The following is a 72,089-nucleotide window of genomic DNA, read 5'->3' on the forward strand; positions in this document are numbered from 1 at the left end:
TGATACATTTGACTGCTGTAGTTTTATGTGGATCCTGTTAAAAAATGACCATCCTATCAATGGCATAATGTGATAGGACAGCAATCACAGCAAGCAGATCATTTGCAATGATAGGCTTACTATTGTGCTGCAAGTTTATAATCATTGCGTACTGCCATCTTGTGGTCTGACTCAGTCATTTTCACGGAATAATTGACTTGAAAGGCCACTTAGGCTAATAATACTGTACATGTGTGATACAGAGGCCACCACAGCTATTCTAACGTTTCTAGGTTTGTGGGGACTCATTACAATGGCAGTTTTAACACATTTTCCCCTTCACATAAATAAGCTTGAGTTTGATGGGAATTAATCTCTAATACCTTATAAGTTCAATTAGCACATTTGGAATTGAAGTTGGGAAATTATAGAATAGGAAGACAACCATTTACAGCAGTGTGTCAGGGCTCAGGAAAATGCAATGAAAATTGGATGCTATTCTCATGTAGATAATATACTGTTGTAACCCCCTAGTCCTTCCAAGTGAAACATAATTAAGTAGAATTTTGATTTAAAAAAATCTGATCATATTACAATGACATGCATCATTCACGTTGCACAATATTAATTTGACCAGACCAGCTGCTTCACCAAACCCATTACAGTACAGTAGGGGTGGGCGATATGGAAAAATACAATATCACGATATTTTCCAAGCTGTATCATGATACACGATTTTATCACAATTCTTTTTCACATTGGTTTTTATGATTATTTTTCAAGTTACAGTACTTGACAAAAACTAGACTCTCTGGGTTCCTTTTGGGAGGTCTAATTTGAACTTTACAAGTATGTAACTCTGACAGTATACAAATAGGGTCCATTTGGTTTCATTTGTAAACTGTCAGTCAGAGTTAAGGGGAGACCATGACATTTTCAAGTTTGAGAACTACTGATTTAGACCAAAATGCAGGTTTAAATTGAATTCTGCAATGAATCTCTGTATTAACGATTCAACAGGATTTCTTACAAGGCTCCCTCAATTGTATCACGATATATACGATATCTCTGAAAAGGCATATCGTGCAGACATTGTATCGTCTCAACGATAATTATCACCATATCGCCCACCCCTACAGTACAGTATAGCATAATCAAAAATAGAACACTGTTCAACAGCTCTAATTTCACATGCAGTTCACCCACAGTTTCCTGTTCAAAATGTGATGGAACGAGTTTCCCAGAAAGGCCACGAGGAGGCCAAGCACACCTACGGAGACCTTATTGTTATAGGGAGAGACAGAAACATGTTCCACAGAAACAGAAACAGAAACAACACACGAGTGCCAGGAGTTCTCAAACAGCTGGGATTATTCTTGTCAGCTTTCAACTCACTCTGCTCTGTCTCTTGTGGGATTTCTGCTTTAGAACAACTATGAACACACTAAGGCTTGCCAGACGCCAAGGCTGATAAACCATTCCTGAGAGAGAGCCAGTGCTACATAATAGTGTATCTGCTATAAAGGGTAGTAGATTATGACAGTGATAATCAAACATTTTCATGTCAAGGACCCCCAAAGGGTTACGTATTAGGCCCTCTACCCCCTTTTGAAAAGTCTTTTGTACCGTTGGGAGAAGATTTGAGTTAGATTAGGCAATTCTACAACTGTCTGTGGCATATCAAACTGGGGTCCTCGAAATTTGAAAAACTTGAAAATCACTGCAATAAGATATGACCCACCTCCTACCACTGACTTGGTTTGACAATCATAGTTTTATTTTTATTAGCTGACCTCACGCCCCCATATGAAGTGGTGGTGGGTCAAGTTTCTATTATATCAACGCCAGTGGTTCCCAATCTTTTTTGCTCAATACCCAAAAGAGAAATGTGACGTTGGCCCGGGACCCAAACTAGTGAAAACAGCAAATCTACCAGCATGCAAGCTTACTTGACCCATAAAATGTGGTCTGCAACCCAACATGCAAACATGGGTCCTGACCCACGGTTTGGGAAACGTGCTCTACACGACCCGCTCCTTCGCTGCCCTTGGCACGCTTGGAGTAGGCTACGAGAGTGGTCAGAAGACCTCTGGGACATGTGGTCTTTCTTTATTTTCACTGGCCCAAGCACGATGACACAGGGAACGGCCTTGAAGGCAGCTTTCCCACGGGCATGGCAGCCACATGAAAGAAGATCGCACCGACGGCCTACGTATAAGGCCATGGGAGATCATGGCTGCAACCCCAGGAAGAGGGTGTTTTACAGGAAAAGATCTCAACTATTTAAAGCGAAAGATCAGGTTTACTTGTTCTCTAGTGTTTAGTTAGTGCACTGACTGAGGCACATGGTAAGACAAGACAAGTAGGAAACACTGTGAGGGATTACGATGCGGAAACAAAACTGATTTTGAAAGTGTTCTCCACAATGTGGTTCAGGGAAAAATGCTGTGTTTACGCTGGCCAATTTGGTCAAGCTGAGTTCTAAAAAAACAATGAGTAAGCTTGTGGCTTTTTCACTTTGAAAGGTCATAATTTAAACCATAATAATGGTTACTCACTTCTCTGCTTGTGAACTCTATATTTGTCTCCACCAGCCGAAGGCATGGAGGAGAGTATGTTTTCACCTCCGTCTGTGCGTCCGTGCGTCCGTGTGTGCGTCCATCAAGTTTGTTACCAGCTAATCTCTGGCACCGTTGGCCCGGTCGCTGGCAAAATGAGCACACACACTCCCTGGATGCCAATTCAGAACCTCTGCCCCACATTTTTCAAATGGCCATGTTCTAGCACCACTATGAGGCCGATGTTTGCAAAACACATTTCTGTACACTACTCTTAGAGATTTTGTCCACAAATCCTACAAATCGGTAGACAGTATCTCTACAGTCATGTGATCAACATGGATCTGTCCGATTTTCCATATTCCATCCTGATTGGCTACAATTGGCTTCCAAAGTTTGCAGGATTGCTCCGTTTTGAACAAAATGTCTCAAATCATGAACACAGCGTGCAATCTTGGTTAAATTGGGTGCGCACGTTCCCACTAGGCCGAGGAAGAAATGCCACTTCAAACTTCTCAAATCAGCCTCATGGTGGCACTATAACAGGGCAATTTGTGTTTTTACCTTTAACTCCACGGATAAGTTTAAAACTTTGTATGCGCACTCCCTAGAGGCTAAGGATAAACTTTTGCCCTGCATTTTTCCCATTTGCCTTTTATAGCGCCACCAGGAGGACAACTTATGTAAAACACATTCTTTGCTATTACTCCATCAGATTTTCTCCAACAATCATGCAAATCAGTACACAGTATCTCTATAGTCATGTGATCAAGTCTGATCCATCTGATATTTCATATTCCATCCTAATTGGCTAATATTGGCTTCCAAAGTTTGCAGGATAGCTCCATTTTTGAACAAAATGCCTCAAATCATCAACGCAGCTTGCGATTACCGTAAAATGTGCCACACATATTCCCACTACGTCAAGGAACAAATGCTACCCTTTTCACATTGGCCTGTTATAGCGCCACCAGCAGGTAGACTTTAGCAAAACACATTTTTGGAACACAATGCCTCAAATCATGCATGTAGTGTCCGACTGCCATGAAAAGGTCTAAGATTGCCACCCTTTTTACATTGGCCTATTATAGCACCACCAGGACGCCTGGCCTGGTGGTGACCTGTGCTCGGAAGAGCACTGCTTCTAGCTGTGATATAATTTCGTATTGTAGTGTATTGTGTGCAGTGATATTTGGCACGTTTTCAAGTCATTGTGCCTTGAGATCATCAATTGTTTCTCTGTGCTCTTTTTTTGCTGTCCTTGCGTCCAGACGAATTTGCTGATGAGGAGGAGGTGCAGTCCTTTGGCTACAAGAGGTTTGGTGAGTACCCACTCGCCTTTTCTAGTCCTTCATTATGTTTATTCTCTGTCCATAAGAGAGCAGTAAACAACATGTTGTTAAATCATCATGAAATGACATGGTATGGTATGGTAAAAGGGGAGGAGATGATTCTATGATGTCATTAACTCAGTGTTTTTCAGTTGCGCCTTTTTAACTCAGAGGCTTTCAGCTTTCAGGAAGTAACCAAAAATACACAGGGAAGGCAAATGTGCACTTTATAACCACACATGGTGGTCTATTAGAGTAATGAGACACTCCATAGGCACATATGAAACAGAAAAAGCACAAAACTATGGCACCACCTGAATAACAATTTGTATAAAACATAGTTTCTCTGAACGATTCCTATGACCTTACACTGCCTCAGAGCAGCATTGCATTTTCAAGTAACACCAGAAATGAGTCAATGGGATTATTTAGATTGGCCTTTGAGTTCTTTCTTTATTCCTTGGTATTAAAACGTCGGGAGTGTAGAGTGGATGGAAGAAACCTCAGTATCATGGGTGTTTCTAGACACTGGACACGTTACAGACATATCATATTATTCCTTTGTTGTTTTTTTAAGTCAGAGCTGGTATATCTGCTATTTATGAAAAGTCATGTCATTTGTAACTCTGTAAACCTTTGCTTCTGGGGGGGTCCCTGTCTGATACATATCATTTTTTAGATGGGGGTCCACGGTCAAATACATATAATTCTAGGGGTCCTTGACGTGAAAACGTTTGCGAACCACTGATCATAGGAGACAATCAGTCTCAGGTCTTAATGGGTTAAACACCACAAGACAACTTTCACTATGCCCCCCTGTTACGTTTTATTTTCTTCATTTTACATCCGCATTTAGAGAACGATGTGTTCTAACTTCTAGCATCTCCCCACTGTTTCCCAGAGGAGAGATCATTTTTCTTGACTTTGGGTTGAAGCGGTCACAGGGGTCACTCAGGTTCACTAGGTGTTTTTGAGTGGTCGTGTCATACAAGGGCTCAGCAGTCATATGTCAGCGCATGTGGAAGTGATAGCTGTGCACGTTGTGTGTCGTCGGGATCACAAAACACTTCACAGACGCCGTGTGAGGTGAGTGGATGGGCCTGTGTGACGGCCGGGTGCGTTTATTATGGTGGTGTGCAGTGTGTGCTTGTGTGTGCATGCTGGTTGTGTGCGTGTTGGTTGAGATAAGCTCCCCATTCAAGCATAGGAGAAGTTCATGTCTACCTGGGTCCAAACCCAACATACTCTGATGACAGTAGCGTAGCTATAAATCCATGGAAGTAAACAAAGATGGCAATGTCAATCTGACACTTTGGTCCCAAACAGGATGTCTCTAAAACTACTGGATGGATCCTTTGGGAATTTTCTGTGAACCTTAATTCTCTAAGGTCGATGAATCCTAATGGTTTTGGTGAAACTAGTGCCAAAAGGTCTAATTGGAAGAAAATAAATTGCACACTCCAGTCAATGGTAGATATGACAATTGCCAAATGCCCACACTTATCTAAAAATATAACACACCCAGATGAATTGCCATGAAACTTACTGAGTGCATTCACACTCAAGTGAGAATGAACCCTACCGGTTTTGGTGACCCCACAACCTTGGCCAAAGTGTCAACTTTGCGCCCAAGATAACTCAAAATCGAATTTCCCGGATTGCCATGCAACGTGTGTCCAAATTTGGTCCCACACAAGATATCTTGAAAACTACTACCTGGGGTGTAAGGAGCAGCACAACAGCAAGGTTTGCCACGAATACACACACTTTTGCAGCAACAGTTTCCCGCTACAACCGCAATATTATACTTTGGGGAGAGTGCTCATTTTCTGTCCTCGTCCAGATTGTTCTGGTTGGGTTGAACTTCACGATAACAAGGAATGCTGTTGATCTGCAAAAACAGTCTTGTGCATATTGATGCACAGATGCACAGAGTATAGTAATACCTTGTCCATTCTCCGAAGAGACACGGAAAAAGAGAAATGGTGTCTCATACTAAGTTGGACATCTGCTTGTTGAGAGAGGTCTATTATTCCTTTGAGAGTATCTCCAAACCTGAGAAGTTGCTGAGCTCCTTCCTGTGCCCATACTGGAAGTTTATTCAGTGCAAGTCTATATACCCTGTGGACTCCACTGGGAGAGAGAGTGAGAGACAGAGAGAGAGAGAGAGAGACAGACAGAGAGAGAGAGAGATGGAAAATACTGAGAAACGAGAGGGAGAAACAGACAGAAACAGTAAGGGAAGGTGGAGACAGATATGCACCGTAAAATAACGGTAAAAGTCAGTGGTGTAAAAAGTACTCTAATTTCTTACTTGAGTAAAAGTATCAATACTGCAATATAGAAATACTCTGATATACAAGTAAAAGTCAGAAATTCAAAATGTAGGCTACTTGAGTAAAAGTACGAAAGTATTGGAAAGTATTTTTTATACAAAATGTACTTAAAGTACCAAAAGTCTCACAACGTGTTGCATTGCAACGCGTTGTGAGCTTGTAGATCTGCTATTTTCAAATAGCCACGGTATAAAATGTGGCTAAAGTGTTTAATTATGTTTTATACAATTATAATGTATATCTGCAAAGTAACTAGTAACTAAAGTTTTCAAATAATTGTAGTGGAGTAAAAGTACAATATTTGCCTCTGAGACGTAGTGGAGTAGAAGTAAAAGTACTGAAAACTGGAAATACTCAAGTAAAGTACAAATACCTCAAAACTGTACTTAAAGGGGCACTCCACCACTTTTCAACCCATCTTCATATAATAGGTCCTCACTAATGTTCATGATAAAATATCACAATTTTTTTCTACTCAGTTTGGGTCTCATAGGAGAGCTGTGGGTGGGTCAAATCCTTCTACCGGTGACATCATCAATGGGAAATGCAAGCTAATAGAAACTGCAGGCTTTCTATTCCTGAAAAAGTTGCAATGTTAAAGTGGAAGCCATTGTTCTCGTGATGATAAAAATCTAAATATTCTTTTTCAAAAATATTATTTAAAAACAAATTGTCAAACGATGATATCACCGGTAGAAGGATTTGACAGCTCTCCCATGAGACCTAACCTGACTACCGCCCGATGGTGGCAGCAGTGCGTACCGCCCTACCGCTGCCACCATCGGGCGGTAGTCAGGTTAATGAGACCCAGACTGAATAGAAAAAAATTGTGCTATTTTATTATGAACATTAGTGAGGACCTATTATATGAAGACAGATTGAAAAGTGGTGAACTACTCCTTTAAGTACAGTACTTAAAGGGGAAGACCACCCATTTTCAAAATTGAACTGTGTCATTAATATAACTTAGAGGAGTTGTGTGGAAATAGAAAAAAAGTTCTCCCCCTTCTGTGTTTCCTAGAACTGGAGGATTGATTTTGGGGTTTGTATTGTAAAGTACAATGTGTGATCATCAAGTTGTACTTTACAATACAAACCCCAAAATCAATCCTCCAGTTCTAGGCAACACAGAAGGGGGGGAACTTTTTTTCTATTTCCACACAACTCCTCTAAGTTATATTAATGACATATTTCAATATTGAAAATGGGTGGTCTTCCCCTTTAAGTAAATGTACTTAGTTACTTTACACCACTGGTAGAAGTTAAATGAACACAGAGGAATTTACTGTGTAGAGACTAGAGAGACACAGAAAGGAGGGAGAGGGATGGATGCAGTGGCGTCACACCAAATTCTGGGCCCTGGGTACAAGGATTCACTGCGGGCCCCCCATGAATGTTAACTATTGAAAAATAGCAGATATACAAGCTCACAGCGCGGCACCGAGTGCCGCGCTGCGAGCTTGTAGATCTGCTATTTTTGAAAAAATCGTGAAAATGTGTGCAAGAAACCTATGTTTCCATGCATGTCAGTGTGGTGCTCAAACATTTTCATGTCAAAGGACCCCCAAGATGATATGTATTTGGCCACGGACCCCCATCTCAAAATATTTCATTCCAGGGACCCCCCCAGAAGCATAATTTGAGTTACAAATGTTTGCTTCAAAAATACATATATTCAAAGATTTGCACACATTTTCACAACTTTTTCCAAAAATAGCAGATCTACAAGCTCGCAGCGCGGCACTCGGTGCCGCGCTGTGAGCTTGTATATCTGCTTTTTTTCAATAGCTAAAGTTACTAGGGCCCCTCCACCTTGGAGAGAAAGGTATCTGCAATGAAGCAGACAGCCCGCAACACTCCAAGGCTTTTAGGTGCACGGCTCAAAATAGGACAGAGTGTAGTCAACGGACGCGTTTCGACCCTTCGGTCTTCTTCAGCGTTCCACCTTGGGCCCTAGTTACTCAGTCCCACTCTCCCCCCCCCCCCCCCCCCCCCCGCCTTGTGACGCCCCTGGATGTCTGCGATGAGGTGGGAGGAGAGGTAGACGGCATGGAGGAGCCTCTGCACTCTGCTGTGTCAGCAATACCTTGAGGAGGGAGGGGATGGGAGTGAGTTCTGTGGGCCCGGGCGCTGCCTCCCAAAAGGAAAAAGTGGCCCCTTCAAAACATAACTTCAAGTGGAGGATTTTCTTTTCTTGTTCGGTGCAGAATAATACAACTGTTTGAACTCAGGGGCGTCAATTGGGGAAAGGCCAAGGGGGAAAATAATACTTTTACTTTTAAATATAAATCCAGGAATGTCTCTTTGTCTATCTACAAACACCAAATTTAACGAAATGGTCACTTTAACAAGGTATTATGATTATATTCTCCAGACTTGTATTCTCCCCATCTTGACAGAATGGTATATTCCCAGGTTCCGCAGGTCAGCTGCACAGGTGCAATGCATTATTGTTAAATGTGGCACGTTTTACCAACATGCCAAGTTTAGCTGCACTTGAACAACCGTTCCAGGCCGCCATATCCAGTCCAAGAAACTGTAGAAACCTGTGTAAAAAACTGACAAAAATAGTTTTTTTCAGACATTGTGAAAATAGCCGATCTACATGCTCACAACGCCTCGCAGCGTGAGGCGTTGTGAGCATGTAGATCTGCTATTTTCACAATAGAACCGTGTTATACAAAATGTAATGCCTCTTTTCCATGAGGACTCCCATCTTTGCCATACCCTAGCTTTTGCTGAACTGCATGACGCCACTGTTCAAAACACAACTTCAAGTGGAGGATTTCTTTTTCTTGTTCGGGCAGAATATTACAACTGTTTGATCTCATTATGAGAGAGGCTAAAAACCATACCATGGAGAAATGTTGTGCGTCCCCATCTCGTTGTTTATCAATCGATATGATCAAAGTGGCTGTTTTGCATTTTAGACAATGGGACAGTGATGGTGTCTTGTACTGTACACGGTGGTGGCTGGGGAGGATTAGGAGAAACCATAGAGGAAGTCATACTGTACACATCTTGCTAGGGGGTTTTCTTTTTCTTCTTTTTTTCTAAACCGATACCTAAAATAGACTTGAGGTTTATTTTATTGTGTGGGTTTTATGAATGAGAGCAAGGGATTTACACCCATCGTTGTTTTAAATAGCAAGTGGGAGTTCATGTTATTAACACTTTGCTGTACTTTCCATTTCCCAATGCCTATTCCTGGAACGCTTTTCTGTTGTTGTTTTGTTTTTATTTTAATTTTTTTTTCTTATTGGGGGAGGGGGTGAGTGGGCATGGGCGTGGGTACCTATGGGGGTTGTCAACGGTTTTATTTTCTGCTGTGGAGTTGCATTTATTGCTTGACTTCTTCTTTGGGGGTGAAACAGCGAGTGGTTTTAATTTACATGGACTTTATTACCAGAGAAGAATGTTTTCTGAATTCCTGCTTATTACTCTCCCCCCCAGGGTGTGCATGCACACAGTCTGAGTTCTGTTGTCCCGATGTAAGATTACTCGCTCGTGTTTTCAATAAAGAAAATGAAAAAAAAAAAAAAAAAAAAAAAAAAAATGAGTAGAGTGAGAGTGGGAGGAGAAGAGTTATAGGAAACTTGAAAGGAGTGAAAAAGAAAAGCTAAGCCAGCGACGCCGACTACACCGCCGTGCAGAAAACAACAGCATATTAAAAGGACATACAAAGAAAGTGAAAACAACACTTCCCCAGGGTGTTTTCTTTTCTTTCTTTTTTTTTTTCAATAACTACTAAACTATTCCCCTGATCTGTTAAAGTTGATCTCTTATGGCACAATGACCCGACGTGATTGGTGAGAAGAACAGTGGGTCAGTCCGTGCTTGACCAATGACAAGCAGACAGGAATTCTTCCCAGACAGAGCACAAATCACTGTGTCCTGTTGGGGGCCATGCCTGAGGCACGGGTCAACCGCGGGTCGACCCGGTGGGCCCCTGCTCTCAAGATCACCCCTTTGTTTAACCCTTGACTTAAAGGCCACTGATAAAAACTGAAGTGCAGATGCAGATAAGTTTAAAGCATGGCTCTTGGCAGCACATGTTACCAGACAGTATACAGAGACAAGTGTGGATGTGGGAGTGTCTCATTGGAGGTTGAGTGCAGGTCAGCGCCGTGTGTTCTCAAGACTGTGAATTATTCAAGACGTGTTATCACGCTCAGAGATCAACATGGGTTCCAGCTGTTATTATTATTCTGTACCTCTATTCTATCTGGCCAACAAGTTATTATCAACGTAAGTGGGGAAAAAAAGGTTGCAGGCATTAGTGAAGGTGGCTAACTTCACATCACGATTCCAAGTTTCAGTCGGGTTGCTCAGTGCTGTCAGTCAGTGGTTACATATGGTCATTATTGGTTTGAGATTGGGCTCGAAGTGTCTCGCCATACCTCTGAATTGCTGGTTCTGGCTACGGGTCCCCAAGGGACACGTTGGCCAACCATAACGACACCCCTGCAACAAAATGTCATCCGATAGGATGATTTCCCTCACATGATAGATGTTCGGTGAGCCTCTCCTTCACAGCAGGCTTTGGCTGAGTTGCAAGAACAACACATACACTGGTGGTTGGAGTTGTCTGACTCCATTTTCTTCCAGCCCTCCCAATGAAGGATAAGACAGGCAGGCACGAGAACTGTGGCATGTGCCTCAGCTTCAGTCTGATGTATTAATGAAAGTATTTTGGCTCTGGCAACGGCCAAAGTCAACCTCAACGCTTCCTGTCCTTGAGAAGAGACAGAAGGCAAAAATGAAAGATGTGTATTTTTTCTTTGTTCACGTCTAAGTTGGAGCACCATCCCCGTTTCAGGCCGGGCCAAGACAGGGGCTCGACGCGTTTGTTGCTTTGGCTGTGATTATATTGGCCACGAACCATTGCACCCCTCGGTATTATTTTTGCTTAGGTTTCCTCACTTTTATTCAGGGAGATATTCAAAAATGGCACCACAAGTTGTGAGAGGAAGTTAACCACATCAGATTTTTCCAGTGACTCAGCCCTCCAGTGCTTCAAAATGTAAGTTTCAAGTGAGGCATTTGTTTGTGTTTTCACATCTGCACATCTGCTGCAGGGGAAAATGTGCGCGCTCTCTCTGTCTGTTTGAGCATACCTAAACCAACTGTTATGTCTCTAGTAGAAACAGCATGCAGTTGAATACTGTCTACTGTGGTGCAAAGCAGATATATTTCCATCAAGATAATTTGAATGTGGCAAATACTAGAAGGAACATTTAGTCAATAATAACATATTATATAACCCACTTCCTAGTTATGGATGTGGACCACAAAACAACCACGCCAGCCTTACCAGGCAGTTGCATCCCACCTTCTCAGTGGCCCCAGAATCTCTGCTAAGCGTAGCCACGGCCACACTTGGCTGGCAGACAAGCTGGTTCCACATTGTGGTTTCACTGGTTTTCTTTGGGCGACAAAGCTTGAAAATGGCTCGCGGGATTTGATAGGTGTACAGCAAAGACCAATCTGTACAGATTTTTCCAAGGCTCTCTATACTGTCATGGAGCCAGGCATTGAGTGTTGCTGATTCAGTATCTATCTGCCATGATGGTGGGCCACCCAGCGTGCCTGGCCACACTAAACCCAACAGCACAGCTGGTCTGCGGAGTAAAGGAGCCCTCGTACACAACTCAACTACTTTGCATAGAACAGTATACCCCTGGCAGTGGTTTTGGGTTTGCACAAGTACGTAATGAAATGCTTTTTTAACCCACATGATACAACATGTTTGAGCGTATTTGGGTTCATGTTGTTGTGGTGGGGTGGAGATTAGGGGAGTTGGGTCTTTCTGTTTGATGTTGTTGCTGAGTTTTATTTTTGGGTGTCTTCCAAGACACAGTTAACACACAGGCAATTCATTCTGGAAAGCGTCTTAAATCCTGAAATTGTCTCCGCTTCGGGGTCGAACCTCAGACACAGCACCATCATCATTTAAATTGCTATTCAGTTGTGAACTGGGGAAGATGGTTTATGTCTGAGAGTGATAAAAGACCACAGTCTCACAGATGCAGCCATTGAAGATGTCTCACTTTTTACTGTGTGCTTTTCTAACTAATCCTGTACTTTTGCACTTTTTGAATTGTTTTGAAAACTAAGGTTTGGCTTAATTGTTCTAAAGGCTGTTTTAGTTTATTTTTTTTATTTTTTTGCAAGACAAACAGTAAGAGTTTTTGTATTTTAGATGTACTAATTTTAATTTAGCTCTACTATCATTCAAGTATTAGGTCTCTGAATAGTTGGCCTACATACGTGGTATCTGGATCTCGTATCGATGTACACATTTTAAGGGCATTGTGTTATGCATAACCTGACTTGCGTCAGATGGTGGCAGTAGTGCGTACCGCCCTACTTTACCCTCTGAGATCTCTCGTGAGAGTTGATAACACTCGTAAAGTCCCGGGCCGGACCAATCAGCGGCAGCTACGGGCGGGCTCTGAGCGGCTCTGAGCCAATAGAGTCTGATTGCAGACCACGTGGAAACCCAGGAGGCGGATTCTGGGTGTAACGTCATGCAGACAAGCCAATATGAGTGGTTGGAGTTGGCACTCCCAGACTGTGATAGAGAGACGGCCCCATCCAATCACCTGCTAAATAATTTGAAAAAATGGCCCGCCCCTTACATCGGGTCTGCCGGAGCAGTCCCAGATGATAGTTAATCAGAGCTGTATGCAGCCAGGCAAACGCACTGCTGCTATCATCTGGCGCAGTCAGGTTACAGTATGTTATGCATGCAATTGCAAACACTGCATGTGGGCTTCATATATAATAATTAAAAAATAACAACCCATAAGCATGTATTTTAACAGAATCTATATTGCTGTGGATTTATCATTTTGATCTGAATCATGTTGTGATAAACCTTGTTACACGTTGGAACTAGCATCAGATAAATGCTGTAATTTAATAAACAGATGAACATTACTATCAACGAGGAACTGCTTCAGCGAACAAAAGATGGTATAGTCCCGCTGGGAATTCCTGTTCAGTGTGAGGATGGAATTGGCTGTGGACATGGCAGGCACTGCTGGCAGATCTCGTCCTTGATGGTATGCAGGTTGTCAGCTGTTTTACAATCTGTGTTTTGGTTCCTTTGCGCCCGGATAAACTGCAGTGTCTTCTTCTTGGCTATGAATTCTTCTACCACACCGTCCACAGCAAACATATTTGTTGAGGTGGCCAATTTCCCTCCGGGGAAATCGCACTCTTTCGAACGACCATCATTTCGACCGGAGGGTTAGCGACTCACTCCACGGAGGTTAGGGTTAGGGTAACAGCGACACGCTCCCTTTCCCTCCATGTTTGACATGAATTCCTTCCCCAGTATATATATATATATATATATATATATATATGATATATGAAGCAAAGGTCGTCGGGAACGGGACTCGAACCTGCGATGCGCTGTCAGGCAATGGAGCCTAGGCCAGTTGTCCGTGCCCCTCTCAGTCCTTTTACCACCACAATGCACATTTACCCAGGACAAATAGGGGTTTATTTTGTTACTGGTCTTGTAATGATTGATTAATGGGGAGGATTTCTTGTGTGAAATCAGAAGCAAATTGGGCATTACTCCATTGTTAAAGGAGAATTTCGGCCTAGAAGGTTATTTTACCTTTAGTTTGCGTTCTTCTCTCCCAAAAATATTAGTCTTGTCCTTTATTCCCACCAGACCACGGCTTCAGATAGGAGCGATTGGTTATATATATTGTTATTCTGCTTGTTTCTCTCGCTCGAAAATCTATTTCTTTTGGTAGATGTCTGTTGTACATAATGACTCCACGGTCTTGTTTTGCACAGGCGGTCTCGTTTAGCGCCGACAGCTGCCATCATTTGTTTACAAGAGAAGCTGCGCAGATGTGGGTGCACTGCGCATCACATCGCATTGAATCCAATAGGATTCTGATTTCTCGCAAGAGACAAGATTTCAAACGTGAGTTCAAAGATCTGCGTTTTAACAACAACAGTGGCTGCTCCCTGTTATATTACATTGTAGATGGGATGCTATCAGTAGCCTATTTATGGCAGATATGTCATGTACCGAATTATTTTATTTTCGAGCGAGAGAAATAAGTAGATTAACAATGTAACCAATAGCTCCTGTCTGAAGCCCTGGTAGGACAAATGGACAAAATTGGGCTTGCAAAGCTGGTGTCACACTGGGCTGCCCCTCCCCCGGCAGCCATGTTGGGAGGACCGGGGGATATATACCAGCTATAGTAGCAGGGCTTGACATTAACTTTTTGAGGCACAGTGTCATCTGGACAAGTACATTTACCATTCACTTGTCCAGGCACAAAAGTCACTGATCAATTTGCCATTTCAGTCTTTTTTATTATTATTATAAAAACTCACAGTGTGTCATATTGCAATGCTTTGTGAGCTTGTGGATCGGCTATTTTCACAGTCTGTGAAAGATAGTAGAGGGGGGGGGGAGGACTGGATCCTTATACACCCTTCGGAGGACTCCAGTCAACAACGTATATGGTTTAAGTTGTTAAGAGTGCTTGTTTTTTCTTTTCTATTTTGTATTTGTTGTTGATTTACCCATTTGCCTTTGTTTGTTGTAGCGTGAAGACCCTCCTCTTGACTAATGGCATATTCATATTGATATTCCTTCCCTCCTCTTTCTTTCTTTCTTTCTTTCTTTCTTTCTTTCTTTCTTTCTTTTTCTTATCTCTCTCTTGTGCTTTCTGACTGGGGTTCTCATGGGCCTACTTTACTCGAGATTACCTCATTCTAAAATGCCAGCACTGGAACACGAGCAGAAGGAGCCAGGGGGTCTCTCACTTGCTCTCTGCGCAGGCCAATAAAATTACTTTATTGCCTCCATGTTGTTGTTCAGAGTACATGCATGTGAATGATGGTAATCGAGAATGCTCTTGTCTCAAAGGGCAGCTTTTTTCTTATTGAAAATGTCCTGCATATACTGTTCCAGGTGCACAATACGGTTAAAGTTGGCATTGCAAAGCGCTGCACGTACAGTTCCTTTTAGTAGGAACAGTGTGTGCAAAGATCCTTTGGAATTCAATGCACAACTGTTCTCAAACGCTGACTCACCAACATTGCACTTCTTGGCCCCTAAAGAAAAAATGGATTCCAGCTATTACACCAGTGTTGGACTGAAGTGTGCATTCGTTGGCTGGATAATGGCTTGCCTTCTCAGGTTTGACGTGTACTTGCTTAATCCATGACCGTGTATTGTAAAGTTTAACCTTGGCACAGTGGTGGTTCATTTGTCCCTTGGTAGCAGAGTTCTCCAGAAAAAAAAATCGAACCTCTGTTCGAAGTGGAGCTGTGTGTGTGTGTGTGTGTGTGTGTGTGTGTGTGTGTGTGTGTGTGTGTGTGTGTGTGTGTGTGTGTGTGTGTGTGTGTGAACTGAGCGGTGGTCGTGGGGGGGGGGGGGGGGGGGGAGGGGTGCCTGTGTGTGTGTGTGTGGGGGGGGGGGGGGGGTGGTGCCTGTGTGTGTGGGGGTGTGTGTGTGTGTGTGTGTGTGTGTGTATTGCAGTTGATGCTCAGGGCAGGCTAGACTCAACAGCACCTCTCTGGTCACCCAGGGTAGTCAGGCTACACCAGAGGCTACATACAGACAGACAGACAGACCCACCCACCCACAGACACACACGGCCACGTATAGGGAGCTTGTGTTCCACACAGCTCCAAAAAGCCTGAACAGTGCTTCTCTACGTCATGCGAGGTTTGAGTCCTGTCATAAAACAAGGTGTTTAGAGTGTTGTGCTGTCCAAATTATAAGCAAACTAGTGTGAATGAACTGATTGAACATTAAACAAGTGTGTGTTAAACATGTGTGTGTGTGTGTGTGTGTGTGTGTGTGTGTGTGTGTGTGTGTGTGTGTGTGTGTGTGTGTGTGTGTGTGTGTGTGTGAGAGAGAGAGAGAGAGAGAGAGAGAGAGATTTTAAGAACATTCCTTTTTAATAATGTAGATGCAGGTGCTTTTCGTGTCCAATCTTTACAGCTTGTCCTGGGAATATTAATTCACAATTACTAAAAACAAAAGGTCTCTTGCCAAGACCACCTCTGCTTTCCCTACGCAGGTTGGAGCTGGATCAGTTGTAGTAATCTGTAACACGGTCAGCGGTCGGCACTTTTCTGCTCCAAAACGTGTGGAAGCTGATGTGTGGCGTTGTGTGTTTGTCGGTGAACTTTTGATTCCAAAAATGGACATGCCACTCTTGACGTCAGCACAAATCACAACTTGTTAGTCAACAATTTCTATTGTGTGTGATGTCAGACCAGCGCTTGATCAGCAAGAGAGAGAGAGAGACACAGAGAGAGAGACATAGAGACAGATGGCTTAACACACTCATCGATGTATCAGAGCAATAACCCAGGAAAGCTGACAATGTGGCGTGGCGTTGCGTGGCGTGGCATGGCATGTCGTCACTGTCGGGCAGACACCTCGTATCTCCAAGTTTCAAATGTTTTTTTCACCAAGCAAAGCCCTGCTTCTTCATACAAGGCCGTCGCACAAAAGTAGTGAAAACAGACGATCTACAAGCACACAACGCCTTGTGGTGCGAGGCGTTGTGTGCTTGTAGATCGGCTGTTTTCACTAGTTTAGTTAATTTTTAAAATGATAAATACAAAACGAACGGTTTTGGATATACAAGGTTTCCACCCGACAACAACGATATAACAGTTGCCCAGTCTTGTTTATGAGGCTCAGTCACTTTCCAGCTCATCTTTTGCGATTAAGATAAATGACCTGTATTTGTCATAGCGTGTCTTTCTTTAACCAAATGCAGATGAGATGACAAAACCAGACCTAACCAGGTCCACGTATAAACGTATTCCCTGGATCTTGACTCCCTTTTTAATAGGCCCTTCATACTGTACTCTCTAGTATTTAGGCTTTGTTTGTGCCTTTTAGCACTTCCTGAACCTCGAAGAAACAGCTGACTGCGCAGATAACAAGCGTGCCGTAAAGCTCTCCCTCAAAGTGATTGGTCTGTTAAGTTACGACTAAAAAGCATTCCATTCTTTTTCCTCTCACGGATCTTTCAACAGATTCATCTCTGTCAGAACCAGACTCTCAGTGAAGGTTCCAAGAACTACTCATCTTTCATTACGTGATTTCCATCCCACTGTGAAGCTATTTGCACCTTGTGCACCTGATGAACGTCTCACATGAGTCCATAACCATGCTAATGTCCACCATTACAGGAACTCTGCAGAACGACTTTGTCTATAAAAATTCAAGAGAAGTAGAAGATGTACATGAATGGGCCATGAAATCACACCCAAATCTCAGATAGTTATTCAAATATTTGGAAAGCAAGCTCAAGTGGCTTTTATTTTCTATTTCAACCCCTAAATCTTGTACTGTAATATGGATTGCATGATACGTATTTTATTTGAACATGCAAGCTCTTGAGATTGTCCCTTGATGGAGATCCTCTGTTTACCCCTATGGTCTGTAGTCAGACCAGGCACGTGCACACATATACATCAAAGGGGGCTGTGCCCTTGCCCTTTTATCTGTCTGTAAAAAGTGCCCTCTCCAGACCATGAATGCCGTTTTTACTATGGTGAAAGAAATGAAAATTCCCCCTATCCATGCCATACCTGAAGGTAGCATTCAAGAGAATTGCCTTGTCCAAACTCTCCTCAACTTGAATGCAGCATCTTATGTTGAAAGGATGTCCCTCTCTGTAGAAATCCATGCCGTTACACCACATCTCCAGTATAGTCTTGATTATGCTTAGTTTAGTGTGGTATCACACACTGAAAATAGCCGACCTCCAAGCTCCACGCGTTGCGTTGTGAGCTTGGAGATCTGCTATTTTCAATATTTTCACCAAAAGGCCCCTTTAGAAATGTCAGCCCCTGCCTCTCTAACATTCTCTGCAAGTCCCTGAGTCAGACTTTTCAAAGGCTGCTACTCTGTCAACAACACTGGCCAAGAGGGAGGATTATCCCATTCAGATATACAGTTATCCAATTCATCCGTTATATTTCTGCAAACAACATTAACATGTTGTTCGCTGACCGCAACCCACTGATCTCCTTTATTAGACATTATGAAAAGGAAATTGAGTCTTACAAGAGAATCATCTTTATTAAAAACAAAACAATGATAAATGTTTTTTAAATAAATCCAATTGCGTTGAAATACTGCAGGAGATCATCCAACATCTTACAAGTTTGTTCTTGTGCCTGGTACACGATGGGGTATCAGATGTTTGCGTGCATCCTTTGATTTGGCTGTGTTGTAACAAGGTCCAGATGCCTCCGTGGACCGGACTCGATTTAAAGTGTCATAAACCTGTTAGCAGCGAGAGCATGAGAAAAAGAAAGAAAAGAAAGAAAGAAAGAAAAAAGAAAAATGCTGCCATGGCATGAAGGCTTGCTCAGCGGTTCAAGGACCCTAATGGCTCAGTAATTTGTCTCAGTGCTATAACTTCCCCTGTGTGAGTGTTTACTTGTTAACATTCCATTTGGAGACTGTTAATGCCAGGGTAAGACCCAGAGCAGTGCGCCACAGTGACACCAGGCATCATGTTGCCGAATGAGAGGCTCAAGTTACGCGTTTTGTCTGGACTGGAGTTTAGAGTTATAGAGGTGCCCCTTTACTCAAATTCAACAATGCTGGTGTTAAAGTGAGGTCTTAAAGCAATCAGGCAAAACAGTTGTTTCTTGATTTTGTTGTACAGTGTCTTTTCACATTCAATTGCCTTCCTTGGTACATTTTGATTTGACCCACGTTTGTTTAATGTAGTATTGTGTTTTGCTCCGCTGAAGCGGTAAGTGGCCCAAATCATTTTAGCATGGGACGGATTAAAGAAGCAATTAGAAAACCGTGTAATTACTGTAGCTTTATGGGACAGCATATCCCTAAACAAATGTTGTTAGTGGTACAGGAGGGGGAAAAAAAACTAAACCAAAAACAAAGTCACAATTCCTCTAAATCTAGTGAGTATAGAGGTTCAATCTCACTGCCCTCTCTTTCCAGTCTCTGTTCTAAGGGCACACATGAAGCAGAAGCATGAATTCCATATAAATCACCTTTTAAAAGCCAGTCAAATACGGTAGCTGGCCATTGAGTACGGTAATAACTTAAGTTGCGACTGTATCCAGGTCATTTTAGATTGTAATTAGAGAAAAGAAAAAGTGATTGTTAAAATGTTTTCATTTGCTTCGTTCTATTGTTTCATTGCGTTTACCGTGCTAAAATGTGGGGCATGCGTACGCATGGGGGCATGCGTACAAGTGGCTAAATATGTCTTTTTAGACACAATAAGTAAGCAGTTTCTTTATTGCTATTTACCGTAACACTTCTAGCCCCCATAAGTCACATCCAACCATGAAAGGTTGCGTTGTATCTTGGGAATGGGCTTATTCTGTGTAAATTACATATTTAGCATGCCCCCAACCACTGAAATAAGAATCTCTAAAACAATAGAAAGAAAGAAATTAAATAATTTTAACACTCATCTTATACTCATTATATTCTTTAATTACAATCTAAAATACGAACCCTTGTTGTAAAAAACGAAAGTTGTCCTTTAAGCCTGAGTTATACTTCATCGTCACCGGTGGTGTAAAGTAACTAGGTACATTTATTCAAGTGCTGTACTAAAGTACAATTATGAGTAGGGATGTCCCGATACCACTTTTTTGCTGACCAAGTACAAGTACGAGTACTTAATTTGAGTACTTGCCGATACCGAATACCGATACTCTAAGTTACGTTTCTGTACAAGTGCTTAATAGTGTGTGGCGCTCCAAAATAAAATGCTTTAAATAATTATGTTGTCATGCCTAGAGTGAGAGAAGGTGAAAACACTGTTCATTAGTTGAACTAACACACACAAAACTGTGTCTTAGGACTTTTGATATGTTGTTACCAACATATTTATGGAACAAAATGGTATCTGGCGCTGCCGTGAGCAATACCGGACGAGTACGAGTACAGCAAAATAGGCTGGTATCGGCGGCGAGTACCGATACTGTGAGTACCGATACCACATCCCTAATTATGAGGTATTTTTACTTTACTGGAGTACTTCTTCTCCACTACATCTCAGAGGAAAAATGCTGTACTTTTACTCCACTAGAATTCTTTGAATACATTTCGGCCGTTTTAAAATAGCAGATCCACAAGCTCACAATGCGTGCATACATTTTGAAAACGTATGACATGGGACATTCTGCCGAACAAGCTTTTAGTACTTTAAGTATATTTTGATGCTGCGGGCGCCCGCTGGCCTGCTGACTCCGGACGCTAGTGTACCACTAGTGTATCTGCTGTTGTCGGTGCGAGACACCGTCGTGTGACGGCGCGTAAATCAAGCATGAACCACAGTAGGCTACTGTATGTAACCGTGTTAACGCTCTGCACAAAAGTGGCTTTACACAAAATATGATCCGTGGTCTGTACAGGCTTTCTTTGTGTTGCCATGGAAATTTCCACTGCCAGCCACTCCGTGAGACTGTGGGCAAGCAAACCATTCCTATTGCAGGTACATGGAGTAAAGGAAAAACTGTAAGGAATTCTCTTTGACCGACCCGCAGAGTCCAAATTAAATACAGCTGTTTTACATACACCGGGGCAGGCAGAAACAACTCTCTTTCTCACTCTCCTCCAGGCACGTGCACACATAGACATCGAAAGGGGGCTTGAGCCCCTGCCCTTTTATCCGTCTGTAAAAAGTGCCCTCTCCAGACCAATGCTGTTTTTACTATACGGTGAAAGAAACGCAAATGCCCCTCTTTTAACCCATTTAGGCCTAGAATTATTGAATGCTTTAACCAGTGAAAAATAGCTGGAACTAGATATTTTGAAATGGGGGTCCGTGGCCAAATAAATATCATTTTGGGGGTCCTTCTCATGAAAAGGTTTGAGCACCACTGACATACAGTAGTAGTCTCTCAAGAACAGACTAACTGAGCTCCAGTTGAAGTGAAAAGGACCTTTTCGTTGACGATGGCTGGCCAGATTGCTGACATAGAAACATACCATATACCTGAAGGCAGCATTCAAGAGAATTGCCTTGTCCAAACTCTCCTGAACTTGAACACTCTTGTGTTGAAAGAATCGGCCTCTGTGTAGATCCATGCCGTTACGCCACATCTCCACTAGTATTCACTTGATTATGCTTAGTTCATTGTGGTATCAAGCACTGAAAATAGCCGACCTCTAAGCCCAGAGCTTAGAGGTCTGCTATTTTTGATATTTTCACCAAAAGGCCCTTTAGAAATTTCAGCCCCTGCCTCTCTAACATTCTCTGCACGTCCCTGTTCTCTCCCCCCCCCCCTCTCTCTCTCTATGGAGGATAAAGGATCTTGCGATCACTTGCCTGTCATAGGAATATTGATTTAAATTATTACTGGACTGTCACCTTTTAAACAGAAGGCTACTTGACGTCTACATACAGTACATATGTAAACCGCCATATCCCCCCACCGTATGCATGCCCCAGCTCCTTCTAGGCTTTTCTGCTATTTATTTACCTCTTGGGGATTGTCTGGCCCGATTCCAGCTTGTTGATTGGGACACGCTGGCCGCAGTCCAGCCGCAGAGCTCTCAAGCTTAAATCCCCTCCATGCGCTGCCTGTACCAGGTCCATTCCAGTTGGTTTGAGCGTTATGTTTCTTTTACATAGCTTGTTATGTATACATATCAGCATGTTTATTTGCCGTGGCATGTTCTCCACACAGACAGCTGTGATGTTTTTATTCATGACTATACTCATTTTCACACCTTTCACACCTTCCACCATTTATTGTGGGATCGCCTGAACGGCGAGAACACTATGTTATCTTCATTATTTATTTACCAAGTTCCACCACGACAGTACAAAGGCAGGGCCCTTAGCCAATGAGGTAGATAGATAGATAGATAGATACCTTTATTATCCCAAGGTGCAATTGAGGTGCGGAAAATCTAGGAGTGGAGTTAGCTGGAGCATTGGTTGAGCTTCACATGAAAGTTAGCACACTGCAGAATAGTCGCGAGCGAGCCCACACTGTTTCGTAGGAACAGTATTTCTAGTTATGTTAATATTATTCTCCTCAGAAACTTAACCATTTTCAAATCTTTCACCTACTTGAATGAGGTTGACTTTTTTTCTCCCAATTTGTTCACTTTGCCAATTCAGTCCTGCGAATTGTTGTGATGCCACTGCTCTTGTACCCTACCGGCTCACTTGCCAGCGAAGAGCCTATACACTGGGATATAAGCGTCTCCATCCTACGCCTTCTGTCCGACATTCCCCAATGACCCTAGTGCCCCACCGCCCAGCCCATAGCATAGGAGCATGTGCAGTGACACATATCACTGCAGTTTTTATTATGGTGAAAGAAATGCAAACGACCCCTTTCCATGCCATACCTGAATGCAGCATTCAAGAGAATCGCCTTGTCCAAACTCTCCTGAACTTGAATGCAGCATCTTATGTTGAAAGAATTTCCCTCTCTGTGTATCCATGCCGTTACGCCACATCTCCAGTACTGACTTGATTATACTTAGCTCAGTGTGGTATCACACACTGAAAATAGCCGACCTCCAAGCTCACAACATTTCGCGCTGCGACGCGTTGTGAGCTTGGAGGTCTGCTATTTTCGATATTTCTACCAAAAGGCCCCTTTAGAAATGTCAGCCCCTGCCTCTCTAACATTCTCTGCACGTCCCCGGTAGATATAATACAGAGACCACTGAGAACCTATCACTCAGAATGGCATGCTGTACAAGACTCTGTGCTCCTGAGTCCACTACGTGTACAAGTCATCTTATCAGTATACAGACACTATACAGACATCTGGAGAAGCTTCCACCGTGATGCCTGTTACTTCAGTGACCTGTGCCAATGACGGTTTTTGACGGTTTTTGTGTTTTTTGTATAGAAAAAAAAAAAAATCATTTCATGTCAAAATGACCTGAGATCAGAGAGATGCTTTTCTCTGTTTGTGTGTTCGCTCCCTCGTTTAGCTGATTGAGAAAATGTGTGTTCATGTGTGTCCATTCTAGTGGATGGACACTTTTTTTTCATTCAAACAGCTCTATCTCTGGAACCATTTGTCTGATTGACAAAATTCTTTTTGCCACTGAATCACAACATATGTGTCTGTTTCTGTGGGGGAAAAAATATTAAAAAAAAATCATTTTTTTCATTGCATAGTAAAGAAAAACATACAAAATCCTGGCACAGCTACCTTGGAGCCATTTTGGCATTTGGCACAGAATGAGTTCGAACAACAAACAAACCTTTTGGACCAATTCGACAGCATGTGTTTTACTACCACTCAGTGTGGTCTACGTTTGGTCCTCCTTACACTGATACTGTTTTGCATTTATCATTTTAAAAAATGATTTAAACTAGTGAAAACAGCCGATCTACAAGCACACAACGCCTCGCACCGCGAGGCGTTGTGTGCGTGTAGATCTGCTGTTTTCACTACTTTTGTGCGACGGCCTTGTATATGATGAAGCTTTACTTTGCGAAAGAACGTACACATTTGAAACTTGAAAATTCGAGGTTTCTGCCCGACAGTGACGATATACATTAAATTAACCATTTACACCTGGAAAGCATCTGTGCCACTTTAGATTTTAACCACTTTAACTATTATTTTATACTTTAACCATTTAGAAATAGCAGACATACAAGCTCATAGTGCGGCACAGAGTGCTGCACTGTGAGCCTGTAGATCTGCTACGGTATTTTTGAAAAATCATAAAAATGTGTCCAAATCTTGGAATCGTATTTTTTTTAAAGCAAACATTTGTAACTCAAATCATTGCTTCTGATATATAATATTTTGAGATGGGGGTCGGCGGTCAAATATACATAATAATTCTGTGGGTCCTTGACATGAAAAGGTTTGAGAACCACTGATCATAGAAACATATGTTTTTTCAAAAACCTTGGAAGTATTTAGAAGACACTTGTAGAATCGGGTCCTCAGGTCTAAATGGGTTTTAAAACCATATCCGTTTGGCATCTGACCCGGGGCCCTCAGACTTGGCGGCTGTTTACTCGTTTGCGGTTGTGTGCTTTAGGCAATGTGTGGTTAAATACAGTGGGGGGCCTTGGATGGAGCTCTCCACACTGGCCCGCAACATGAGGCCCTCGGTACACACAAGGACAACAGTGCCCCCCCCCCATATCAATGTCCAGTCCAGGGCCAACGGCTGGGCCCCTTTGAGGCGGTCAGCCATGATGTTTTCACAGATGTGTAGGTCCAAGGGCGAGAGGCCAAACCCTCCTTCACCCCCCCTGGTGGTCTGGCCCGCCCCTGGCGAGAGGAAAGGACCCTCCCGTGGCTACGGCCTCAGCCCCAACATGGATGACATGATTAGCTGCAGGCTAGCTGGCAAAAAAGGGACAATCTGGAAATAGAGCAGGCCTCTCTGATGCTATTAGAAGGAGGAAGTCCAGCGAGGATGTGAGTCCAGCTGTGGAATGTTTGCAGCCTCTGCTCTTGGAAGACCTAGGAGGTTTATTTACCACAATACCCAGAATACCACAGGGCATGCTAGTCTCTGCCCACATCCTTGTCCTAGAGCAGGGGTTTTCAAAGTGGGTGACGGGGCACCCTGGGCTGCTGCGACGGCAGTCCAGGGGTGCCCCGAGATAATTTTATAATATTTTGAATTTATTTGGACACTTATATTTAGTATCATTTTAAACTTGAAGTACAACGTTATTCTCAGTCAGTTCTAACCAAAATGGCTATTATCTCAACGTTTTCCTCGCAACATAATCACTAAAATATCGTCACTGTCGGGCAGAAACCTTGTATCTCCAAGTTTCAAATGTGTACGTGTTTTGGTAAAGCAAAGCCCTGCTTCATCATACAAGATTGTCGCACAAAACTAGTGAAAACAGCCGATCTACAAGCATACAACGCCTTGCGATGATAGGCGTTGTGTGCTTGTAGATCTGCTGTTTTCACTAGATTAGTAAATTTTATAGATGCACAAAAAAGATACAAAACTAACGGTTTTGGACATACAAGGTTTCCACCTGACAACGATGATATGCTATAAATATAAGGTGCTGGGAGTGAAAATTATAATGTAGGGGTGCCTCGGATTAAAAAACATATTTATGGGGTGCCCTGAGAAATTAAAGTTTGGGAAACCCTGTCCTAGAGAGCATGATGCTGCTAGAAAACTAGAATTTAAATATTTCAATATTAAGTTTTGTTGCTTGTCGTTTTCTTTAGCATAACAAAGAATATAAAATTCGGCTACACCAATGTAGGGGAGAGCCGCCTCATTTGTAACGCTTCATAATTGCATTGACTATACTAGTTTAGCAGTGTAGAGAGTGAGTGTATATTGTTAAGGACCTTGACTGGCTGGAGTAAACAACCAAATTGCCCAATTTTACAAGTCTGTGTAAAACAACAAGTTTGCACGTTTCACATGGGAAAATATGTTAATTTTGCACCTTATCCCTGCCATTACCATGACTGAGTGATTGTATTAAATATAAGACATTTCAAAGACCTTTGACACACTATGCAGTGTTTTACATGTTCATTAGAGTATCATGTTTTTACAGCAATTACAGTGTACTTATGATTTAGCACTCTCTTGCTTGGACTAAAAGAAATGCGAACAATTTTCAGACTCTTTTGGCTGCGGGCATATTACAAAGCAAAAGTTCAAGCTAAGAGAAAGTGCTCTATTGCCTGTCAGGGGTACCAGCTGTTCGGTTGATCTGCTTGCCAGAGGCCACTGGGTAATTTCTCATGAAGTCAAGCTAACTTCCTGGCCACATTGGAACCTGTGATGTTTAACATTGCATCATATGGAGCCATAGTTGGGTTTCAGAAGAGCTGTCGTGGGCCACTGAGCGTTGTGTGGCATGTGGACAGGACAAGCCAGCACAAGTTTACAGCGCTGAGATAGTTTGAGGTTTGTCTGCCAATGAGGAATGACACAGAATGAGAATGGTGCCATTTTGTTTTGTTTTGGCTCCTCTGTCGTATGGCCAACACATGTGTTCTCTGTTTAATAGGACGTCTTTTGACTATTCATGAGGACAAATGTTTCCAATTGACACCAACAAGCACAGTTTGTCCCCCTTTTAGTCATGCCGCCCTAAACTGAAAAGTAAAATGGGAGATTTCTGAATGAAAACATTTGGCTTCTTTTTGTAAACACTCCTTAAGTTGTATATTATAATATACACAGTACGATGTATAATTTAACTGAGAGAGAGAGAGAGAGAGAGAGAGAGAGAGAGAGAGAGAGAGTGTGTGTGCAAAATGGAACCAAATGGACCCATGCACACTCTCAGTTAAATTAAAACAAAGGATTGTTTGAGTCAGTAGTGCTCCTTAATCTTAACACTGCAGTCTCACTTCAGCATAAAGTAATATGACCTCTAGACCACTACGCTTAACTCCTGTGAGGGTATTAATTTGTGCTACTGTGCTCTTGTGTTGCAGGAATCCAAGAGGGGACAGAATGTACCAAGTGTAAAAATGACTGGGCCTTGAGGGCTGCAATCGCACTGCTGTACGTGCTATGTGCCCTCCTCACCATCGCAGTAGCTGTCCTCGGATACAAAGGTAAGCTCAGATTCCGGGGCGTCACAAGGGGGGTGGAAAGTGGGACTGAGTTACTAGGGCCCAAGGTGGAGGGGCCTGGAAGTATTTTATACTTTAGCTATTGAAAAATAGCAGATCTACAAGCTCACAGCGAGCTTGTAGATCTGCCATGTTTGAAGTTGTGCACCTCTTTGAATATTATGTATTTTTTAAGCGAACATTTGTAACTCAAATGTTGGCCCGGGGTGGTCCCTGGAACTAAATATTTTGAGATGGTGGTCCGTGGCCAAATACATATCATTTTGGGGGTCCTTCAAATGAAAAGGTTTGAGCACCACTGACATACGTAGAAACATACTGTAGGTTTTTCACAAATTTTCAAGATTTTTCAAAAATAGCAGATCTACAAGCTCGCAGCGCGGCACCGAGTGCCGCGCTGTGAGCTTGTATATCTGCTATTTTTCAATAGTTAAAGTACCCAGGTCCCAGAATTTCTTGCGACACCCCTGCTCAGATTGAAGTCACCAATTACTGCAAAAAGCTACCGGTACATATAATGTGCTTTTCATCACATTTTTACAAGGCAGACAGGCTTAAACATTCCAATGATTGGTGACCTGACCTAAAACAGGCTCCAGCATTCATTTGATTAACCCCTACAGTCTTAGAAAGTCAAAGTACAGATACTGTAGCATTAAGGACATATCTGGGACCCACAAGCCCAAAAGCTCAAGGAATAGGGTAGGACCTGTGATTTTCTGCCGTACTTTTTATTTCTGTTTCATCTATTAGTTTGGTCATTAAGGTCCACAGAATGAGAGGCCTGCTCTGCCGTAAACATCGCGAAAAATAGTTATGGCCATTTGTATATTCACTGTCCCATCGACTCCACTAGAAATATTTAAAAAATACAAGAAATCTGCTTGAAGAAGGTCTCTATCCCCTACACAGTCATCACATCTGTTTGAACTTCCAGTGAACATCCGATGACTTAACAACTCAGCTATCCTGGTGCCATTATTGTCTCCACCAGCCGAAGGCTGAGGGAGAGTATGTTTTCCCCTCCGTCCGTCCGTCCGTCCGTCCGTCCGTCCGTGCGTGTGTGCGTCCGTGCGTCCTCGCAGTTTGTGAGCAGCTAATCTCAGTCACCGTTGGCCCGATCGCTGCCAAACTGAGCACACACACTCCCTGGATGCCAATCTAGAACCTCTGCCCCACATTTTTCAAATCAGCCTCATGGTGGCGCTATAACAGGCCGATTTGTGTGGCCTGGTTGTTACCAGCTAATCTCCGGCGCCGTTGGCCCGATCGCTGCCAAACTGAGCACACACACTCCCTGGATGCTAATTCAGAACCTCTGCCCCACATTTTTTAAATCAGCCTCATGGTGGCGCTATAACAGGCCGATTTGTGTGGCCTGGTGGAGACCTGTGCTCGTTTACTGTGTAGAGCTGCTGTGTATTAATGGAATGTTTCTGTAAATGGTTGTATAATCAATCGCAAAATTTGTTAAGCATGGGGAAAAAGGTTAATCTTTGGTCTGTATCAGCGTTTCTACTTTGTTGATTGGATCCCCAAACACATGCTTGCCAGATTGAGTCCAGGATTCTGTGAAAAAAAGGCCTCACCTGGTTCAGCTTATTCTAAACTAAAGCTTGTAAACTTATCAAGATGTCTAGGAATGTCAAAGTTGAAAACTACATTGGGGTGTGGATGTGATGTACGTGCAGGCTTTTTGTCTCCACCAGCCGAAGGCATGGGGGAGAGTATGTTTTCCTCTCCGTCCGTCCGTGTGTCCATCCGTCCGTCCGTGCGTCCGTCCGTCCGTCCGTCCGTCTGTCCGTCCGTCCGTGCGTCCTCGCAGTTTGTGAGCACCTAATCTCAGTCGCCGTTGGACCGGTCGATGCCAAAGTGAGCACACACATTCCCTGGATGCCAATCTAGAACCTCTGCCCTAAATTTTTCAAATGGGCCTTTTCTAGCGCCACCTAGTGGCCGATGTTCGCAAAACACATTTCTGTGCACTACTTTTACAGATTTTGTCCAAAAATCCTACAAATCGGTAGGCAGTATCTCGACAGTCATGTGATCGACACGGATCTGTCTGATTTTGCATATTCCATCCTGATTGGCTAAGATTGGCTTCCAAAGTTTGTAGGATCGAGCCGTTTTGAACAAAATGCCTCAAATCACAAACGCAAAGTGCAATCATCATGAAATCGCGCACACATGTTCCCACTAGGCCGAGGAAGAAATGCCACTTAATTATTTTAAAATCAGCCTCATGGTGGCGCTATAACAGGCCGATTTGTGGTTTTACCTATAACTCCACCGATCAGTTTCAAACTTTGTAAGCGCACTCCCTAGAGGCTAAGGATAAACCTTTGCCCTGCATTTTTCACATCAGCCTTTTATAGCGCCACCTTTGGGCCGACTTATGTAAAACACATTTTTGGATATTACTCATTGAGATTTTATCCAAAAATCACGCAAATCGGTACACAGTATCTCTATAGTCATGTGATCAAGTCCGATCCGTCTGATATTTCATATTCCATCCTGATTGGCTAATATTAGCTTCCAAAGTTTGCAGGATTGCTCTGTTTTTGAACAAAATGCCTCAAATCATCAACGCAGCTTGCGATTACCGTGAAATTTGCCACACATATTCCCACTAGGTCAAGGAACAACATTGGCCTGTTATAGCGTCACCCGCAGGTAGACTTTAGCAAAACACATTTTTGGAACACAATGCTTCAAATCATGCATGCAGCGTCCGATTGCCATGAAAGATCTAAGTTGAAGAACATATGCCACCCTTTTTAGATTGGCCTATTATACAGTAGCACCACCAGGACGCACGGCCTGGTGGAGACCTGTGCTCGGAAGAGCACTGCTTCTAGTTACTCATGAGTCGCCATGTGATGAGACCGTATATGCAGAGAAAAACAACTTTCAGGATGGATATGATATTTGTGGAATACACAAAATGCCATCACATGACAACTGAAGATAGCACATCATAATGAAAAAAAAAAAAAACATCACGAGGATGCAGCTGGGACGTATCATCAGTGATGTAGCCTGAGGTCCACGGGTGTTTCGGGTCTACCAAAATCATACACCCTCGCCCAGGTGACCCAGCCGGGGTGATAAAGTCCCGACTTACATCCCTGTAGCTATCCACGATCAGTCCTATTAGGGGAAGATACTAGGCTCTATGGGCCATAACACTGTCATTATATTTCTGCGCAACTAGACACTGCAATGCCATGTTTATGAGTGAGTTGAAAAATAACATAATCGATTTATCCTGCGGCTAATATTGGTGATTAACTGTGCATCGACTCATATTAAGGTAAAAACAAAACTTCAACCATTTTGAAGTAGTGTCTTTAAGTCTATAATTAATGCTTTGGCAAGTGCAAAATAGTCGAGCGTCACGTAATGCATTTTCGTGGACGCATTAATTAGTCAATTCCTAAGGGCCTTCTGAATGGCATGCCCCATGGCCATGTCTGTCCCCTCTACCTCAGAGGGCTGACGTTATTCTGATGGTCTTGTTATTGGCAAGAGAATAGACAGTAAACCCAGCCAAGTGAGGAGAATTCCAGCATCTCTTGAGTTTTACCACTTGAACTCAGACTTCCTTGACGGAATACCCTGTTTACTCTGGGTGGAGTTGACATTTTTCAAAAGATTAACCACCTCCGGAGGAGACCTGACAACACATTTCTTATACAACATTATCCTTCTTGCAAAATTCATACTGTTTCTGATCAGTCTTAATTCAAGTTGTTTGACACATGGCGGCAGCGTTCCACTGAAACAGGAAGCCATTCCAAATGCTATCTCCGTGGCCATCACCGTGGAATGTATTCCCAGCATCAGCCCAGCTTAAACATCTCTAAACAGATCATAATAAATTATGCTACAATGGAGAGGAACCACGTTCCATGTTATGGCCACAAGTAAAGCGTGAAGACATGAAACTCATCCAAATGCGCAACACGTCATGTTGCGTCAGCAATGTCAGTATCGTTGGTACTGTTGTGGGTTCGGACTTTGGGGCAACTGTCGAGCACATGATGCTCTTGGCTAGCGTGGAGCCCATGTGATTTTGATGGTTTGAGTCTAATGTCTCCCAGATGACCACGCAGCGACCACCCTTGCTTAACAACCTCAGAGGAGATTTTATGGCTTGGTAGCAATTTGTTGTCTCATGAACCACAGGTTGACTCACAAATGGCCGCAAGTGTCCAAAATAGTTTGTGTTTGCATTAAATCACCACAGACTGGGCTCTGTGCCTTGTCTTTCAAATCCCTCACACTGCTCTGTACAGTAGTCTGCGACTGCGTGCACTGTGTCTCTCTATCAGCACACACTACTACAACCTCCAACGCTCATACAGCTGTTTGACAGTGGTTGGCATGAGGTCCCACTTCCCCTTTGGTCACTCACCGCGGTCTTCTTTTGTTTTACCTGCTGTCTCCACTTGTCTCTGACACGGTTCTTAATCACATTCCAATTATGCTGTAGAAGCTCATTCTCTCTGTTCTTGGGGATAATGAAAGCTTACTATGCGTTGCATGTGTGTGCGTGCGGTGCACGCGTGGGGGTGGTGGGGGGTATAAGAGTAGGGGGTTGATGGTAAGAGGGAAAACAGGAGAAGGAATGTGACATTGATGGAGAGAGGGGGGAGATTCATGTGAGCGATGGTGGGTGAAGGAGAACGAGAGAGAAGAGTATGTGAGGGAGTATATTTGTGCAGAGGGTACCGATGAAGGAAGGAGTGAGGGCTAGGGATGGGACAATACCCAATATTATCGTTTATCGCGATAAAAAAACACTCACGATAATCGTATCGTGGAGATTGAATTTATCGTAATATCTTCCTCTGTCATGCACTGGGATCAATTCACCTTTTATTTGCCTAGCTGCATATCCGGTACCACTTAAACTAATAATATACGTAGACTTGATACAATCTTTTTTCACTCTACTGTCTTTGCCAAAAAAATTGCCGATCTACAAGCTCACAACGTGTCTCGTCGTGACGCGTTGTGAGCTTGTAGATCTGCTATTTTTTGGCACATGTTCCTCCGCCCCAGGATAATGGATTCCGATTATCGCGATAATATCGTAAATCACGATTTCTTTGGTCACAATAATCGTGATATGAAATGTTCACATCGTCCCATCCCTAGTGAGGGCATCCAGAGGAGAGTGGACACCAGTTGACCTCCCATGCACAGTGTCCCGCTGTTGACTAACAGCCCTGACTTAAACAGACCCTGGCTGTGTGTTTTTGTTTGTCCCAAGAACATGTTTGCTGCGTCTGGAATGATAACAGCAATGTTTTTCTCTTTTTTTTTTTTTTGTTACTTTTAGTCAGCCCCATACAGATAAAACGATATCAACTTTGAAGAGGAGTCGGACACTCAATGCAGTTGCAAGGACTGAAAAATAAGGATTTGTGTCAGTTTGTTTGGGCGAGGTTTCAGTGTGACACACAAATACCTGCTGCTTGATGCATGATTTGTTTGTTGAGTAAGTGAATTTAGATGAATACTGCTGGAAGTGACACAGTTACAATGTTACAAGCAGCTTAGGAAAAGTCTGATCTGGTATTATTCTTTGGACCTGGGGTTTTTCAGAATGAACACCAGCACCCTCCAGTGTTCAAAATCAACAGATGTTCTCTACTTGCTGCCGAGATTATACATCAGTCTGTGTGAGGCTGGGCTGAGGGTATTGGAAAAGGCTGAAATGAAAGTTTTGTTGAAAATAATTGGGAAAGATGCAATATTGTACCTTGGTGAGTCAATACAATACAATACTTTTCTAGCAGTTCTTCAGAACTTAATGCATAGATTCATGTGCTGCTTGGATGAGTTTGTGAATAGCATCATTGTCAGTATAAGTAACCATGTGAAGAGCTGCACTAGATATTCCTCTAGCCTTAGAAGGCATTGGCTTAAGAGCCTGTATTTATAACTGTCACAAATGCCCTGTCTAACAAGCTCATTTGGACTGTTTTTGAATTCATGTTTATTGTTGTATGTATCATGAATCTGCAATAAAGACATTCATTCATTCATGCTTGTCCCAACCCACCTCTCTGATTCCACTCATCATGTTTAATCATGATTTGCACGAATCAAGTAAAGATCAATACACTAATGGACAAGCAAACATACCGGTATGTAATGGACAGACAGAGGAACTGCTAGTGCACTGTGCCGCAAATACCATAACATACTGTGCAGTATAGAGTAGTAAGAGAACCCCCATAGGCACACCACTGAAACTCATGGTCAATAACAAGCCACATTCCAGAGGAAATGCATTTCCTGTTTGTGTCTTAGAGTTTTAACAGTGAGTTTACATCTGTGCCCTTAGCACCTGACAAATGTGAAAGGAATGCTGAAACCATCATTTATCAACAATGACTATTCCATAGTCACATTGTCTCTGGAGATCTTCTTTTACATTGTAGCTTTGCTATTAGTTTACCAACAAACACCTCTCACCTTTTTTCCCCTAATCTTTCTTAGTGGTGCAGAGAATGGACAATGTTACGGAGGGCATGCAGAACTACGGAGGCAAGATAAATGAGGTGGAGACAGGTCTAACCAAACTACGTAAGTTCTCTTTTGCAGCAGACTAGTTTTCAATGTTAGTTTTTATTTCATGGTTGGCTGGTAAACATTTTCTTAATAGTATTTGTGCTTGGGGCAGCCATAGCTGCATGTCTAGAGAGGCTGTCTGGGAGTCGGAAGATCCCCGGGTCACCCTCGGTCCGCCCAGTCTTAGGGCTGTCACGATTATGACATTTTACATAACGATTAATTGTCACTCAAATAATTGCGATTAACGATTTAATTGTGTATTTGTCGTTGATAATTACATTTCTGTTGGGCTTTTAGGCTTTGAAGTTGCACATGGCAGATATTACACATAACCTAAATATACAAAGAAATTACTGACATATTTGACAACTTTCTACTTAAAAAATAACATTGATAGTGGAAATAGCCGAGCTTGTAGATCTGCTATTTCCACTATTTCTGAAAATGTTTGTGAATGTATGAACATTTTTCAACATTCACGATTATGACGATTATGACAAAATATTTGCGATTATGTCAAATATTTGCGATTAGACGATTATGTTATAATTGTCACAGCCCTACCCAGTCTATGTGTCCAAGTGTCTCCTAACTCCTCCCCGGGGGCTGTATTAATAATGCCCAGTGCTCGTAATAGTTAAGATGGGTAAATGCAGTGGACAAATTTTGTTAAAAAAATATATTGTGTGACTTTTCTATGGATAACCAACGTGTATGTGTGTTGTTCTTTGTATCATCATCCTACCAGACGATCAGACTGGGGAGAAGTCAGACAATGCTACCAGTGAGTTCCACACGTTCAAGACAGACCTGCAGACGCTACAGGACCAACTCAAAGACATTGCCATGAGAGCAACCAGCAACCGGGCCATGCTGGAAGACCTTCAGGTAACCGGGGAAGATGTGCAGAATGGACACGTTTCTTTGCAGAGTGTCCTGGATGGCAACGCCGCCTCGCTGCGCGGGGTCAACCGGACACTGGCCTCGTACAGTAGTGTCATAGACAACCTCCAAACGGACACAGCGCGACTCCAGTCGGAGCTTCAGGGCCAGACCAAAGAGCAAGGTCAGGCACTGGTCGGCATCAATGCTCTGAACATCTCCCAGGCCCAGCAGCGCAACATCCTCAGCTCCCTGCAAAGGACAGTGGAGGACACAGGCCAGGCTGTGCAGAAGCTGAAGAATGATTACCAAGGCCTGCAGCAGACTGCCAGGCAGAACCGGGCGGATGCGGACTGGTTAAAGGAGAAGGTCCAGAACCTCCAAGTGCTGGCAGCCAACAACACGGTACTGGCCAAGTCCAATGGCGACGCCCTTGACGACATGGGTTCTCAGCTCAGTGCGCTGGCCATCCAGATCCAAAACATCTCAACTGCCACTGAATCACATGACCAGAGCATGCATGAACTGATGGACCGCCAGCGAGACCATGACAACACCACCTCGGCCAGGTTTGACGAGCTGGAAACACGACTAGACAGACACGAGGGAGACATGGACCGCGTGACCGGAAATGTGAGCTTCGCCACGCAGCTGCTGGGTGCCATCAGCTCAGACCTGAACGGCCTGAGGTCCTGCGCCGAGACAGTGATACAGCACACTGAGCTGATCGTGGGGCTGAACAACAGCGTGGCCGAAACCCGGTCCGACAGCAACGAGCTGCGCACCCAGCAGGACGAGCTGACAGCTCGCCTGGACAAAGAAGTCAGCAGCCTGTCGGTGGTCATGGAGGAGATGAAGCTGGTAGACAGCAAGCACTCGCAGCTGATAACCAACTTCACCATCCTGCAAGGTAAGAGAAATAGTCCAGGCGTTTCGGGCAGGAATAGGGTGGAATCGTACACTTTATGATAGAAGCATGAAATTTGGCACACAGTTCGAACATGCCATATGGAACATTTTTGGCTATAGGGCCATCGCAGATTTGTCTTGGGAAACTTGTGGGAGCCAATCAAAGTTGGGCTCTCATAGACTTTACTACAGAGTAAAATAATACAAAACATAAATATGCTTTAAGTAGCAAGTGAGGGGTCAAACTAGGTGTTTTTCGGGATTCTGAATCCAATGCAAGCATTTGTTTTGCAGGAAAAACATTCCTTGGGCTAAAAACGGACCCCATAAAACTATGGTTTAGTGATGAGTCATCAATTTTCACAGTTTTGTGGCGGCCGTTTCTCGGAAAGGAATGTTTTTTCATGCAAAACCAATACTTAACACCTAGTTTGACCCCTTACATGCTACTTAAAGCATATTTATTTTTTTGTATTATTGTACTGTATAGTAAAGTCTATGAGAGCCCAACTTTGATTGGCTCCCACAAGTTTCCCAAGACAAATCTGCGATGGCCCTATAGCCAAAAATGTTCCATATGGCATGTTCTAACTGTGTGCCAAATTTCATGCTTCTATCATAAAGTGCACGATTTTGCCTGAAACGCTCTGACTAAAAGAGACCGTATACACATAACAGTATACCGTAATTGCTGGACTATAAGCCGCACCTGAATACAAGCCGCACCAGCTAAATTTAGAACAAAAAACTAATGTTTACATATATAAGCCGCACCTGACTATAAGCCGCAGGTTTCCTTGCTGCTTCCTGCTAGAGCGCCCCTGGTGGCCGTTAGCTGTAAAAATCTATATATAAATCCTTGTTAAAGACCATTGTGAAACTAACTAACTGGCCGTTAGCTGTAAAAATCTCTATATAAGCCGCACCGTTGTATAAGCCGCAGGGTTCAAAACACGGGAAAAAAGCCGTGGCTTATAGTCCGGCAATTACGGGTAGGCAGCTTTGGGGTAACCGGAACATGTTGAACACAGGTGGGAATCAACTGATTACAAGTACTCTTGTTACTTTTCCCACACATTTGCAGTTTCTAAAATCAGTAATTCTTACTTTCACTTAAGCAGATTTTTGTTGAAGTATTACTCCTTTTGGAAGGGCAAGATTTACAGAGCCTACACCGTATGTAATTTCTTTTCCATTGTATGGCAATCATTGAGAAAGTTTTTTTTTAAATGAAGAAAAGATCATTACAGAGCATTACTGCAGAGGGATTGGTTTTGCAATGGCTTCTCACTGGCTCTTTCATGGTAACCATATGTAACTACTTACAGTAGTGTTACTCAGTAGTCTTCAAAATAGCTTTTTTATTTCTATTTCTTAAATTTAGCTTTTTACATCTCAACTAATCTTACATCTACTTGAGTAATATTTAAGTAAATAACACCACTTCTGTACTTGATTAGGATTTCCTGTTACTCTTTCCACCTCTGATTAAGTCATTGGTTTATTTACTCTTTTAAAGGAGTAGTTCACCCCCAAATTGACTTTTTGGAGCTGTGTGAAACACAGGCTCCCTATACGTGGCTGTGTGGGTCTGTGTGTGTGTGTGTGTGTGTGTGTGTGTGTGTGTCTGTCTGTGTGTATGTAGCCTGAACTTCCTAAACTTCGGCACGCCACTAGTCCCACAGTTTTGCCACCACACACTCGCGCCATATGTCAAATCGACCGGCTTACTCGGGAATCGTGGGCTATTACTTTTCTAAGAGAAAGGTTCTATAGTTTAATTGATATTAATTTATTTGTGAATTAATTTTCCCCATTGACTTATAATGGGAATCGCAAAAACTCACATTCAATTATTTGTCTCTCGCAAACCATAGGGGCTAGAGTTTCAAGACTTGGAGAGGAGGTTCATAATGATTTCAAGGATTAAATAAAAAATAATTGTGTAATTTGGCCGCATGGTGGCGCCATAACACCCCACTTTACGTTTTGGCCTGTAACTCTTGAACCGTAGGTCGGAAAATTAAAAATATTTTTTCCCTGGATTCCTTGGGTCATGACGCATCTCCCCATATAGGCCACGCCCATTTGCGCCATGATAGATTTTCCGCCATCTTGAATTTTCTCCAAAACACACTTTTTGCTCCTTTTCCTACATATTTTCTTCAAATGTCACAAAAATCGGTACACATGATCCACACACACACACACACACACACACACACACACACACACACACACACACACACACACACACACACACACACACACACACACACACACACACACAGCTCCACTTCACACGGGTGTGATTTTTTTCTATTGATTACTCATGCCATGGAGAGTAGAGTTCAATAATATTTTTTGTTTTTTGTAACATTCCTAAGACAAAAATGTGATAACAATAAATTTACCCCCATTCATTCTGGATGGTGACCCGTTTCGAAACGGGTCACCATCCGGAATCAATGGGGGTAAATTTACTCAAATCAAATTTTTGTCTTAGGAATGTGACAAAAACCAAAAAATATTATTGAACTCTACTCTCCATGGCATGAGTAATCAATAGAAAAAAAGTCATTTTGGGGGTGAACTACTCCTTTAAGAATCATAATCATGTAATGCACATTCTAGAGTTTGAAGCTCAGTCAGTAAAATCCTCAGTGTTCATTTCACTGATGTGTAAATTCTCTTCACAGTGTCTAAGCACCTTTATAGTGGTACATGTTTAAGGGGCCGTGTCCACTGAAAGCTTGAGCTGCCAATGCAACTTTCTGTCAAGCATTTCTATGGTAAAGACGCTGGCACTCTCAGCACCATAGACTGTAAAAAATATATGGACAAAGTGAAGCCATTGGTTTCTATGCAGCGCAAATGACACATTTTGGGTCCTTGGCATGGGTGTCGCTATCATAGATTGTAAAGGCACCAGAGGATGCTATTGGCTGCCAACGGTCACGTGCAACCGCAAGGATACTTGGGAGAATGTGGTCGGAGCCTCCCGAAATACAGCACACGAAGAAGAACACATCCGGCTGGTATCAGCTTAGTTGGCCAGAATGGCCACGCCCCCCGCAACTTTATCATCAATGTTAACATAAATGGGACCGTATTTTCACAAAATGCATACAGTATGATGGTGATTGAAAGGCAATATTTAACTAGCGATAGGAACCATAAAGTATTTATGAAACTGTTAATTAAGGTTAGAAAACGAAAGGGGAAAATGAATGGGGTCCAATGGAGAACAATTCTTTTTGCGATTGGCCGGGGGGGGAAACAGCGCAACTAGCGGCCAACCATAGGAAGTTTTAGTTCCGTATTGGAATCATTTTAAATCGGCGGAACTATGCCCCTGCTCAGCGCCCAGCGTTTTTTTAGTGAACTGAAAAAAACGTTCAACTTTTGAAGAGGAGCGCTGCTCATCAATCTCATGTTTGATCCTCCATGCCGTTTCAACCCAGTCATTTATTACTTGAATTTGAATCGTTACCACAACCATGAGAAGCCCATGTTTACAGTGGTTTCAGCCAGGCTATTTGTGCTAATAACGCATTATACAATTTACAATTTAGGATCAAGAAAATGTACTTTAACTTAATCCAGAGTGATTTACTATAAGCAAGGACAGCACAAGGTACAAGTAATACTGTACATCAAATGCATTGAAATAGTCGTCTAAAAACGTAGGTAAACCGAGAAAGAACCTATCATCAGTCTAACAGCAGAATAACCCAAAAAATCTATAATCTGTACATTGAAGCTAAACACACTATAGGATACCAGGTCAATGACCTGGCATCTGTCTACATAACATGCTATCTAAATTACATCTTCGCCTTTGCATAAGCCTGCATGGTCATCAAGGCTAGGGCAAGTGCTACGGTATGTGCTATGGGCTTCAGATTACGGTGGAAGGTAGTTTGCAGTTCAGCATTATTTGAGCACAGCAGTGGTTGATAGGTTTGAACATTATTAGTGTGGTTGTCTTGGGGCAACACACTATTAGTTCTAGTGCAACTTTCTTTCTTTATTTCTAAATAGGCCTTTAGCCAATCAGGAAGCAGAATTCTCTGTGACCTCACCATTATAGAGTAAGTCCATTGAGTTCAACGGGGGAGTGGTGCTAGCTGGGGGATTGGTCAAGCTTGTCATGACAATTTGGCTATCCAGACAATAAATAGGCAACCACAATCACAATTTCCCAGAATTACATCTTTCTAGATTATATTTATAAATCCTCTGTGCCAAGCACTCTGGACATTTCTCATCCGACACTGTCGTGCTATTGTGTTCCAGGTCCACCTGGTCCGAAGGGGGCCAGAGGGGACAAGGGGACACAGGGGCCAGTTGGCCAGCAGGGGCTGAAGGGTGACCGGGGGGACAAAGGCGTTCCAGGAGTACCAGGACTTAGAGGAGAGAAGGGTGCTGCAGGACTGACAGGGGTGGCAGGTCCCAAGGGAGGGCCTGGGGCCAGGGGTGGCCCTGGTCCTAAAGGATCCAGAGGATCGGGAGGCCGACCTGGGATCCCCGGGGACAAAGGTGAGCCCGGTGCTCCAGGGCTCATTGGCAGGGATGGACAACCCGGACCGCAGGGACCACAGGGGGCCCAGGGCACCAGAGGAGCAGCCGGAGCACCAGGGTCGGAGGGACCCCGTGGCGGTGTTGGACCCATTGGTCCTCCTGGTCCCCCAGGACTGCCAGGGCTCCCTGCACTAATCCCTCAGCCCCCCCAAATCCCTCAGCCCCCCCAAATCCCTCAGCCCCCCCAGTCTCATGAGCTACCCCCGCCTCCCCAGCCGCCTAAGTCACCTCAGCCTCCCCAGTCTACTCAGCCCCCTCAGGCTGCTCAGCCTCCCCAACGCCCCAAACCTCCCCAAACCCCCAACAAACCACTAGAACCACAAGCCTCTGTGTCTCGACAGGTCCAGCCTCCTGTTGCTACAACCCCAGTGCCTGGTGAGTAGTTACTATGTGTGGGTAAAGTGTATGTGCTTGCGTGCGTGCGTGCGTGCGTGCGTGCGTGCGTGCGTGCGTGCGTGCGTGCGTGCGTGCGTGGCGTGCGTGGCGTGCGTGGCGTGCGTGCGTGCGCGTGTGTGTGAACTACATACAAATGTAAATGAAAGAAAACTATGATTTTATAGTATGTATGTACTGTAGACTTGGGAACCAACAGTTGCCGAGCCATGTGGTCCAGAAGTCAGGAGCCTGTCTCCTGTTCTTTAGCGGGAGGCAGCTTGATATACAATACACCCAGGGCCTGTTACAGGGCCTTATACCCAGTGCTGTGTTCTACCTGTAACGCACATATACAGCGTCTGCTGTCGGAAGTAAAAATATTAATAGTTTCTGCCCTTGTGAACCTTTCAAAGTAACGTATTTGATAGGCATTATGCACTGGCATATATGCCCTGGCCACACGAATAGCCGCGGATCATAGATTATAGTATGCCCTAAAAAGAAAGTATAGAACACACCACTGCTTATACCCCAATCCAACCCTTGATGCTGAGTGCCAAGCAGAAAGGCACTGGGTACCATAGTTATAGTCTTTGGTATGACTCAGCCAGGGATTGAACCCCGACCTCGATCCAGTCTCAGAGAAGACGCTTTATCCACATGGCCACTGACATAAAATGTATGTCCTAAACAGGATAAAGAAGATAATCTTCAACCATGAGTCTCCAAAGGAGATGGGGGGTTTTATCAGCAAAGGATAGCAAGTTAACAATTAGAGTGTGACTCTATTTTATATATTGAATATTGAATTAGTGTTGATTTTATCAGACATTTTTGCTCTACTAAAAGTCGAGCATTTAGTCTAACAAAACCTTAAGTATTTAGTTTAGTTTTAGTCAACACAAACTGTTTACATTTTAGTCTAGTTTTAATCAATGCCAACTCTTTTAGTCTACTTTTATTCCATGAAAACACATGAATGTGGATGGATCATATTCATTCAATCTCAGATTCATTTGTATAGTTTGGATTGGTTTCCCTTGTGGCACTAGGTTGAAAAATAATAATAATAATAAATAATAATACAAAAAATGATATATATATATATATATATATATATATATATATATATATATATATATATATATATATATATATATAGAATATCGTCACTGTCTGGCAGAAACCTTGTATCTCCAAATTTCAAATCTGTAAATCTTTTTGTAAGGTAAATCCGTGTTTCATCATACAAGACTGTTGCACAAAACTCGTGAAAATAGCCGATCTACACGCACACAACGCCTCGTATCGCGAGGCATTGTGTGCTTGTAGATCTGCTAAACTAATTTCACTAGTTTAAATCATTTTAAAAATGATACATACAAAACAAACGTTTTTGGATATACAAGGTTTCCACCCGACAACAGTGATAACTATAACACTGTTAATTCATTTCTATAGGTTGTCCACCTCAGTGGAGAGGATTTGAAGACAGCTGCTACTACTTCTCCTCAGGTGCACAGAGACTCAATTTCGATGAGGTCTTTGCGTTTTGTACCAACCAGACATCCTCTATGCTCGTTATCAACAACAACGGCGAACAGGTACATTCAAGTGGACCAGAGACGATGACATTCATTTCTTTACATAGGCAAAAGGTGAAGGATATGCACATCCCCAGACGTTTTTACGGTGCCGGATCCAAAAGTAAACTATAATGAACAAAAAGAGGCAATGTCCGCACACGTTAAAATGCTCACCCGTCTTTTCTTTATTAATAACCAAACAACGTTTCGCCCAACAGGGCTTTCTCAAGTTCAAGTTACAATGATCTGGCCTTTGGACCATTTTATAAGTCCACATCAGTGGGTGTCCTCACTCAATCAGTTCATTACCCAATCGAAATCCACTCCATACAATAATGATTATCAGTTAAAGGGCCATACCTCTGAACAATATAGGTTAAAATATCACACATTACATATCACAAAAAATAAGCAAAATACATACAATACAATATAGGATCTAGATAAGCATGTCAGTCAGGTACAAAATTATTACAGAAATGGTCTAATATCCAAATCCAAGTTCATACCAAAAGGTTTTAATGTTCTAAGTTCATATATCCAGAATGTCTCCCTTTTTAGTAGGAGAGACTCCCAGTCTCCTCCCCTGCGAGGTTTTTCTACTTTCTCCAATCCAATATACCTTAAGGCTGATACATTGTGGCCAGCTTGCATAAAGTGCATAGCCACTGGACTACGTATGTTCTGAGTCCTAATGTCACTTCGGTGTTCAGTAATGCGCGTTTTAAGCGCTCTTGTCGTCATTCCCACATATGCTAATGAACATGGACATTTTAACATGTACACCACATGTGTTGTTTTACATGAAATAATACCTTTAATGTCATATTTCTTTCCTGTTGACGGATGATTAAAGGAATTACATTTGTAAGTAAAATTGCATTGTGTGCAACTACCACATTTATAATTGCCATTCGGGATATCATCCAGGAAAGTTCTGGGTTTAATGGGTGCTAGGTCTGATCTCACCACTAGGGACCTAATGTTAGGAGGTCGTTTATAGACCACCTGTGGTGGGGCTTTAAAGGCATCTTTTAAAACAGGGTCAGTTGTCACAATATGCCAGTGTTTTTTAATTATGTTATTAAACACATCACCCAACGGTGAGTATGTTATAAAACACTGTGGTACTTTTTCCTTAATGGGTTTCACTTTAGGTTGTAGGCATTCCTCCTGGGATATATTATCAAACCGTTCTGATGCCTTATCAATCCACTCTTCAGGGTATCCCCTATTTTGAAAACGTACTTTCATATCCTGTTTTTGTTTTTCATACCTTTCTGTTGAGCCACATATCCGCTTAATTCTATTAAACTGGCTAATAGGTAAGCTTTTCTTAAGTGGTGTTGGGTGGTAACTGTCTCGTCTTAGTAGGGTATCTCTGTCTGTTGGTTTTCGATATAGGTCTGTCGTCAGTGAGTTACCTTCTCTTATGACAGTAATATCCAGAAATTCAATTTTGTCAGTGCTCATATTCAAGGTGAATTTTAATTCACTAGCTTCATTCAAGAAAACATGAAAAGCATTCATTTCCTCAATTGTACCATGAAATATGAGAAATATATCATCCAAAAATCTCCGCCATATTTTTATCTTTTTGAAGAAGGGGTTCTTTTCTGGATTGTAGATCCACTCCTTTTCAAACCATCCCATGAAAAGGTTTGCTAATCCCGGGGCCATGGGGCTGCCCATTGCAACCCCCCGAGATTGGAGGTAGTATTTGTCCTGAAACATAAAGAAATTATGGTATAAGACCAGGGATGCCAAGTCTCTGATATGTGTAGCACTTGGAGATGCGTCTAAATGATGCTGTTGGAGGAAATGCTCCATTGCGTCCAGGCCCGCTTCATGGGGAATATTTGTGTATAAACTTTCCACATCTAAAGTCACCAATAGAGCATTCTCTTCAATCTCCAAGTTTTTAATGGTATTTATAAAGTCTATGGAATCGCGTGTAAAGGACGGCAGTTCCATAGCGCACGGCTTTAGAAAATAATCCACAAACGTGGATATCTTTTCAGTCAATGAACCAATACCAGATACAATGGGGCGGCCCTTTGGATTATTCAGACACTTGTGTATTTTTGGTAGAGTGTAAAATATAGGGATGCAGGGATTTTCCACTTTCATAAACCCACATTCTTTTTTCGTTATCACACCTTGTTCTAAAAGTGTGTCAAGTTTGTCGTGGATTCTAGCTTTGTATTCCATGGTGGGATCTTTAGACAGTCTTTGATATGAGTTTTCATCATTCAATTGTCTCATGCATTCCTTTACATAATCTACTGTATTCTGAATAACAATCGAGCCCCCCTTATCTGCAGAGCGTATCACAATAGTGGAGTCCGATTTAAGAGCGCGTAATGCTTCTCTCTCTGCTTTGGGCATATTGTTCATAGTTTTATATTCTTTTTTATTTTTCAAAGCCCGGTGGACATCTTGATCCACCATACGACAGTAAGTATCCAATGATGCATTTCTGCCCTTAAATGGAATAAATACTGACTTGGGTCTAAATGGAGTACTGGGTTTATTTTCCTCAGTATCCATATCCACTTGAGTAGTGACAGGCTCTGCCACAACCTGCGTTAGCACATCTGTTCTAGGTAGATAAAATTCTTTAAGTCTTAGTGTTCGAAAGAATTTTTGAAAATCAACCATCACTTGGAAGTCGTTACAATAAGTAGTGGGAACGAAGCTGAGGCCTCTTCTTAATGCAGATAATTCCGTCTCAGTCACTGACCTGTCCGAAAGGTTTAGTACTGCTTCTGGCTCCGGTGCATGCGGTGTGGGGAGCGTGTATTTCTTCTTTTGTCCCCTCCTGCATTTCCGCCGCGGCCACGCTGAGGCGCTGTTGGCTGGTAGCTGCGCCACTGCTGATGATGCGGTTGCTGCGCTTTCATTTGGGGAAGCCCTTCTCCGGGATTCCCTAAAAAATGGCGAGGCGCTGTGTCTGACTGGCTCCCACCACCCGATTCCAATGATGACGCGGAGGTCCAACCATTCTTTTGTCTCGGTTGTTGTCTTCGCTTTCCGCGTTTTGGTCGTGGTTTCTCTCCACCTCCTTTTCGATATCCGTCTTTCCAAAAGTAGATCTTTTGTTCATTGTAGTCTTCTATATCCCTTGAACTTATTTCGTTTGGTCTCTTTCTTTTCTTCCTCCAGTTTCGTTTTATACTCCTGAAGTTCAAGTTTAACGTCTGCCAGTTTCTTCTTATCTGGTAGTGCCTTTGTTATTTCCTCATTTGCTTTATCTATTTCTTGTCTTGTACGTATGAGTTGCTCAGTTTCTTCTCGGATGCATAGTGCCATCAGGTCGAACGAGGCCTTGTTTAAGATCTCGCACCATTTCTGACAAAAGGCGTCATTATTTCGCCCAATTGCAGGCTCTTTTTGTATTCTAAGCCCCCGTGGTATTCTCTGACATCTCAGATAGTCACTCAACGTAATTGTGTGGAGATATTGACCCACTTCTTGTTCGATTAAGTGTTTCATCTTCTTCATCTGGGTCTCAATATCTCCAGTAGAGTTTCTCACCATCGGGATCCTTGTCTCATCATTAAACAAGGATTCTTTTGTCATGATGCGTTCGTAATCTTCCGTTGTAAACTGGAAGGTTGCCGCGAGGTCCGTTTCTTGCTGGGTTGAATCCTGTGGCGTTGTCATCTTAAGAAAAGTACAATAGCTTAAAGCTATACGGGGAGCAGTGGGAGTGCTATATCAAAAATAAATCATAGGCAAAAGGTGAAGGATATGCACATCCCCAGACGTTTTTACGGTGCCGGATCCAAAAGTAAACTATAATGAACAAAAAGAGGCAATGTCCGCACACGTTAAAATGCTCACCCGTCTTTTCTTTATTAATAACCAAACAACGTTTCGCCCAACAGAGAGAGAAGCATTACGCGCTCTTAAATCGGACTCCACTATTGTGATACGCTCTGCAGATAAGGGGGGCTCGATTGTTATTCAGAATACAGTAGATTATGTAAAGGAATGCATGAGACAATTGAATGATGAAAACTCATATCAAAGACTGTCTAAAGATCCCACCATGGAATACAAAGCTAGAATCCACGACAAACTTGACACACTTTTAGAACAAGGTGTGATAACGAAAAAAGAATGTGGGTTTATGAAAGTGGAAAATCCCTGCATCCCTATATTTTACACTCTACCAAAAATACACAAGTGTCTGAATAATCCAAAGGGCCGCCCCATTGTATCTGGTATTGGTTCATTGACTGAAAAGATATCCACGTTTGTGGATTATTTTCTAAAGCCGTGCGCTATGGAACTGCCGTCCTTTACACGCGATTCCATAGACTTTATAAATACCATTAAAAACTTGGAGATTGAAGAGAATGCTCTATTGGTGACTTTAGATGTGGAAAGTTTATACACAAATATTCCCCATGAAGCGGGCCTGGACGCAATGGAGCATTTCCTCCAACAGCATCATTTAGACGCATCTCCAAGTGCTACACATATCAGAGACTTGGCATCCCTGGTCTTATACCATAATTTCTTTATGTTTCAGGACAAATACTACCTCCAATCTCGGGGGGTTGCAATGGGCAGCCCCATGGCCCCGGGATTAGCAAACCTTTTCATGGGATGGTTTGAAAAGGAGTGGATCTACAATCCAGAAAAGAACCCCTTCTTCAAAAAGATAAAAATATGGCGGAGATTTTTGGATGATATATTTCTCATATTTCATGGTACAATTGAGGAAATGAATGCTTTTCATGTTTTCTTGAATGAAGCTAGTGAATTAAAATTCACCTTGAATATGAGCACTGACAAAATTGAATTTCTGGATATTACTGTCATAAGAGAAGGTAACTCACTGACGACAGACCTATATCGAAAACCAACAGACAGAAATACCCTACTAAGACGAGACAGTTACCACCCAACACCACTTAAGAAAAGCTTACCTATTAGCCAGTTTAATAGAATTAAGCGGATATGTGGCTCAACAGAAAGGTATGAAAAACAAAAACAGGATATGAAAGTACGTTTTCAAAATAGGGGATACCCTGAAGAGTGGATTGATAAGGCATCAGAACGGTTTGATAATATATCCCAGGAGGAATGCCTACAACCTAAAGTGAAACCCATTAAGGAAAAAGTACCACAGTGTTTTATAACATACTCACCGTTGGGTGATGTGTTTAATAACATAATTAAAAAACACTGGCATATTGTGACAACTGACCCTGTTTTAAAAGATGCCTTTAAAGCCCCACCACAGGTGGTCTATAAACGACCTCCTAACATTAGGTCCCTAGTGGTGAGATCAGACCTAGCACCCATTAAACCCAGAACTTTCCTGGATGATATCCCGAATGGCAATTATAAATGTGGTAGTTGCACACAATGCAATTTTACTTACAAATGTAATTCCTTTAATCATCCGTCAACAGGAAAGAAATATGACATTAAAGGTATTATTTCATGTAAAACAACACATGTGGTGTACATGTTAAAATGTCCATGTTCATTAGCATATGTGGGAATGACGACAAGAGCGCTTAAAACGCGCATTACTGAACACCGAAGTGACATTAGGACTCAGAACATACGTAGTCCAGTGGCTATGCACTTTATGCAAGCTGGCCACAATGTATCAGCCTTAAGGTATATTGGATTGGAGAAAGTAGAAAAACCTCGCAGGGGAGGAGACTGGGAGTCTCTCCTACTAAAAAGGGAGACATTCTGGATATATGAACTTAGAACATTAAAACCTTTTGGTATGAACTTGGATTTGGATATTAGACCATTTCTGTAATAATTTTGTACCTGACTGACATGCTTATCTAGATCCTATATTGTATTGTATGTATTTTGCTTATTTTTTGTGATATGTAATGTGTGATATTTTAACCTATATTGTTCAGAGGTATGGCCCTTTAACTGATAATCATTATTGTATGGAGTGGATTTCGATTGGGTAATGAACTGATTGAGTGAGGACACCCACTGATGTGGACTTATAAAATGGTCCAAAGGCCAGATCATTGTAACTTGAACTTGAGAAAGCCCTGTTGGGCGAAACATTCATTTCTTTACAATCAGAAATCAATCAGGTTTATATTAATACCACTACTACTACTAACAATAATACAATTATTATTACTAGTAAGACGCCTCAGGGCGACAAGCGACCTCGCCCCTAAAGGGCGAGGTCGTGCCATGTCTTGGCCATCTGGCCAGTGATGGATATCGGACCAGTTACCCGGTGCTTGACAGCTCTTTGGCATGGGATCAACTTTCGCTTTGGCATGTGAAGGTGATGTCAGGTCATATATGGAATCTGGCAGGTTGTAGTCTGGCAGGTTGTAGAAGTGGTATCCGATGTTATGTCATTGCTAATTTCTACCCTTCTGATGAGTCTGAGACTCTGAGTCACAGTGATGTCAGAGTATGATAGTCAACAATGTGATGTCAGAACGTGCCCATATATGGGCATTACCAAATATGACCCTTCCCAGATATGCGCTTAATATTGATGACATCGGACAGGGATCTCCATATATGGGCATAAAATGGACAAGGATGTAATTAATTTGCAAGTGTGACTCGTGATGACATCAGTGATCTCCATATATGGGCATAAAAGGGATTCTGTTAGCATAAGTCACTGTCAGCATACGTCTGACATCATACATACAATCCCTTGTATGCTCATATATGGAGATCCCTGCTCTGAGTACCTGACATCACTGTGATGTCACCTGTGATGTGTCACGGTGATGTCACCTGTGATATCACCTGTGATGTCACAGTGATGTATCAGGGGAACCACAGTGTCAGGCGTTAGACAGACAGAGATACAGTCAAGCTGTGACCGTTCACATACTAAACTGCAACCTACAGTCGTAATTATAATTTATTTATTTTTATTGTTGTTAGTATTATTATTATTTGAAAATATTGCTAATTCATTTCCGTCATAAATGTCTCCTCCTTCCTCAGCAATGGATAAAAAAGCAAATTCAAGGAAAGGGTTACTTCTGGCTGGGCCTGACAGACAAGGAGGAAGAGGATGTCTGGAAATGGGTTGATGGAACCCTGCCCATCTTCACGTGAGTTAATCAGACTGTCTAAACATGCTATGGCTGATTACCATAGCAGTGATTAAATCATCAATCATTCAGGTCAACTAAGCATCCATGAATCAATCGAGTCATTTCTAAAGACAACGCTGTTGGTCTACTGTTTTAGTAAATGGAAGCCAGGCCAGCCGGATAACTGGGCCCATGGCCACGAGGAGGGAGAGGATTGTGCAGGTCTCATTCACGAGGCCAACTGGAACGACTTCTTCTGCACTGACCGCATCGGTTTCATCTGTGAACGACCCTCTGACTGTTAGTACCCTCTATGGAAGCTTCATCGTTATTGATGTCATCATTGTTGTACTACTGGCTGATATATTCTGGCTTCATCTTCTTGATAAAGCCGCCTATATACCCGTATCTGATTATGTAAATTGTCTTTATTCTGTATGACCCGCATGCAGTTGTAAATAATGTATGCAGGGGCGTCACAAGGGGTAGGAAAGCGGGACTGAGTTACTGGGGCCCAAGGTGGAGGGGCCCTAATAACTTTATCTATGGTGCCGCGCTGCGAGCTTGTAGATCTGCTATTTTTGAAAAGTTGTGAAAATGTGTGAAAGTCTTTGAATATATGTATTTTTTAAGCGAACATTTCTAACTCAAATTTTGCTTATGGGGGTCCCTGGAACTAAATATTTTTAGATCGGGGTCCGTGGCCAAATACATATCTTGGGGGTCCTTGACATATGTTTCTTTATTTTCACGATTTTTCAAAAATAGCAGATCTACAAGCTCACAGCGCGGCACTCGGTGCCGCGCTGTGAGCTTGTATATGTGCTATTTTTCAATAGTTAACATTCATGGGGGGCCCGCAGTGAATCCTTGTACCCAGGGCCCAGAATTTGGTGTGACGCCCCTGAATGTATGTATCCCTCTCACTCTCTGTCTCTGTCTCTGTCTCCCTATCTCTCTCTCTGTAGTGAAAGTACCAGTATTATAGCATTCATCATTACCGTCACGACTGGTCTCGGGGAGAAGTTGAAGAGGAACTAATACTAGAATAATGAAGGACTTCTGGAGCAGCTCTAAATCTAGAGGACTCTGATAAAGCACTCATCGCAGCGTGGTCTAGCATCACTGAGACTAGAGCGGGTCTTTGTTTCTCTGTTTCAAAAGACACTTGCGTCACTACAGTGCAAAGACAGAAAATGCACGAATCTTCTCCAACGTTGCTCTGATACGATATAGTTGGACTGAAGGAAATATGAGAATGTAGTCAATTCATTAGGCTATGATAAACCATTCGTTGGTACAGCCACTTGATGTATAGTTGTTTGTGTAAATAATACTTCTCAAAGGACACAGTGTTGGTTGGGATAGAGTTTCATTATCTTCTTAAATTACAAAACATGTACCTGTGAATGATGTTTATAAAGTGGTACTTTTGTCCCAATGGCTCACATACGTATTCAGCAACATGATCGTAAATAAACTCTAGATAAAGTGTCACAATAATAATAGAAAATGATCAGCTCTTTCAGTAATTTAATGAATTCCAAAACTTTGAAAACAAATCTTTTAGTATTGAAATGTCCTTTTTTTTTTAGAAAATATGCTGAAAGTGAGCACCATTTTTTTTTACTTTTGACTGCCATTATGAAGCTTATATTAACCATACATTAACATTATGTAATGTCTGTGATATAGCCACCATAAAGTGATTTGTTCATTATGTTCAAATACAATATGTAAAAGATGTTACAGTTTTATATATATTTGTTTTTGCATAGTTTTAATCAATGGTTTATATGAGTGACCTTTGTGAACCAGTTGATGTTACCATGCTCATGGTACAGAGTTCAGATTGTTGTGACATCTGGCTCAAGGATGAAGCTGGTGATAAATTACCAGGTCCCCAAGGACCAACTAAATAGTAAATACAGAACACTTATTACAATAAAATGGGAAACAAATGGTGTGTGTGTGTAATCAACAATTATTATTTCTCTTCTCTGAAAATGTTGCAGATGCATGATCCTTTTAACCACTTAAAGGAGCTATAGTCAACTTCTTCTTGAAAAACGGATGCTAAAATAAAAATGTTTCGAAAATATTTTATAAAAAAATAAGCTTCATATATGTGTTTCTATTCAAAAACTAGACCAGGTCACCTGGTTGTGCCAGACCCGCAATGAAAACTAGTATGGCACTGAACTAACACATGAACACACAGGATTTTATAGTCTCAGCAACAAAGCGTAGTGAGCTTGTAGATCGGCTGTTTTCACTAGTATGGCACTGAACTAACACATGAACACACAGGATTTTATAGTCTCAGCAACAAAGCGTAGTGAGCTTGTAGATCGGCTGTTTTGACTAGTATGGCACTGAACTAACACATGAACACACAGGATTTTATAGGCTGAGCAGCTGGAAATGTTTGTGAGCTTGTAGATGGGCTGTTTTCACTAGTATGGCTGTGGGGCAAATGTTTTGCAGCACTGAACTAACACATGAACACACAGGAATTTATAGTCTCAGCAGCTCGTCAGCCAACTCAACTCAGCTGGTCCCGTACAGGTGACGGCACTCAAGGCAATCAGCCGAGCAAGGGAAGGGAGGGGCAGATGAGCAGTCAGAGGCAAACACAGGCACACTGAGGAAAAGAGGGACCGACCGACAGACAGACCGACAGACCGACAAAGCCTTATGTAGGCCGACCCCCTGGGTCTGGCAATGACCACAAAAAGCGTAAAATAATGATAAAATAATCATTTTGGCCATTGTCAGACCGACACTTTGTTTACATTCTAGTCTAGACTAGGATGTAAACAAAGTGTCGGCCCTACAATGAAAAAGTTGACTATAGCTCCTTTAAGCACTATATTTCAAAAATAGCTGAAATAGCCGATCTACAAGCTCACAGATGATGATGCCATGTGAATGAAGACGTGTGTGTGCACACGCCGCGCGCCTATGTTTGAAATAGTGGCTAATCTCCTGAACCCCCAGAGTCCCTACATTCTGAGAGAAAAATGTGCCAAACTATTGCAGATCTACAAGCTCACACATGCAGCATCCCTATTCTGTGGGGGCAGTGCCAAAAAATAGAAGATCTACAAGCTCACAACTCATCTTGGGGATCACTCATAGTCTCCTTGATACCTAGCTCTATGGATAGAACTCAAAAACTGTCTAATCATCATCATCATCTAAGACAGGGGTCTTCAACGTTTTCAGGCCAAGGACCCCTTAGTTGAGAGAGAGAGATGAAGCAGGGACCCCCCACAACCCCCATATAGTTTCAATGTTTGACAGCACAATCATCAGTGTATTTTGGATTCATGTTAATGTGGGTTTTCAGATATTTAACCACTTGAACCGTAAATACTTAATAAACTTGAACTTTCACTCTGTACTTAGTCTGCTCCAAAAATAGCTCCAAAAATAGCAGATCTACAAGCTCACAACGCCTCGCAGCGTGAGGCGTTGTGAGCTTGTAGATCTGCTATTTTTGGCTAAAGTTCTCAGAATATGGACGCTAAGGTTCAAGTGGTTAATATAAAAAAGCAAGAAAAAAACAAGTTTCTATCACACAAAGATTTGGAGGACCCCCTGTAGTAACTCTGAGGACCCCCTAGGGGTCCCTGACCCCCTGTTGAAGACCCCTGATCTAAGAGTTAGTTACTCATAGTGATGAGATATCATAGCGTCACGTGATCGCCATCATCTGATGATGACATGTTTTTTTTCCTATAGCAAGGGCAACTCTTTCACTAGTATTACCGTCCGTAGTCACAGTGTAGGCTTTATCATTTTACTTTCTATCATATTATTATCTTAGGTTAAACTCAGGGTAAAGTAACTAAGTACATTTACTCAAGTACTGTAGGCTACTTAAGAACAATTTTGAGGTACTTTTACTTTACTGGAGTATTTCAAATGTCCCATACTTTTACTTCTACTCCACTACACCTCAGAGATAAATATACTTTTACTCTACAACAATTATTTGAAAAATGTAGTTACTAGTTACTTTTTTTTTTAAATAGATTATTTAGAGACAAATATTACACTTTTACTCTGATACAATTATTGAAAACTTTATAGACCTAGTAGCCTACTTTAGTTACTGGTTCCTTTTCTTTTTTTTTTACTCAAAATAAAATGTTGAATTCTGGACTTCTACTTGTAACAGAGTGTTTCTACATGCATATTGATACTTTTATTTGAATAAACAAAAAAGTGAGTACTTTTCCCACCACTGCTGACTACAGGAGCTTACGTCTAGACGTGTTGGTGACAGTACGTGCAGAGAATGTTAGAGAGGCAGGGTCTGACATTTCTAAAAGGGCCTTTTGGTGACTAAAAATATCTGCGACGCGTTGTGAGCTTGGAGGTCTGCTATTTTCCGTGCTTGATACCACACTGAACTAAAGCATATAATCAAGTCAATACTGTAGTGTATGGCATGGATTTCTACACAGAGGCGGGCATGCGTGCACACATAGACATCAAAGGGGGCTGGAGCCTCTGCCCTTTTATCTGTCTGTAAAAAGTGCCCTCTCCAGTCCAGACCATGAATGCCGTTTTGTGGTTTTTACTATGGTGAAAGAAATGCAAATGCCCCCTTTCCATGCCATACCTGAAGGCAGCATTCAAGAGAATTGCCTTGTCCAATCTCTCCTGGCTGAACTTGAATGCATCATCTTATGTTGAAAGAATTACCCTCTCCTAGTAGACATTCATGCCGTTACGCCACATCTCCAGTATAAACTTGATTATGCTTAGTTTTAGTGTGGTATCACACACTGAAAATAGCCGACGTCCAAGCTCACAGAGCTTGGAGGTCTGCTATTTTCAATATTTCCACCAAAAGGCCCTTTTAGAAATGTCAGCCCCTGCCTCTCTAACATTCTCTGCACGTCCCTGCAGAGAGGGCTATTCTTTCAACATTAGATGCTGCATTCAAGTTCAGGATAGTTTGAACAAGGCCATTCTGAAATCTGAATGCTGCCTTCATGGAAAGGGGGCATTTGCAGTTATTTCACCAATCACCATAGTAAAAACAGCATTCATGGTCTGGAGAGGGCACTTTTTACAGACGGATAAAAGGGCAGGGGGCCAGGGGCTCAAGCCCCCTTTGATGTCTATGTGTGCACATGTCTGGTCGGTGGTGGTGATGATGATGCGCTCCGTCTACCCACAATGCTTAGCATGTTGCCGTCTGTCTGCCTGACAGCTCTGGAAGGAGTGACTGTGTCAGATTCTGCTAGCATCGCAGCTACGTTTTGATGTCTCATTAAGTGGAAACGTTACTATGTCTGTTTATCGCATCAAATAAGAAGCGAACGGGGACGCCAACGCGAGAGAAGGAAGGCGGAATCCGTCGTCGTCAACACCTCAGCGATGCCTCTCTTCGCCACGAACCCGTTTGACCAGGATGTTGGTGAGTTGGGGGACTTAGAGCTAGCATGGCTAGCGGCTAGTGTGTGTGTGTGTGTGTGTGTGTGTGTGTGTGTGTGTGCGCGCGCGTGTGTGCGCGTGTGCGTGTGGACAGCTTTGTTTGTGTTTTCCAGCTGCTGCTGCTGCTGCTGCACACATCAACAGCAGCTCTGGAACGTTACGTTAACGTCACCTAGGCTCTACAACAGTGCTTCTTCTTCTCAAACCTTTTCATGTCAAGGACCCCCGAATTGACACTTATTATTGGCCCGCGGACCCCCATTTGAAAAAGATACGCCAGGGATCCCCATAAGAGAAGATGTTTAGGTCTCTTAGCAGTGATTCTGGACTGAATCCTTTTAACTTCAATTAAGGAGCCCCCAGTTTGACATGCATCAGGCTACGGATCCCCATTTGATCAATGGCATTTCTATCTCTGAGACCCCAACTTATATTGTAAAATCAATGTTAATTTAACTCTGAGATGGAACCAAATGGACCCATTTGGTTCAATGTGTACACTCTTGAGTTACAGACCCATAAGTGTCCATTTGGTTGCTAATGCTAACTAACTATCATTTAGCTGGGGGACCCCCTGGAGGCTGGAACTCCCTCAAGGACCCCACTTTGAGCAATACAAGACATTTACACTACAGTACTGTTGTAATTGAAGTGATGGATTTTGTTTAATGGATTGTTCTGCCGGTGTCATCTGAATAGCCAGTTAGCTAAGCTTACCGACTAGTGTTTTGTTTTGTTGATTTGCCTGCTGCTATTAGCTGTATTCGTACATTATGTGGTGGTGGTGTAACAGTACATGTCTGTTGCGCCCTGGTTATTACACAAAACAGTCCCCAACTGTCTTGTTTGCTTTGATATGTAGTCATGACTGAGTGATATGTCATCATTCTTCTTGTTTACATCTGATAAGTGTGACACGTTCCATTAATATTGCTGGGAAGTGAAAGAGGATGTGGTTAGTGTGTGAAGCCATTATAACACGCAGTGCTCTTCCGTTCTCACTTCTCTGTTGTGGGAAGTGGTTTACCACTCATCAAACCTATATCATCCCCTAGCCGCAAATTGCAACACTAGATTTTTTATAATCTGATGAATCTAGGGTTGCAATACCTCCCATAGGCAGCCAATGCATCAAAACAGTTTTTTGCTATCTGATAGTATTAAACGACTTCAAACTCCCCAATATTGTGGCTCTATGGAAAGCTTGGAATTTACTCTTTCTATCTGCAAAGTGTTTGTTTCAGAAAAATCCACAGTAGACATGTTATGGGTTACTTTCTATCCAAGAAATTTGGTTCAGGTGATTATTTTTTCCTGGAGTTTGGAAGCACTCGTGGAAAATCCCTCAACGGTCCTGTGACCACCTAGTTCTAAATGTCACATTATGCAGGAGGCAGCTGGACATGGCGTTATAGAAGACAAGCGCTTCCGAAGTTCAACACTTAGAAAATAAACCATGTCTGCTCGGATTTCTTTACAGAAAATAAATCATAACAATTATACAGTGGATTTTTTAGAAACAAACACTTTGCAGATAGCAAGAGTAAATTCCAAGCTTTCCATAGAGCCGCAATATTGGTGAGTTTGACGTCGTTTAATACAATCAGATAGCAAAATAACGTTTTGATACATTGGCTGCCTATGGGAGGTATTGCAACCCTAGATTCATCCGATTATAAAAAAAATCTAGTGTTGCAATTTGCGGCTAATCATCCCCCTCTATTCTTTGTACTGATTTTTGAGTTGTGTGTCACAGTGTGACTTCACTTGTGGGTCGGGAGTCTCGGGACGCCCATAGGGGTGGAGGTTCCCAGATGACAGTGAACTACTGCATCAAAGTAATGAACAATCTAATCTGTACTATACACTGGTCAGACATTTGCCAAATGGTCAAATCAATTAAGAAAGATGCAAACATATTAAACATATTATACACTATTTTCATAATGTTTATCTGTGGAATAGAGTCAATCTAAATGTAATGCCTCAACTCCCACATTCCAAGTTCTTGTCAGGGTCGGATGGGGGGGTCCTCAGTTCAAATATGTTTATTTTCTGGGGTCACGACCTGAAAAGGTTGAGAACCACTGCCTTTTAGAGGCTGTGTGTGTGTGTGTGTGTGTGTGTGTGTGTGTGTGTGTGTGTGTGTGTGTGTGTGTGTGTGTGTGTGTGTGTGTGTGTGTGTGTGTGTGTGTGTGTGTGCATGCACACGCACACACGCACATGCACAGATGTTGATACAGTTTTCTTATCAGGACATTGCTGTCAGAGGAACATACTGTAACTGCATCAATCATATCAAATCAATTGTGCTTAACCAATTGAGCGTTCCTATTCTAGTGCGAACAACATTCAGCAAAATAAGCAGATCGACAACAAGCGTAGATCATCTAATTTCTGCAAGAATATTTAGTGTAGCGTTGTTACACTATAAAGCCCCTTTTCGACTGCAGTTTTAGCACCACACACCACACCACGCCACACCACACTACACCACGCCGCACCACATAAAAATATCTACCTTTTCCATTACAATAAAGTACCCCTATCGGTAAGAAACAAATTGACCCTTTTAACTGTGATTATAATACAATATAAATTTGTAGTACAACTATCCTAATTATAATGCACTGTAATGGATTATAACTGTGATTATAATACATTATAAATTATTAATGTATTACTATGATAATTAAAATACACTATAATAGATTATAGTAGTGGTTATAACACAATATAATCTATTATCATGTATTACAACTATATCCTGGTGGTCTAATTGAAAAGTCAGTGAGTGTTATTGAGTCATTATGAAGTGTTTGGCCCTGTTTGGCCTAGCTCAGACCTACTCTAGAGTGGATACTTTTTAGTACCCTGTTTAGTACCACTTTCACACCACTCTACCCATGTCCTTGTTGTGGAAAACCTGGCACAAGTGGGCGGTGTGGTGTGGAGTGGTGTGGAGTTGGGCCAGTGGAAAATGGGCTTATGTAGTGTAATATTTAGTGTCTAGTGTGAAAAGCAGAGGGGACCTGATATTGAGCCCTGGAGGGCTCCGGTCGTTTAAGTCATTGGTTCTCAACCTGTAGGTCCCCCACCTGTTTTTTTTCCCTTCTTTTTGATGTCAGTAAAGTTAAATTTAAGGACTTTTAAGACTTTTTTAATACTTTGAACTGAATATTTTTTTTAAATTAAAAAATACCTTCAAAAGTTAACATTCTCGAAATTGTCAAATAATATAAGAAAGGCAAACATTTTGAAAATAGCTGACGTTGTGAGCTACAGTATGTTCACAATATTCATCTGTGGAACCGGGTCAAACTAAATATAATGCCTCAACTCCTTACAGTGCTTGTCAGGGTGGGGGGGGTCCCCAGTTCAAATATCATTATTTGGGCGGGTCCCCAGTTCTTCAAATATGATTCAAATATGATTCTTTTGAGGGGCCATGGCCTGAAAAGGTATGCAAACCACTGGTTTAAGTCAGGGATTCTCAAACCTTTTTAGGCTGTGACCCCCAAAATAAACATATTTGAACTGGGGATCCCCCACCCTGACAACTACCTACAATTGTAGGTATAACATTTAATGTGACTCGGTTCCACAGATAAATATTGTGAAAATAGCAGATCTACATGCTCATGTAGATCGGCTATGTTCGCCTTTTGCTTACTTAATATTTGACAGTTTGGCCAATTTGGTATTAAAACGGTCTTGAAAGTCCTTAAATTGTCTCTTTAGAAATGTGCAGATAGCATGTATACACTTATACTGTGTGTTGGTTTGTTTACCATTGAGTGAGAAAAAATTACAGTAAGCTAATCATCTGGGGACCCCACAAAATAATTTGGGGACCCCACTTGGGGTCCCGAGTCCCCCCGACCACTAGTTTAAGTGTTATGCGACCATAACATGATATCCAATGGCTGTGTTTTGTGCCCTGCAGAGAAAGCGACCAGTGAGATGAACACGGCGGAGGACTGGGGCCTCATCCTGGACATCTGTGATAAGATAGGACAGTCTCGCACTGGGTTAGTTCAACTTACTGTACTTCAGACTTGCTGTGCATGTTATCTACAGTTGACACCGGAAAAAATGTGTGATTGAAGGCCATTTTTGAATTAGAATAAATGGCAGTAGGGGCGGCATTCAGTGAAAAATCAATGTTCCATGCTATGGTTTTAATATCTTTATGAACATATTATTTGGGTTTACAGGACAAGAGTTCTAAGTTCAATTAAGGTGGTGAACTTAGAAAGGATCCAAGGCTGGTCTGTCCAGTTTGAAGTCGCAACTTTTTATTTCGTTATTGCAGCTTTCACATTTTATCCTAGATAAGAGGGGATGGAGCCTTTTAAAAGTCACAACAATGAATGACACTAACATTTGTGTGATATTAAATCAGCTTGTGACGGCTGATTCTTTAATAAATAGTCTAAATATGCATAATAACACGGCCTAGAGCTCAGCCAAACAACTTCTTTGCCACTGGCTCTACTACAGTACGTTGAATATAGTAATTGAACTTGTGCAGATTGTCCTCTGGTGCATTCCAAGCGGTTAGGGTCCCCATAAACCTTTGATCCCTACTGTTCTCATTCCAGGCCAAAAGAATGTCTGCGCTCTATAATGAGAAGAGTGAACCACAAGGATCCCCATGTGGCCATGCAGGCCCTGACTGTGAGTGAAACCAGCTTTGTTGCTTATTACCGTGTTTGTGCAACAGACGGCATGGAGCAGACGTATTAAACCACTTAGAACGGGTACATATTATTTTGCTTTTTAACTATTGAAAAATAGCAGATCTACAAGCTCACAGCACGGCACCGAGTGCTGCGCTGCGAGCTTGTAGATCTGCTATTTTTTGAAAAATCGTGAACATTTGTTAAGTCTTTGAATATTTTCACCCTATTTATAATAAGTGTCTCCTAAATCTTCTACGTAAAAAAAAAAAAAAACTATGTTACTATCATCAGTGGTCCTCAAACCTTTTCATGTCAAGGACCCTTAAAATGATATGTATTTGGCCACGGACCCCCATCTCAAAATATTTACTTCTAGGGACCCCCAGAAGCAGTTTGAGTTAAAAATATTCGCTTTAAAAATACATATATTCAAAAATGTGCACACATTTTCGCGACTTTTCAAAAATAGCAGATCTACAAACTTGTATTATCTGCTATTTTTCAACAGTTAAAGCATTAAACAATTCTAAGCCTAAATGGCTTAAACCACTCATCTAACCTCAGTTAAACCACTTGAACCCCAGTGCACCTATTGTGGGCGTCATCATGTCCTAATAGGTGAACATTCGTCAACGATATAGTTGATCTACAAGCTCGCAGCACGTTCCGTTGCAACTTGCAACGAACGCACTGTGAGCTTGTAGATATTCTGTGAACAATTTTCTGTGAGGAGATGTGGTGTAGACTAGAGGCCCTGGGAGGGGTAAAAGAGGGAACCAAGTATTGACCCCTGGGGGACCCCAGTCTATTAAGTATAGTGGTTAACGCTTAATGGATAAAGGCTCATTAAAATTTAAGAACTACCAAGTTTGGTAGTTCTTACTATGACTTTGCATTGGCCCAATGTGTTTCAATGATTTTAATGCTTACTATGACTTTGCATTGGCCCAATGTGTTTCAATGATTTTAATGCTAAGAATAATGCAGTATCTCCCCCTGTTTCTCTCCACAGCTACTTGGTGCCTGTGTCTCAAACTGTGGGAAAATATTCCATTTAGAGGTGTGTTCCAGGGAGTTTGCGAGTGAAGTCAGCAATGTCTTAAATAAGGTCTGTCATCAGTTTCATACAACGCTATTCTCTGTAGTTGAAATACATGCAATTCAGATATAAGTTCCAGTTGTTTGTCTTCTATAGGTATATTTAAGTTGGATCACATTCAGCTCCCAATGACGTTCATTCGATTGATTTTTGTGTGTGTGTGTGTGTGTGTGTGTGTGTGTGTGTGCGTGTGCGCATGTGGCATATAGTTTTAGAGTGAGAGTGTAATTTACATAGCATTCTATTAGATACTAGATAGATACTAGGTTTACCTGGTATACAAATTACTTTGTAGCATTATATACATTTTTGCCCTCCTTTTACTTTTTTGACCAGGGTTCATTTCGTTTAATAGATTAGAGCGTCAGCTAAATTCATGAATTGTGACTTAAAGTACACTGTGTAAAGTCTGTCACTGTCTATTCGCAGCCTATGCCATATATTATCATATAAACTTTCCCCATAAATTACTTAATGTTTAGTCTTTGTTTACAAAATTGCGCACATAATTGTCAGCTAGACACTGTAAGGGCGCTTTAAGTGCATTCAAACACTGTTTATGCAACAGACTGCATGGCACTGACGTATTAAGCCATTAATTCTAACCTTATTCACCACAAGTACCTACATTTAAACAACTGCAATTATGTTTTACATGTTGGATTACCTGTCTCAAGCACAATTCAATGAGCATGTCAGAGTCTGGTATGGTCCTGTAATCTTCATGTGAAACTTGGGCTGTCACAATACAAGCCGAGCTTGTAGATCGGCTATTTCCACTATCAATGTTCTTTTTCAAGTGTAAAGTTGTCAAATATGTCCTCCATTTCTTTGTATATTTAGGTTATGTGTCATATCTGCCATGTGCAACTTCAAAGCCTAAAAGCCAAATAGGAATGTAATTGTCAACGACGGAAACACAATTAAATCGTTAATCGCAATTATTTGAGTGACAATTAATCGTCATGTAAAATGTCGGCCCTATGTGAAACCTTCACGTTTCGTTTCCAGGGCCACCCAAAAGTGTGTGAGAAACTGAAGGCCCTGATGGTGGAGTGGGCGGAGGACTTCCGCAACGACCCCCAGCTCAGCCTCATCTCCGCCATGATCAAGAATCTACGCGAGCAAGGCGTCACCTTCCCCGCTGTGGGCTCCCAGGTGTGTGCTAGCGCTGCACAATATATCGGTATCGTTACCGTGGTACGACCATGCGCAATATCAGTATTGCAAAAGGCCTTTTGCGATTTTTCGGCCTTATACTTATTTATAAATAAATATATGGGTGAAATTGAACTCTGTGATTTGCCATGACTTTGACTTAGGATGTTTGTGTTAAGTCAAACGAGAGTAGACAGTAAGAAAAATCCTAGGAAAGTAAGTGTTTTACTTTTGGACAGAGAAATTCAAAATAAGAGTGAAACTGACTTTTTTTTGAAGAATGCTTAGTTTTCACTTTTGCTACATTTAGCATATTGAATCTGACATTTACGGTAATGTCGTGTATAGATATCGAAATATTTGGCATCATTAAAATGTGTCCATATCGTGCAGCCAGTAGTAAAACTGGGGGCGCCCGCATTGGCTCTGATGCCTGATAGCGTGTTGCGGGTTCGAATCCCAATCCCGACGACCTTTTGTGTGCGAGTTTGTTTTGGATAAGCAATGGGAGAGAGAGAGAGATGATGTCCTGTATTTATTTGCTTCTCAGAGATGTGTTGGGTTTGCCTGAGCGTCAGGTTTTAATTTTGTATTTATCTTATTGTTCAGGCTGCAGAGCAAGCAAAAGCCAGTCCAGCTTTAGTGGCAAAAGATCCTTCTACCTCAACAACCAAGAAGGAAGAGGAAGACCTCGCCAAAGGTAAAGGGACATCCATAATATACCGTACCACTACCATCACATTAAAAACATCACACATTATCTATGTTAACTGATATGATATTGCAGCAGTACAACAATCTCCCAGACTCAGTTCAAGTTTATCCAGGGCCAGGGCACACATACTGTATGCTTAATTTATACTTAGTTGTGCACCGGTGGCGCTCACAGAAAATGGCATATCTACAAGTTCACAAATGCCATGGGCTGCATTTTGAGATTGTAGACTGTCTATTTTAGGGTACAGGGTTTCCAGCAGCACTTTATTAGCCAGGCGTTGCGCCCAGCCTGAAATCTTGACCGCCTGGCCAAGGCGCATAGCGAAAAGCCCTAAACGTCACCAGTGCATGCTTGTTTTCATCACACACACACGTCCAGTGCAGCCCAACACCGTCACAGGAGAGTGTTCAGCAGGGCTTTAACGGTGCGCAGAAAAGATATATAGATTTCTTTTAAAACCACTAAAGTACATTTTGCGATTTGGGAGTTGGGACTATACAGTTGATGGACGTCATATTTCGCCTACGCCACGCTGCGCCACCGCCCGCGAGCATGCTTCTCCTCACAGAGCATAGGAGAGGGTGGCTATAGGCACAATGCAGCCTGCCCTAAGCCTGGCCGCTACCTGCGACTCACGTAGAAAAACTTACAAAAGTATTTAACTCCAGCACGGGAGGTATGTGTTGTGTTGTGAACTTGTGTAGGTTACACTGCATGAGAAGCACACGCCACTCCGTAAGTTAGTTTCACAGGTCTTAGTTTGTGCGGGTGCTCAATAAAGCCTTCTGTGTGAAAAGCTTTACTATTTATGTTGGTTTAATGTGTAAGATTAAAAATAGCAGCGCCAAATCACCAATACGCTACCGACGATAGTATAACGTCCGATCACTGTTCATCATCAGCACACAGTAGCAAGCTAGGAAGCCTATGTTATTGTTTTTCATGTCAGACCAACCAAGGCAAACCTTGGCAAGCAGGAAGTTATTCTAAGCTAGCATTGGACAAAAGCTTTTTGGGAGGGGCATAGCTACTGGCTAATTATTTGAGTGACAATTAATCGGCATGTAAAATGTCCTAATCGTGACAGCCCTACCGTTTTGGTGTGCTTGCAGCGATTGAGTTGTCACTGAAGGAGCAGCGGCAGCATCCCCAGACGTCTCTGTCCGGCCTGTACCCCAGCGCCACCAGCCTGCTGGCCGGCAACAAGGCGGACGGGAGGAAGGTGCGCGCCATCTATGACTTTGAGGCTGCCGAGGACAACGAGCTCACCTTTAAATCCGGAGAGATCATCACCATCCTGGATGACAGGTGAGCAGAAACACACAGACCACACGTGTGGCTATATGGCGATATGGTGACATGGTGATAAATATCGTTGAGACGATTAGGGGTGGCTCGGTATCGACATGTTGTTATCGCGGTTACCGTCTTCCCATTTACCGCCGGTATTGCGGTAATTACCGCACCCCCGTATCTATTAATTAAGGTTCGGCGATAAGCCAAAATATTGCAATCGTCTTCCCAAAAGTCACCTCTCGATCCACAGCCTGACTGCCCGAGTTATACTTCCCCGTACAGCACAGCGGGTCTGGCTTTGAAAGGAGCAGATCTACAAGCTCACAACACGTCGCATCCGCGACGCGTTCTGAGCTTTTAGATCTGCACTGTCGGGTTACCATAGTAACGGTAGCTACTTGGGCTTTTAAATAGGGATGTCACGATACCAGAAATTTAGTAGTCGATGCCAATGAATACCATTGAAATTCCACGATTCTCGATACCATTTCGATACCACCATAAAAATAAAAAATAAACCCCATGTAGTTCAACATACACTCCTTTATTAGAAGTGAACAACAAACAACAATACTGTATGCTTAAACAGAAGTTGCATGTAGCTTTAAATGATTAAAATAAAATAATGTGCATGTAGCCTGAAAAAAATGTATCATTAAAAAAATAAAAGTGTTGGCTGTGTGTGTGTTGCTGCTGCTGGCTTTGCTCTGGCCTGTCCTCCCTGTCAAAGTCTCCTCTGGCTGATACTGTGAAAAGAACATTGAGATTTCAGTTAGTAGGTGTAGCTAAGTGACTGACTACATCAACAATATGAAAACAGCATAGGCTGTAATAACACAAACACACACACACACACACACACACACACACACACACACACACACACACACACACACACACACACACACAGTTCAAGCAGTCATTTAATGACGTGGTGAAACCCTTTTTAGTGATATTTATTACAAATCATAGCCCATTACAACCACACACACACACACACACACACACACACACACACACACACACACACACACACACACACACACACACACACAGCCTATTATTACAACCGCACGCGCACACACACACGCACAATCCTAGCGTAAAAAAAAGTCTAGAAGAACATTGGCCAAACATCAATGCCAGCCTTCTCAAACAAAGAATAACGTATGTATTATTCCAGCGTTGTTTAACGTTACGTTGGGCGATTCCGTAAATGAGCTGCCTTGTAACTTTATGTAACTTTTATGCGGGACAGACGGGGGCTGCTCTCCGTGACGAGGCTGGACACAGCGTTAACGTTACTTTGCCAGGCAGCTCATTTACTGTGTGGGCTCACCATAGTAACGTTATTAGATATGGGCAACAATGATAACACGTGAATTCAAATGCACTCACCTTGAATTCTTTGTACAAGTCTGGATGTCGGTCTTTATGTTTCGCTAGTTGGATGTGTCCCCCCCCCCCCCCCCCCCCCTTTCGTCTGGAAACGGTTACGGGCGGCGGCCATACAGGTTTTTGACGATCAACTATTAATCCCTGCTCATCCTCGAATGCGAAGTACTATACGCGACTTTTGGTTAGTTTTTCTTCTCAACTATGGAGGGGAGGGCAGCTGTCGCTGCTTGTTGGAGACGACGCGATGCGTGTGCCGCCGCCATGTTGCATGTTGTTGTTTTTCTCCTTGAAGCGTGGTAGTCCACGTAACGTTATCACAGCATCAGACCCTGCTGTGAGGGTTGTGCGTGTGTCTCCGACTGCCTGCTGTGAGGGTTGCCAGATAACCGCTCATTTACAGCCCAAAAATAACACAAAAGAAGCGGCCAGATCTGGCGTCTCGGTACCAACGGTACTTCGGTACTACCGTACTTGTAGAAAAGTCAGTACCGTACCGTACCGTCACATTTGGCATCGAGTTGGTACCGAAGTATCGGTTCTGGTGACAAGCCTACTTTTAAGACACAGACTGCTGTGTTTGAACAAACCAGAAGAGAGACGGAGACGGGTAGTCAGATCGTGTACAGTGATTAACTCACGTCTGAAATCACAGCGATTGAGTGCTGATATATACAGGTTTTATTGACAAGACTTGACAGAAAAGTTTATAAAATCGGCGACGGGGCACAGCGGGCGAGTCGGCGCGACGCGGTGGGAAAAGTTCATTTCATTTTCGGTTTTAGTCCACGCGGTCCGCGCTCCGCCTGTAATCCGTATGAATAAAAAAGAAAATGCCACAAGGTACTACTGCCACAACACAAGGTATGTATTAACATACTTGTGTTGTGTGGATTACAGTCAGAGAAAGTTTACGCTTCTCCGTGCTCCCTACTACGAGGCTGCTGCTGTGTGTAGACTGTGTCTCCGAGTCGAGTGACGAATGTGGCTTCCAAACCTGTGGTACGCGGCCCAGAGCAGAGCGGCATGGAGCGCATGCGGTCCTCGCTTCTCCCCCGTTTTAAAACTTGCTTGTTTTCAATAAAAAAGAGACTATTTTTTTTTCTTTTTTGACCGCGGTAAGGACCCTGACACCGCGGTAGGCCTCGGTATACCGCGGTACGGTGGTACGGCGGTTACCGTCCCCAACTCTAGAGACGATACAATGTCTTCACGATATGCCTTTTTCAGAGATATCGTATATACAGGGTTCCCACGGTCATGAAATTCCTGGATATATTTTGAAATTAGAAAAATATTTTCCAGTACTGGAAAAGTTTTGGAATTCATCAAGGGTCCTGGAAGGTCCTGGAAAAAATAGCTATGCATTGTCTTTGGTTATTGATTTTGTTAATACCTCTGAAATGACAAATTAAACATTGGCCAAATTGTCAAATATTAGAGGCAGAAATTGTGAAAATAGCAGATCTACATGCTCACAACGCCTCGCAACGCGAGGCGTTGTGAGCATGTAGATCTTCTATTTTCACAATAAAACCGTGTTATACAAAATTCCTCAACTCTCTTCAAATATGATTATTTCGGGGGTCACAGCCTGAAAAGGTTGAGAACCACTGGCATACACTACCTGTCTTTGGGCATTGCGCATAGGAGTAAGCGACTCGTTATTGAGCTGAATTATTGTTATATAGTCCTGGAAATCGGGTTAAATATTCTGGAAAATAAAAAGTTTTGGAAAAGTTTTGGAAATGAATTGGTAAAGATGTGTGGGAACCCCTTATATATAGTGATACACCGATGGAGCCTTATGAAAAATCCTGTTGAATTGTTAATACAGAGATTCATTGCAGAATTCATTTAAACCTGCATTTTTGTCTAAATCAGTAGTTCTCAAACTTTCAAATGTCAAGGTCTCCTTAATACTTAAAAAGTATACAAATTAAACCAAATGGACCCGTTACATACTTGTAAGGATCAATTTAGACCTCCCAAAAGGAACCCAGAGAGTCCCTGGACCCCACTTTGAGGTGTAGGTGGTTGTACTGTTAAGTCACTTGAAAAATAACCATAAAAGCCAACATGAAAAAGAATCGTGATAAGACCGTGTATCATGATACAGCTTGGGAAAATATCGTGATATTGTATTTTTCCATATCGGCCACCCCTAGTGTACAGTATGCATGTGAATTAAACACACACACACACACACACACACACACACACACACACACACAGCTCTCATTCTTTCAGATTGTGGCTTTTCTTACAAAGCTGAAAGCTTGTGGAGGGGAAACCACACACACACACACACACACACACACACACACACAAACAAACACAAACACACAGAAGCACATACGTATAATTTTCTTACAACAACAACGTGTCTTGTTGACTGCTGTTTTGAAAGACAATGGTTTAATTCTGTCATAGTTTTTGGTGCACATCTAAGCATGTTTTCCTTTTGGTTACAGTGACCCCAACTGGTGGAAAGGGGAAACATACCAGGGAATTGGACTTTTCCCTTCAAACTTTGTCACTGCTGACCTCACCGCCGAGCCTGAGATGAGTGAGTACAGTTGTATACTAGTAGGCTTAGGGGTAGAGTGGCAGCTTGGCGAGCCAGAAGGTTCCCAGTTCGATCCCGGGAGCATCCAGCAGCCCTTAGTGTCTGATCGAATGCAAAATTCACCCTGCATTAACCCATTTAGGCCTAGAATTATTTAATGCTTTAGCTATTGAAAAATAGCAGATATACAAGCTCACAGCGCGCTGTGAGCTTGTAGATCTGAAAATTGTGAAAATGTGTGCACATTTTTCAATATATATTTTTCAAAGCAAACTTTTGTCACTCAAATCTTTGCTTCTGGGGGGTCCCTGGAGCAACACATTTTGAGATGGGGGGGGGGTATGCGGCCGGATAAATGTAATTTTGGGGGTCCTTGACATGAAAAAGTTTGAGAACCACTGATTTAGAGGAAGGAATTAGAAGTCGGGTCAAAGATCGGGTCAAAGATATTCAAAGACTTGCACATGTTTTCAAGATTTTTCAAAAATAGCAGATCTACAAACTCGGTGCCGCGCTGTGAGCTTCTATATCTGCTATTTTTCAATAGTTAAAGCACAAAATAATGGGTAAAGTGGTTAACATCTAACACGACTCGGGCGCGTTCCAGGTATTTGAGGTTTAACACGATTTTTACTGCCACGATAAAAAATCAACTTTAATATTACATGCCGTCATTTTCTTACCTTTTAACATGCACAGATCATGCACCACGCGTGTGCACGCTGTTCACAGCTTTCAAACAAATACTGGTAAATCTGCTTGGAAATCAGTTCAGGCATTCATGAGTTAGAGCCAATCTAGTTTACCTTCATACAGTATGTAAACAAACATGGCTCTCATGTTTGAAAGATAGGGTTGTTCTGGGGGTCAAACATGCATTTCGCGATCGCGATCATAGCCAAAACCGGAAGTAGGAAGTATTAAAAGAATAACAATAATAAAAATTAAAATGTCCGAACTCGGAGAAGCTCTTGTGTTTGGCAGTGAGTGTTAATTTAGGATTCATGGAGCAGTCTGCTCACTGTCTTCATATCATTTAATTAAATGTTTCAATCAATCAACCTTTGATGCCTGATGAAGGTCAGTTGACCAAAACTTTGCACTTTGATAAAGTGATATGCAAGTCAAGACGGTGTGCGGATGCTTTTTGGAGCTGTGTGAAGCACAGGCTCCCTATACGTGGCTGTGTGGGTCTGTGTGTCTGTGTGTCTGTGTGTATGTAGCCTGAACTTCCTAAACTTCGGCACGCTACTAGTCCCACAGTTTTGCCACCACACACTCGCGCCATATGTCAAATCGACCGGCTTACTCGGGAATCGTGGGCTAGTAACTTGCTAAGAGAAAGGTTCAATAGTTTAATTGATATTAATTTATTAGTGAATTAATTTTCCCCATTGACTTATAATGGGAATCGCAAAAACTCACATTCAATTATTTGTCTCTCGCAAACCATAGGGGCTAGAGTTTCAAGACTTGGAGAGGAGGTTCATAATGATTTCAAGGATTAAATAAAAAATAATTGTGTCATTTGGCCGCATGGTGGCGCCATAACACCCCACTTTACGTTTTGGCCTGTAACTCTTGAACCGTAGGTCGAAAAATTAAAAATATTTTTTCCCTGGATTCCTTGGTTCATGACGCATCTCCCCATATAGGCCACGCCCATTTGCGCCATGATAGATTTTCCGCCATCTTGAATTTTCTCCAAAACACACTTTTTGCTCCTTTTCCTACATATTTTCTTCAAATGTCACAAAAATCGGTACACATGATCCACACACACACACACACACACACACACACACACACACACACACACACACACACACACACACAGCTCCACTTCACACGGGTGTGATTTTTTCTTTTCACGTTGCCTGTTCGTCTCAACAACACCTGTTACATTCGTAACACAAAAAATGTATTACACTAAATTTACCTCCATTGATTCCGGATCCGGGATCAATGGGGGTAAATTTACAATTATCACATTTTTGTCTTATAAATAAAAAAATAAATATAGATCTGTGATGTGATTTATATCAATAATGTATTTGTGCCTTGTCTCAATAACGGTTCTCTGTAAATCTACAGTGAAGACGGAGAAGAAATCAGTGCAGTTCAGTGAAGATATACAGGTGGAGACAATCGAGCCTGAACCAGAGCCTGTATATATAGATGAGGTAAGAGACTCAGTGCTGTTTTCCTCTGAGCATGTGGGTGTTAAATATATCAGTGGTTCGGGTCGGGACCGCCAGGGGGGTCCCCAAATTAATTTGGGGGGTCCCCCAGATGATTAACTTAATGTGCAACACTGTTTTTCACTCAACAGTAAACAAACCACCATAAAGTTTAAGTGTATAGAGGGTATCTGCACATTTCTAAAGTGACAATTTAAGGATTTTTTAATACCTCTAAAATGACAAATACAACATTGGCCAAATTGTCAAATATTAGAGGCAGAAATTGTGAAAATAGCCGATCTAGCATGTAGATCGTCTATTTTCATTATATAACCGTGTCATAAAAATGTTATGCCTCAACTCTTAGTGCTCGTCCGGGTGGGGGGTCCCTAATCTGAGTTCCCAGATGTCTTTCTTTTTTGGGGGTCCCCAGTAAAAATATGATTATTTTGGGGGTCACTGGCTGAAAAGGTTGAGAACCACTGAAATATATTGTGGACATAGCTATAACCTTTTATTCCTTCCTGTCCAGTCTTAAGCTAATGACAATAATTCTCTATGTGTGCAGTTTGTGAACAGATCCACACAAATCACATTTCTGCAGTGTTCAGGTGTATTGAGATTGGATGGCCCTCAGTAGAGCCCCACTCAGCCCATTCTCCCTCGGGACCTACTGTACCACAATATCTCCCAGGGGACCCGTCATACGCCTTCTCTAGATCCACAGAACATATTTTCACAGGATGGGAATAGTCCCAGGCCCCCACCGGGATTGTTGCAATAGTAAAGAGTTTGTAGGTTATTCTGCTGCAATACTAAAGAGTTTGTTGGTTATTCCATGACCAAAGACGGAATCTGTAATGTTTTTTCCTGGATCTTAAAAGTTCTACTATTGGCCGGATCCTCCTTTCTAGTACCTTGGAGTAGATTTTCCCTGGAAGGCTGAGTAATGTGATGGCTCTATAATTGGAACTCCCTCTGAAAGATGGCATGCCATGCCATCCAATTTCACATAATCAAACTGTCTACTTTCTTGTGAGGATTGGCACTAGGAACTAACTGGCAGTCCATAAATGTAGGTTGCTACCGGTGGCAATTCCTGAAGTGTCTTCCGTTTGGTTCAGAACATGGCACAAGATTTTTTTTCTAATCCGTGGCTATTGAAAGGTAGCTCCCAGAAGACGAGATTGCCCATGGCTGATCTGAAACTACACTTTTACAGGCATCCTGTGGTCCTTGTGGGGGGCATCTGATCTTATTGCAGAGTGATAACTGTACAAATGCATCATACTCCATACCCATATTATACCTTGGCTGCCAACCATTCAGATAACGTGATTTGAGCTACCTGTTTTATAAAAGCAATTCATAATGGGCCTTTTCCACAGAGGACCTTTTTTGGAACTGCTAGCACCTTTCTTCCATGCATTTATGTGGTAAAGATGAGCACTCCTTTTTCCTAGTGCCAAACCTCAGGGTTCAGTGTACGTCCAGGGTCTTTTGCTGGGGAAAATAGTTCAAGTTTTGGAAAGGAAAGCTGCTCATCAATGTCACGTTTGATTCTCCTGGCTGTGTCTGACAACCAGGTCATTTAACCCATTTAGACCTGAGGCCGATTTTACAAATGCCAATGCAAAAATGTTCAAAAAGCAGATGTGCAAGGCTATTTTAGGTAATAACACAGATGACATGATGATGTTAAAGCACAGCAGTGGTTGATGGGTTTAAATGTTGTGGGCGTCAATAAACATTCAGTGCGCCCAGTAAGAAACGTTCTGAAGCGCTCAAAAATGCTTTCTTTGGACACAACCCTTTAAAACGTAATGTTGTGATGATAACCTTTATGTAATGATTGGTTTTGATGGTTGTTTGATTGATTTATTGAATGCTTTATTCAAACGTTTGTTAACAATACAGGTTAGTACAACCAAAGGTTATGCTAAAAGGATGACACGGAAAGCCCCACGAGGGGCTGGTTTCCTTTGCGGTCTAGTGTACTGTTACCAGGGTCCCCACAGTCATGAAAGTCCTGGAATTTATCAAAAAATATAGTCTATACAGTCTATAGTATGCTTTATTTTTCCTACATTGCCTGTCTTTGGCCATTGCACATAGTAGTAAGAGACTCATTATTGTGCTGAATGATTGTTATATAGGCCTGGAAATTGGGTTAAAGGAAAATACGGTAGTTCACCCCCAAAATGACTTTTTTTCTATTGATTACTCATGCTATGGAGACTTGAGTTCAATAATATTTTAGAGTTTTTGTTGCATTCCTAAGACAATAATTTGAAAACAATAAATGTCCCCCCATTGATTCCGGATGGGGACCCAAATGCATTTGGGTCCCCATCCGGAATCAATGGGGGTACATTTACTAAAATCATTTTTTTGTCTTAGCAATGTGAAAAATACAAAAAAATATATATTTTATTGAACTCAAGTCTCCATGACATGAGTAATCAATAGAAAAAAAGTATTTTTGGGGGTGAACTACTCCTTTAAATATTCTGGTAAGGTTTTGGGAATTCATTGGTAAAAATGTGTGAGAACGCTGTACTGTTGTTGTTTTTATTGTATTGTGTATTGTTATTTATCCACAACTTTCCAACATCCCATCATGCATTGCGCAGAAGGTGTGCGGCAGCTTCCGGCAGCCACAGCCGAGTGTGATCTTCAAGCTCACAACGGTTGCATCTGCGACGCGACGTGAGCTTGTATGTCTGCTGTTAACCGGAAGTG

At 42.3% G+C, this 72,089-nt stretch overlaps 2 protein-coding genes across 2 annotated transcripts in view; both read left to right on the plus strand.

Annotated features, from left to right (window-relative positions):
* Positions 1 to 1,959: 1,959 nt before the first annotated feature.
* colec12 (collectin sub-family member 12) lies at positions 1,960 to 49,909 on the plus strand (the record flags this gene model as incomplete). The annotated part of the gene is made up of 10 exons (XM_080725643.1): positions 1,960 to 2,056; positions 3,809 to 3,859; positions 26,647 to 26,769; positions 33,307 to 33,393; positions 34,130 to 35,173; positions 39,472 to 40,131; positions 41,593 to 41,735; positions 48,699 to 48,808; positions 48,948 to 49,090; positions 49,759 to 49,909. The coding sequence occupies 10 exons, from the start codon at positions 1,960 to 1,962 to the stop codon at positions 49,776 to 49,778; spliced, it is 2,478 nt and encodes an 825-aa protein (XP_080581769.1). The 3' UTR covers positions 49,779 to 49,909.
* Positions 49,910 to 54,053: 4,144 nt separating this feature from the next.
* stam (signal transducing adaptor molecule (SH3 domain and ITAM motif) 1) overlaps positions 54,054 to 72,089 on the plus strand; it is a 27,289-nt gene continuing 9,253 nt past the window's right edge. Inside the window, exons 1-9 of the mRNA XM_080725454.1 lie at positions 54,054 to 54,227; positions 58,191 to 58,275; positions 58,849 to 58,924; positions 59,942 to 60,037; positions 61,040 to 61,186; positions 61,796 to 61,886; positions 63,017 to 63,212; positions 67,070 to 67,164; positions 69,259 to 69,347. Of these exons, the coding sequence (XP_080581580.1) occupies positions 54,188 to 54,227; positions 58,191 to 58,275; positions 58,849 to 58,924; positions 59,942 to 60,037; positions 61,040 to 61,186; positions 61,796 to 61,886; positions 63,017 to 63,212; positions 67,070 to 67,164; positions 69,259 to 69,347 (915 nt within the window). The 5' untranslated portion in view covers positions 54,054 to 54,187. The remainder of the gene's footprint in view (positions 54,228 to 58,190; positions 58,276 to 58,848; positions 58,925 to 59,941; positions 60,038 to 61,039; positions 61,187 to 61,795; positions 61,887 to 63,016; positions 63,213 to 67,069; positions 67,165 to 69,258; positions 69,348 to 72,089) is intronic.

The sequence above is a fragment of the Nannobrachium achirus genome, assembly GCF_963921795.1.
Source record: "Nannobrachium achirus genome assembly, chromosome: 5".
Lineage (NCBI taxonomy): Eukaryota > Metazoa > Chordata > Actinopteri > Myctophiformes > Myctophidae > Nannobrachium > Nannobrachium achirus.